Below are 72,089 nucleotides of genomic sequence, written 5' to 3' on the forward strand. Positions count from 1 at the left end.
CACAGTTTAGCCGCACAAAAAAGTAACCAAAACCAGCAGATTTTATTTTACAACAATTTATTAGCTTTAACAAGGACAGATAACAAGATTTATACAAATACAACAGTACTTACGTTCAACAAGAAAGGATAACAGTATCTATACAAATACTAAAGTACTTACATGTACAACGGTGTCAACTCCAAACGGACGCATATATTCCACAATATATACCACACAGGCATAAATGCTCACAGGCAAATTCACAAGAGGGAAAATCCACAGTATAACTGAGTGTATGACGAAATATACACAAAATTCCACAGACAGGGTCCGTGTACTAATAAGCACTGTGTACACAAGAGCACGAATCAGATATACAAGCTCAGACTGAACAAGTGCTCGGTGGAGATAGGATATAACAAATCCAGAGGCTACAAAGACAACAAAATTCAGCACAAAAGGCCTACTAAAGTAATACACAGCGAAAGCATCCAAAACTTTCAATAATTCTCTCTCCCTTTGACCTGCTTTCATAGGTGTTATATAGCCTGGTGGAATTGCCTAGAATAAGAAAATTCCTTAACACTTGATGTAAACAAACAGGCACCGAACTGAGGGTATTCTGGAACACTCTAAGGCAGAGGCAGACAGCAGGCTCTAAACTCAGCGTATGTAAACAATGGCAAGCTAAATTTGGAAGCTGACGGCAGTCGTGCACATAACAGTAAATATTTTGTCAGGTGAACAGTTTAGCTAGGGATCAAGAAAACTATTTGTCCGCTGTACATTGAGTCAGATGAACAATTTCCCACATGAATATGTTATCAACTATACATTTTGCCAGACGAACCGTCTTCCAAAGAGACCATATTTCCAGATAAATATTTTACCAGGTATGGAAATTTGGTCAGAAGAACATTTTACCTGAGCAACATATTGTATAAGAGCTGTTTTTCAGCTGTACATGTTTCCTGAAGGTTTTACCAGATAAACATTTTGCCAAGTGAAGTTCTTGTGCAATGAACATTTTGCCAGGTGGAGGAAGCTCTTGTGCAATGAACATTTTGCCAGGTGAAGATCTTGTGCAATGAACCTTTTTGTCAGGTGGAGGAAGCTCTTGTGCAGTGAACATTTTGCCAGGTGAAGATCTTGTGCAAGGAACATTTTGCCAGGTGAAGATCTTGTGCAATGAACATTTTGCCAGGTGACGCTCTTGTGCATTGAACATTTTGTCAGATGAACATTTTGCTAGGTGACGATCTTGTGCAAGGAACATTTTGCCAAGTAAAAATCTTGTGCAATTAACATTTTGCAAGGTGAAGGAAGCTTTTGTGCACTGAACATTTTGCCAGGTGAAGATCTTGTGCAATGAACAATTTGCCAGGTGAAGATCTTGTGCAATGAACATTTTGCCAGGTGAAGATCTTGTGCAATGAACAATTTGCCAGGTGAAGATCTTGTGCAATGAACATTTTGCCAGGTGAAGATCTTGTGCAATGAACAATTTGCCGGGTGAAGATCTTGTGCAATGAACATTTTGCCAGGTGAAGATCTTGTGCAATGAACAATTTGCCAGGTGAAGATCTTGTGCAATGAACATTTTGCCAGGTGAAGATCTTGTGGAATGAATAATTTGCCAGATGAAGATTTTATGCAATGAACATTTTGCCAGGTGAAGATCTTGTGCAATGAACAATTTGCCAGGTGAAGGAAGCTCTTGTGGAATGAATAATTTGCCAGATGAAGATTTTATGCAATGAACATTTTGCCAGGTGAAGATCTTGTGCTGTGAACAATTTGCCAGGTGAAGGAAGCTCTTGTGGAATGAAAATTTTGCCAGGTGAAGATCTTGTGCAATGAACATTTGGCCAGTTGAAGATCTTGTGAATGAACAGTTTGCCAGGTGAAGATATTGTGTAACGAACATTTTGCCAAGTAAAGATCTTGTGCAAGGAACATCTTTGCCAGGTGGAGGAAGCTCTTGTGCAACGAACATTTTGCCAGGTGAAGATCTTGTGCAGTGAACAATTTGCCAGGTGAAACCCTTGTGGAATGAATGTTTTGCCACTTGAAGATCTTGTGTAATGAACATTTTGCCAGATGAACATTTTGCCAGGTGAAGATCTTCTGCAATGAACATTTTGCCACATTATCATTTTGCCAAGTGAATATCTAGTGTAATGAACATTTTACCAGATCAACCTTTTGCCAGGTGAAGATCTTGTGCAATAAACATTTTGCCAGACAAAGGCCTTGTGCCATGAACATTTTGCCAGGTAAAGCTCTTGTGCAATGAACATTTTGCCAGATGAACATTTTGCCAGATGAACATTTTAATCAACTAAACAGTTTGCCAGATGAATGCCAGGTAAAATGCGCTCAGTTATTCGCAGCAACAATTAAAATAGGATCACAAAATTCACCAATCGCAAGTTTGACTCCGCCCCTCATATCATCCCACTAATCCATAAAATTGAGACTAAGTTTTGGCGTCAGTATAAATTCGCATTGATCGTTTAGAAAATTCACACGTTTTCCACGGAAGCGAAATCCACTCACTTCACCTGGAGGAGAAAATCACTTCGTACCTGGTGAGTATGCCTAACTACGCTTTAGATTCCACAAAGCCAGTTTTCGCTGAAATAAAAATTTAAGACTGATACTGTTTTCGCACAGTTTGTTTCAACGGAGGAAATACAAAGGTAGATCTCAATAGGAACTGACTAACACTAAAATTGACGACCACAGATTGAGTGATTCATTCAGTATTCGGATTTCATGTGATCCTGACAAGATTCAATGGTATGCTATCAAGCCCAGTTGACTCTAGCTTACTTGATTTACAAAAGATCAAAATTTAATTCTTGGGTTTGAGAAATCTTTATATTATAATTATGAAAAATTGAAATTCTCTGTAACGTTTTGTGTGACGGGTGAAAAAAAAGACACTCTATGCAGCTGGAATATTAAAATAATATTCACATCTTGTCTGATTAAGAAAATTTAATATTCATTTCATTTTTAATTTTCAGGTTGAAAATGTTGTTTCAAATCATACCTTTTCTTGCGGCAGTCATCTGCCATATGGCTGTAGTTACTTGCGGTCAAGGTGAGCATTGCGTCCGCTTGTTTGCAATGACTTTGTCATAAATGTCGGTTTGTTTTAAATGTCTTAAATGGTCAGGACACACAAGGTGGTGGTTCAATCCCCGGACATTCCTGAGAGCTAATATGATCGCTAAGGTGGTCTGTTGTAGATCACTTGACCAATATACTAATGGGGAGGGGGGGGGGGGTAGAGGTGGTTAGCGTGCCATCGCGGTGCAATGACCCAGGAGCCTTTCACAAATGCGGTCGCTGTCAGTTTAAGTCCGGGTTATGCTGGTTGAGTATTGTGCATTTTGTAGTATATGTCTTTCAGTGGTTAGGACATACGAGGTGATGGTTTATACCCAGCCTCTGACAGGGAATCTCCAACGTTCCCAGAGCTAATATAGCTGCTTGGACCATCTCTTGCAGATCATGTGACATACGTACTGAGCCCTCCCCCCCCCCCCCCACATCCCCCATTATCACACTGCCTTTATCACTGCTCGAAACTATCGATTATACAGGCTCTGTCAGACAACTCGTTTTCTAGCCCGAGATTGCCCTGACGTTAGGCTGGCAAAATTGTGTTTCGTTATAGATGGCCCCAAGCCAAAGTCACAGCCACTCCATTTCAAAACCTGACGCAGATGCCGTGAAGGTTGGTGCGGCGTTTAAGAAAGAAATTATCTACCAAATACGCCTCCCTGACATTATGTTTGCTGACCCTTATGTTGCTTATGTTTTTGTATCTGGAGTTATCGTAAGCACAACGGCGATCTGGTAATTTCCCATGTCGCATGGGTGCGAGATTCCTTGGTGATGCTCAAGCGAACGCCAGTGCTGACAGCCTTGACATATTTGACAAGGGCAGGTAACTGCATCAGGTTTTCAAATGGAGAGCGTTCTGACGCTGGTTTGGGGCTATCCTTGGCCTAATAGAATTCGTCAGTTTCGACTAGCGATTCTCGCATTTCTCACGGAAAAACACTACTTCAGCAATACCTCGTACCACTGATCGCCCACAAGTAAACCATAAATCGTCCCTCCTGTAATAGTCACCTTCTGGCTTCCTTCCGAATTGTGGCCTTCTCGTGCTGTTACAACATCTTTGCAACAACAACAACATGTTATGGTTTACGACAGTACAGTAGTTTCTATTCTGGTATATGTTAATTAGAATCTGTATCAAATCTGTGTGTTCTTCCAGTCGAGGTAGTAAATGGACCTCCGAACGAGGAGAGTACATGTACCTTTGCTATCGGGTACTTCATTTTCCTCCACCCATAAAACAGACAGCCGTCGTAGCACTGAACTGCCTTGAGCATGGCAGCAAACAGCAGGAAATAAAAATTAATAAAAGCCCTGTCTGGTAGTTTAAACTTCATCTCTGGCGTTGCGTTAAAACATCTTTACTTTCATGTCCACTGTTTACCTCGGCACAAATGTGTTAACGGTTACCTGATGTGCTTCTAAGTTATGTATAATCAAGACGCCATAAACCATCAGTCAATCCAAATTGTCTTTCAGCTACTCAATGCGAGACGATCACGGGCACATGTGTTATCACTGACGGTCTGGGGCCGTGCCTTAGAGAAGGAGGCACCCCTCTACCTGAGACTGTTGTGGAGGTTCTTTCTCTCCGCTGTACCCCAGATGATGTAGGGTGTATCATTATCATGACGCCCCCTAACCAAATTGCAGCCTCATGTTTCGCCGATAGGTGTACGATAGAAGTAAAAAGTTGTGTGGAAGGTAACGTGTCTCTTTTTTTATCATACCCCCATCCTTTACTTTTCAGATGCCTGCCATATCTTTTACTTGAACAAACATAGTAAGCTCTTTTTAGTTTCATTTGAAGGGTGTGTCACTCAAGAGTGTATCTCTTGTAGAACAGGTGTACAGATTTATGATGAAGGTAAATGGAGGTCTGGCAAATGTAGGTTGCAAAATTACTCCCGCTTCCGGTGTCGTATACGTGAAAAATTCTGTAGGACAGCGTTTGACACCAATCAGATACATACATAAATGAATTAGAAAATGTTAACCCCCAGCCCTTCGTCAGATTTACTGGAGAAACGTTCTGACTGTACAGTCGAGTTTCCGATCTCGTTGGTAAACGGTCGATTTAAAGTCTTTTAACGACTGGAATTTTGATCTAGTCAATGCCAATGTGATCTACTAACCTTTAAATATACTGAAAAATTCTGTATTGAAATGATTTATTTATTGATTTTATACCGTACTCAAGAATATTTCACTTATACGACGACCATCATGTTTATGACTAAAAAAAATACAGAAAGCAATGGAATATATAATCTATTTTTCTTTTAGAGGGTTGCCTGTATGCAGCTGTCTGTAGGCTAAATCGTTCGTACTCGCTACCAAAATTGCCTTTAGTTAGTGTCACGTAACAACCCAAGCGCTACACATTGATAAGTTGGACTTCCATGTTATTTCAAAGAAATTGCAGAGAGAAGATTTTTTTTCTAATTCACAATGTTAAACTCCATCAGCTTAGTTTCGACACCAGGAACTCATTGTCTCGGTTGACGTCATAATTACTCAAAGAGCAAGTTGTATGCTGGATAATGGGCGTGGAGAGTAATTTCTTTTACACAGGGCGCAGCAACAAGCGGTTAGAACAATCTCCATGCAATAGCACAGCCTACACTACTGCCTCAGCGAATAAATAAATCGCATAAATTTCCTAACATCCATATCTCAAAATAGCCTGCGGTAAGATGATATAGTACAAGCGATAAAGTAAAATTCATTCATTAAGGTTATATTATATTCAAACGTTCGAACGATTTCAAATATGGCAGTGTCAGAAACAGGGTTTACAATAAGGTGGACAGGAGTTCAGGTAACTGGTGTCATCCACCTTCGAAACATGTTTTAACTCTGCTCAATACCCAGCATGCCGCTGTTTTGTTTTTAAATAATTATGACGTCATCCGAGGCAACTGGTTCTTGTTGAAACTGAGTTTGGATTTGTAAACTCGACCGACAACCGTTTGCAGGTTGCGAGTAGACCTTTCCACGTCCGTCCGGAGAGGAAGCCAGCATGAGCTGGACTTCAACCCACAGCGACCGCAGTGGTGAGAGGCTAACTTATTGCGCCTTGCTGGCACGCAAACAACTCGACAACGAAGTTCCCAGATTGTTATTTTTACACACAATTTTTTCATAAACTGGATTTGAGTGAGTGAGTGCTTGGGGTTTAACGTCGTACTCAACAATTTTTCAGTCATATGACGACCTTCAAAACATGTTTTAACTCTGCTCAATACCCAGCATGCCACTGTTTTTTTTTAAAAATAATTATGACGTCATCCGAGGCAACTGGTTCTTGTCAAAACTGACTTTGGATTTGTAAACTCAGTCATACCCGCTACAAAACTAGCTTTTAGTCAGTGACACGTAACTATACAAGCTCAACACATCGATATGTTGAAAATTCATATCCTTGCAAAGATTTATTTATTTATTTGTATGGTGTTTTACGCCGTACTCAAGAATATTTCACTTATACGACGGCCGCCAGCATTATGGTGGGCGGAAACCGGGGGAAACCCACGACCAGACTGGCAGACTTTCCCACTTACATCTGGGAGAATGAGTGAGTGAGTGCTTGGGGTTTAACGTCGTACTCAACAATTTTTCAGTCATATGACGACAAAGCTGGATTTGAACAAACAGGGAAATAACCAGGAGACTATATTGTCCCTTGACTGAAGGATTGATTGATTGGTTCATGTTAGCAAGGGCTGTTATAAAAAGCTTTCCTCAGTGCACATGGTTACATGATCTGGCAATATTTTTCCTGAAAAAAAAAAAAAGTGAAATAACCAGCTAAAACCCATGAGTAGAATGTTGGGTCATGCCAAAGACTTTTGTAACTCATATTTGTTGCTGTCTCGCTTGGCGCTCAGCACTGACGGGTGAGAGCAAAGAAACAGGTCTGTTTTGCTAGGTTTCAGTATATAGGACTGGGTTGGGTGAGTGAGTGATTGCTTGGGGTTTAACCTTATACTTAACAATAAGTGCTTTTCAGTCATATGACGACGAAGGAATCCTTAGAGTGCATGTAATGTGCTTCCTTGTTGCAGGACGTATTTCCTGCACTCTTTTATCTGGTGCTGATTCACTGAGACGAAAGTTTTCCGACGGCAAGTAAGCCGCACCGCAAAAGCCATTATACTGATACAGGTCAACTAGTCGTTGCACTACCCCCTTCATGCTAAACACCATGCTACAACTTCCTCTTTTAAGGTCTTAGGTGTGACTCGACCCAGGATTGACCCTGGATCTACCACTCCAGAAGCCGACGCTCTGCCAACTGTGCTATCGGGGCTAGTCCCACGTTTGTGAGAAGGTTTCCACACAAAACCACATTTGTGAGAAAATTCCTACCCATGAGCCCTGAATGTTTATGAGGTTTCCACTACAAACCAATCTGAGAGAAAATTCCTAACCATGACCCATGTTTGTGAGAAGGTTCCCACTCACAACCACACTTGTATAAAAATGTCCACCCTGACCCATTGCCATGGCACATGAAATGTTTAGCAACAAGATGGCCATTGATGGCCAATATACACGTTTTTAGGAGGTTCTCACTCGTATATATTTAGTGAGAATATTTCCACTCATGACCCATGTATACATTACAACAAAACATTAACTTATAGTCCATAAGATAACTCACCAACAATGCTCACATACACATGTATGCTTGAATCTTTACTCAAAAACTGTATTTGACCACACACTTGAGTTTGACGATCAACCACACAATATGATGAGGCAATGGGTTTGATCATACACACAGTTAGATTAGATACTGAGTTTGGTCAGACCTATTTCCATCAAACAGAGCTAGATCAGACATGGCATTTGATCAGACAATGTGTTTGATTAGAAACAGTGCTTGATTGCACACAAAGTTTGACCAGATGCTGAGTTTCAGCATACAAAGCTTTATCAAGCTTGATCCCACACAAATTTTGATCAAACCATGACCAAATGCTGAGTTTCACCATACATAGTTTTATCAAACACTAAATCTGATAACACACTCTGTTTGATCAGACTACAAATTTGGTCATACACAGAGTTTGATCAGGCATTGAGCTTGATTAACCACTGCATTAGATCAGACATTGAGTTTGATCATTCACCAAGTTTAATCACACAATGTTTGATCAGACACTGCATGTGACCAGACACTGCATTTGACCAGATACTGAGTTTGATCAGACACTGAGTTTGATCAGACACTGAGTTTAATCAGATGCTGAGTTTAATCACATATTAACAAATGTAATAACTCTGTATAACAAACATGTCAAATGTCAAGGTTATCGCTGATGTCCACGGCTTCATCAAGTTCCTCTCGTGTTATGTCAACCACACCTTCCTGCTTCATCATCTCATCCTGCTCATCGTATTTCGCAACCAGCGCCTTGATGATTTTGCACCTGGGCGCATCACAATTGCACGGCGTAGGGTGATCCTCAGAGTCATCAGAATCATCGCCAATATCAAGCTCCACATCTTCTGCGCCATTCGTGTCCCCACCAGACATTTCCGGCAGCTCGGGCACCTCCAACAGTTCTATGGATATGTTATATCGCCGCTTGTTTTTCGTGTCCTGTGCAAGCTCCATGCGGCATTTGATGACATCGCCCTTGTCGATTAACAGAGGTGCAGGTAAATTGAACACCGTTTGCTTCCAGTGCGTTTCTTCTGCGAAGGGAGACGTAGACAGAATTAAACGCTTTCCTTCGCCCAATTCTGAGATGTCTGGTTCAAAAACCACATCAAACCAGCTTACAAATCCATGGGCTGTGCATGACTGGTGAATGTTAAAGTTAAAGTCTTTTTCAAAGGATTGGATATCTTCAAAGGTCACTGAGTGAAGGTCAAGAGTTAGGACTTCCTGTGCATCACACAGACAGGAAGTTGAGGTCACCGTGGTAATTGTTGGAGACTGAAGCGATTTGACGATAGCAGATGGAATAAGAGGTGAATAATCAAAGCCATAAACATCTTTCCAGAACTCAAACTTGTCTTGGTACATGGCTGCCAAGTTTACTGGTGCCAAAAAAAAGAGTAGCCTTTGATGGCAAAATGAATCCATCAGCCTTGAGTAGGGAATCTCTTGCATGGATTATAGAATCTAACATCGACTCGTGAAACAAGTAAAACCCCATCCATTCCGATATCAAAATGTCAGCTTTGACACCAGGGGGCAGCACCACATCCTCCACTTTCTTATGGATGACTTTGATCACGTTTTCAAAGCAATTTTGTTGAACAACAAGATTGCAAGCAGCAGCAATATCACTCGCTTCAACTGCGTAAACACTTTTAGCCCCAGCAGCTGCCGCAAACAGAGACAAAATTCCAGTACCAGCACCTACATCGACTACAACTTTGTCTTTAAACAATTTTTTGTTTTCCTCAATGAAATTCTTGTAGGCAAGAGTACGTGGTTTGTCCTTTAGCATGAGCTCATGAATGTCAAGGTCACTGTAACTCATAAAATAAACATCTTCTTCACAGCCATTCACATCCGGCTTTCTGCTGTCTATATCACAGTTATCTCCCTCGGCAGCCATATTCACAGGTTCTCAGGTCATCAAGACAAAGAAGCTAAGGACAGAAAGAAGAGAGACAACTGTAATTCAGTCATGTTTGCCTAGCCAGACTTTATAAAATATAATTTATTTCCACCTGTCTTCCACAAGTAAGTTGTGCTTATCTGTACATCTTGTTTGGAAAAGTTCATCAGTAAATTGCCAAAGGTTGATGGTTTATGCCAAGCACTCAAAACTGTCCAGCATTAATCAAACGTACAAACATGGAAATAAGCAGCAGCAAAAGATAATATCCTGCACTCAACTGCATGACAGCAAAGGCCAACTATTTAATACAGGGCAACACTGTCATTTAAATAACATTATAACTGTTTTAATACAGTGCTTTAATAGCTGGATAGAAGTTCAATACAATTTTAACAACTGCCTACTCCTCTGCGATGTAGGCTACAACTTACTGGCCAAATATACGGGAGCTAGATTTGAACACACAACCTCCCCTGTCGTCAGTCTAACGAATTTCCCAGTTAGGACGCATAAAATTAACTCCCCGCCATGATACTGTCCAGACATATCCACTCGAATCCCCCCAAAAATGAACATAAAATAACAGTCACGAAATGTGGTCATTCAGTAAGCCTAGGGCGGTGGAATCTGCAACGTCTAACATCAAATATATTCTATGTTTAGAAAAAAATATAGTACTTGCCTGGCAGTGACATCTAAATCTTTCTAAGCTGCAGAAGTTCTTTTCATCGTCCACGGTGATAAACCATGTTAATCACGGCGCAAAACAACCAAATTACAGATTTACTGTAAACAAGACTGTAGTTTCGTTCCACGTGCACGATTGTAGAGAAGACTTACAATAGGGGAGATAACTTTTCAAGTCTTTTCACTTGTTTGTGTACGTGTCCTTCAGCAGAGTTTACGTAACATAATGTGCCGATTTTCAGTAAATTAGTACGATATCGGTCGACAGGGATAACAAACAGACAGGGCGTAGTGTGTTGTAGATATTTAGAGGTTATGTGTTATAGCTAACACCTACATGCCTGGCGAATAAATAAAGCTACTGTGGGCCCCCTGCATAGGCCTATAGGCCTATGTCTGTAGCAGCCTTACAATAGATTAAAACTTTCCTCAACAACAAATACAGGGAGTGAATACATGTAATTCTGCTTGGGTCCACTTCAGTTTTAAAATCAAAAGCTTTGTCTTTGTTCATTAATTCTTCAATATCATTCGATGTCGCCCCAACGTGGACCGGCTCAATCGTGATCGGATATATGACGCCACCCTGAAGCCGTCAGAATGTCGGAAATACGGCGTTGAATTGCCGACCCCGGGAGTTTACTTGAAGCTTCGGTTTCCTCCGCCCATAAATCTGACCGAAGACACACGTAGGCCTACAGGTATCATATAATCGAAAAAAAAAAAAAACAACTCCCAAGTGTAGGCCTATACAGGCACTTCGGTTTCCACCATCGTAGGCCTTGTAGCTGGGCGTAATAACATACATTTTTTCTACGGTGAAAAACAAGAATCAAATCAATCAAGTCAGGATGTTTACGTGGTAGGCCTACATGTACTTGGCGAAAAGCATGATATACCTTGAGCTTTCCTGTCTTCTTCATCAATGAGTAAATTGGGCCACATTCGACGAAAAGCGAAAATTCAGTCATGAGTACGGCGTTACTCACCAATGAGATAAATAATCAAACAAACCTTCGACGGCTGTTAGATTTATAATGGTTTAAGGAAACTATGTAGAGTTTATGGGAAATACCCCATTGTAGTAAAACCAAAATACGAGGTACGGTTTTGGTCAAATATAAGATTAAAATCAATATAAACCCGGCTATTATTATATTAATACATGGACACAACAAATTAGATTCTGAATTCATCAACCAAAGCCAGAAGTTAATTTCACCAAATTATATAGGCCTGCTGCTTTTTTGCACCACCTTATAAACACATACTAACAGAACAAACAACACATGAAAACATAGTACTTAAATGTTCAAATATTTTCTTTATTTAATTTTGGTTAATAAAGATATGCATTACACAGATTCATATTTAATCATATTTAAAAACATGGGAACCAATATACTCGTAACACCTAGATAATGGTTCTTACTGCATTTTATATTATACACTACTGTACTTTCAAAGGGCAAATGTGTACAATTTTGTACACACGTGTTAGCGTAGCTCGCTAAAAACATGTACACAATTGGTAAACATTGAAAGTGTAGGTACATAACAATGATGTATGCGAGGTACACATTAATGTTTCTGAATGTTTAAAATTGTTACAATTAATGTGTGACCGTGGTACACATCTTGTGTATTTTTGTACACAGTTGATTTTAAAGAGTATATGATTAAAACTTAATCAGAAACAGTTCCTTGCATATAAGACCAAACTTGGACACGATTCATTGCAACAACATCAAACCATATATACAGAGTATGTCCTGACTGAATGTAACCGTCAATCAAGAACACGCACATAGACAATCATAAACAATATTGATGCAAGAAGGTCAATTGGATGTCCTACACGTTCGATATAAATGTTAAATTTCTTTCACGACGTCACAATTGTTTCAAACACTGTCACGAGAAGGGGTGGAGGGACATTGGATATGCTGGATCCATCTATTCTATCACGTTTTTCGTGCCAATAAGACATTATTGTTTGTACGTGTGGAGTTTAATTTCTATGTATAATGCATGTGCGTTACAAAGTATCAAAGCATGTAAACAAGTATCACGAAACTAAACACCTTCACCTTTTACATCTATGTGGAAGACTATACTTTTTGACATAAAAAAAAACTAAAAAAAAAAAAAACCCTGCAATACATTTTGTGTTTAAACTCAACGCACATTTTGGGATATGAAACTCTGTACATGGCACAATGCGACAAAAAAATCAGGAAAGATGTATATGCATGGTTTATATGATGAGTGAATCTGTATGCATGATCATGTTACAAGCAAGAGGGGTTTGGGAGGCACACACAGGTGTAGACCTTTGTACTTTTATATACATGTATGATTTACAATACATATCAGAATATATTTTATTTTATGAACAGTTTACATAGCTTTATATTAAATACAAGCCATTATTATTGGTTCAGTCACACGTTACAGAAACGAATGTTTCTAAGACGAAGTTAGCATATGTGTGTTGAGCAAATGGGTATAATATAGCGGCCATTCCGTATTCGCATGTTCAATGTTGTTTCTTGTGTTTGCCTATGATCAATTTGTGTCGTCAGTTGTCGTTGGCTACTCGTCCACGTCGTATCGCAGGCCAGTTTTGGACTTTATCTTGTCCACCAGATCCATAACGTATTCACTGTGAGACACTGGAACAACGGGACTTTCTTTTAAACCTGCGGGGGAAAGAACAACGCGTGGGCAGTTAAGTATACATGTATATAAGCCCTAACACTCTACCTCTTGCCCATTGCAAATTTCGTCATTTATTTATCTTTAATACACATAAAGCATACCATTGAGACCTACTGTGAACTCTGTCAAGCAACCATTTGCCTAGTGTTTTGCAAGCTTATTAGTTTTCCAAATCTCAGATTTAACACAACATGATATGAATATGCCATTTTTTACATTTATGTCATGAGAGATATATACAACTGCATTCAGCTACATCTACATATACATACAACTTCACAGCAACACATTTTCCTTATTTGAAGTTCGTCTCATGTGGGCTATGTACATGTACACTAGAAACGGGAGCCTCCATGACCGAGAGAGATAGCGCGATATGACCCAGGAGTCTCTCACCAATGCGGTCACTGTGAGTTCAAGTACAGCTCATGCTGGCTTCCTCTCCGGCTGTACGTGGGAAGATCTTCGAGCAACCTGCGGATGGTCGTGGGTTTCCACAATAATGCGGTCGCCATCGTATAAGTTAGATATTCTTGAGTACGGCGAAAAATTAACATCAGTCAAGTAACTAAATAAACACTTTACATTTGAATAATACTTAATTGAAGAGGGATCATATGGTTTCACTGCGTCTCATTCACCGTGGGCCTTGCTGACAATAAGCGGATCCACGGCGTTGCTGTGAGGGTTGCGCTGTCTATAAACCATGCTTGAAAATCACTCGCCTTTCATCCGTAAGGTGTATATATGTCACAAGTTGGTATAAGTTCGAAATTACTTTGCCAAAGGTTGGTGGTTTACCCCAGGAATTCCGGTTTTCTCTATACCCATGAAACTCACCGCTATCGTGTGAGTAGGCCCACAATGCTAAACGATAATCGAATAAACTATATAAATATTTGTATAATATTTTATATATTACCCTCAAGAAGACATTGCCGCACGTGCATGGCTTGGTAAGTCAGACCTGAGCGGTTGTGAAAAATGAATTTGGCGTGGTTGATTTTCGGAAGGTCAAAGGTCATTTTCCCCGAAGGTAGGGTGACCTCTGTTGGGCACCAGAACGGATTATGAATCTGTGCAAGAAGAAATAGTGAAAGCATTTTAGTGCCTGCGTACTTGGGGTAAGTCGTACTTAACAATTTTTCAATCATATGCCGAAAAGAGAGCAAATGAAAAGGTCATGCTTTTACCAGAGTAACATGTTTGTGCACCTGATTTTTCCACATACATCTCCATATTTTTTACATAACTTTTTATCTTCAGAGTTAAATGATCTCACCAGGTGTTTGTCTTTTTCGACATCCGTGTTGTTACTCACCCAAATCTGAGCGTATGTTTGTCCGTCCTTCTGTCTGTCCGTCTGTCTGCTTAAACCATCGCCCACCTTTACCAGTATTTGACTTTCACTAAGTCTATATGTGTTCCTCCGTCTCTCTGTCCCAACAGATTTTTTTGACATCTGTCAAATTTATCTGACCGTGGTTTTGCCCTTCCGTCTGACTGTGTTTTTTTTTCTGTCCACTTGTCTGTCAGTTTGTTTCAGTTGGAAATAAGTCACCAATCACATATTTTGGTCGTATGTTGTCCGTCTGCCAGTGTGTTTAGCCAAAGTCTAATTTAGCATCACCTTTATCTGACCGTGGGTTCCATAGATCACCCCTTCGTTCATGCCTTTGAATGTGACGTTGTAGAGAAGCTGCGCCATCCTTCCGTCATTGTACTTGAATATTACACAAGCACCTTCGTCCACCTCTGTGTGAGAACAAAAGAAAAAGAGACTAAAAAAAAAAAGATGAGTGATATGCATTCACAAATGCATAAATGCGCACAACAACAATGCAATTCTCCAACTGTATACATAGCACTTCTCGTTGCAGCTAAACAGATAGCACCGGAAATTACGAACCAAAACAAAATATATTCATAATATACTATATATAAAGTTGACAGGGCGTCCGCTTTTGCGGTAGGTCCAGGGTCAATCCTGGGTCAATCCTGGGTCGGGTCACACCTAAGACCTTAAAAGAGGAGTGAGTGAGTGCTTGGGGTTTAACGTCGCACTCAACAATTTTTCAGTCATATGACGACGAAGAAATCCTTAGGGTGTATGTAATGTGCCTCCTTGTTGCAGGACGGATTTCCACCGCTCTTTTATCTAGTGCTGCTACACTAAGACGACTTACCGAAGGCAAGTAAGCCGCACCGCCTGAACCATTATACTCATAAAGGTCAACTAGTCGTTGCACTGTCCCCTTCATGCTGAACGGCAAGCGAGGAAGTTACAACTTCATCTTTTAACGTCTTAGAGTTTGACTCGACACAGGATTGATCCTGGATCTACCGCTCCCGAAGCTAACGCTCTACTAACTGTGCTATCCTGGCCGGGAACTTAACAGAGAAAGTTGTAGCATCCTCGCTTGGCGTTCAACGTTAAGATATAGTGCAATGACTGGTTGACACGTACCAGTATAATGGGTCGGGTGGGGCGTCTTACTTGCCTTCTGTAAGGCGTCTCAGTTAAGCAGCACTAGATAACAGAGCGCTGGAAATCCATCCCGCAACAAGGAGGCACATTGCACGTACATGCACTCTAAGGACTCCTTCGTCGTCATTTGACTGACAAATTGCTAAGTACGACGTTAAACCCTAGGCATTCACTCACTATATATAAATTATCTATATTATATACGTGGGACCTGGAATGACCGTATAAGAGGATACTTCCACGCTTAAGAAAACCACAAATTGATTACTTTACATCCAGAGTTTATTTGTGTATTTGCCTTCATTTTTTTCCGACTTATATTACCTTGTCTGTCTGTGTATCTGTCTGTCAATAACTTCATGGGCATAATGCTACATGCCGCGTCTTACCGGTGTCCCCCATCATGGTGCCTTGTACTGAGATATCGTCAGGCTTGCCGAACAGGAAGACGGCAATGTTCAGCGGGTAGACCCCCATGTCTAGCAACGCCCCGCCCCCTAGAACTTTACTTCTGATCCGTTCGCGGTTAGAGATCGGAATGGCGAGTTCCAGTCGGAGCACACGGGCTTTACCGATCGTCTCATTGCTCATCTCGTTCAGAATGCGCTGGTACAGCGGGAAAAATCGAGTCCAGACGGCCTGAGAAAACAAAAACGACTGATTGATTGATTAATAGGTTGATATCTAGGTGTCTGGAAGCGAAGCACTGGCATTTCTGAGGTGGTGAAATTCTCACCTGTAAATATATTTACCGTAGTAGTTCAAATTTGAGAGTGTATATATATATATATATATATATATATATATATATATATATATATATATATATATATATATATATATATATATATATATATATATATATATTTACCTGTGGCTTGTTGACCTCATATTCCGTCAATACATTTGTACAACTGCCCGGAAAGGTATTTCATACATTTAATTATTGCTACCAAAATCTTTTTTGGCATATATGTATATATGCATGTAGCATGTACTTTAACAATTATAGTTTGCAAAGACGACGACGTAATTTAGTTTCAATATTTATCCCTTTGTTTGGAGGTCGCACTTAAAACACAATAATAATCCATGCTGTCTTTAAAGTGTTAAGAAATTCACCCCATTAATGACAAAGTCCCTCCCACACGGTGTAATGTTTTTCCCAAGCGACTACATTTATGTCTTTCTCACCTCCATAAAGAAGACTTTCTTTTCCTTTGCCAGTGATGTCATTTCCTTAAGCTGTTTTAGATTCATGGCGGCTGGCTTCTCCACAAGCACGTTCTTACCATGACTAATAAAGAGAAGAGTGACTCTGTGATGCTCTGGGTGGATGGTGCCAATATATACCACATCTGTAAGGGAGAAGGGAGAGGTATTTAAAAGTGTTAAGTCAATAGTTCTACAGAGTACACTGTCTTTCCATCGTACGCGGTAGTATTTTATTTATTCATTTATTTTTTATTTATTATTTATTTGATTTGTTTTTTTCGCCCTACTCAAGAATATTTCACTTATACGACGGCTGGAAACATTATGGTGGGAGGAAACAGGGGAGAACCCTAAAGAAACGCACCACCGTCCGCAGGCAGATCTTTCCGCGTACAGTGTAGTATTTTAGTTAGGCACTGTGTGAACTATATCTATCGTATACCACATCTGTCGTATACCACATCTGTCGAATAGGCCTACCACACCTAGCGTATACCATATTTATCGTATACCACATCTGTCGTATAGGCCTACCACACCTAGCTTATACCATATCTATCGTATACCACATCTGTCATATAGGCCTACCACAACTAGCTTATACCATTTCTATCGTATACCACATCTGTCGTATACCACATCAGCCTATAGGCCTACCACACCTAGCGTATACCATATTTATCGTACACCACGTCTGTCGTATACCACATCTATCATATAGGCCTACCACACCTAGCTTATACCATATCTATCGTATACCACATCTGTCGTATGCCACATCTGTCGTATAGGACTACCACACCTAGCGTATACCATATCTATCGTATACCATATCTATCGTAAACCACATCTGTCGTATAAAACATCTGTGGAATAGGCCTACCACACCTAGCTTATACCATATCTATCGTATACCACATCTATCGTATACCACATCTGTCGTATAGGCCTACTACACCTAGCGTACACCATATCTATCGTATACCACATCTATCGTATACCACATCTGTCGTATAGGCCTACCCCACCTAGCGTATACCATATTTATCGTACACCACATCTGTCGTACACCACATCTGTCGTATAGGCCTATCACACCTAGATTTTACCATATCTATCATATATCATATCTATCGTATACCGCATCTGTCGTATAGGCCTACCACACCTAGCTTATACCATATCTATCATATACCACATCTATCGTATGCCACATCTGTCGTATACCAGATCTGCCAGACTATGGAAAGTTGTTATTAGCGTTGTAACAATAGTGCATACGTATATTACATTTGTAAAACAGGCCAAAGCAAATCAGAAGAGATACGAATAATGCACAGGTAAACCTCATCTGTAAGGCGGTGGAATTTTTTTTACTAGCGTTATGGAAATAGTGCCAACGAGTCCCACATGTGTCATGATATGAGAATAGTGCCAACGAAATACGACATCTATATGACACCGAATAGTTTTTTTAAATGTGCTCTGACAATATTGCCCTCACAGCTTATGTCTTCACGGATTAGGCGTCCGCGTGCGTTTGAAGATGAAGAACGGTGGTGGGAAGAGTGAGGAGCTTGGGCTGACTGTCTAGTCCCACACAATCCAGGGGTCACCTATTTCCAAATCTTCTACATCAAACCATGTTAATAGCCTTATGTATTAAAGTTATTCATCTACTTGCAAGAAATTGCTTCTGTATTTCAATCTTAACCCCTAATTTCTCCAATACACGTTCCAGCGTTACGATATCTAAAAACGGTTCATCCACCTACCAACATCCGGGTCTTTTGCTAATTCCAGATATGACCCGTAAGCTGTCAGAATGCCAAAGTCTTTGGCAAAGCTCTGAGCTCTCTTCAAATCTCTGGCTGCGACAGCAACAATCTGTCAAAATAAAACAGACTGGGATAGATAATACAAGTTACCTAGGCTGAAATGAATCAGGAAATACTTGTACATGCCGCGGATAATCGTGAGGTTCGCACCATAATGCTGGCCGCCGTCGTATAAGTGATATATTTCTAAGTGCCGCGTAAAACAGCAGTTGAATAAATAAAATAAAACGAAATAAAATACATATATAAAAGACTAAGCCGTTCACTATGTATCTCCCTCTTTGTCTTTCTTTTTCTCCCTTCCTTCCATTTTCCCACGGTCCCTGTCTTCCTGTTCAGATTTTCGACAACTAGAACTTCCATACTGCTCAGGTTTAACAACGGCAATTCCTTTTTACAACGGCGGTCAAGTTTATGACCAAAGGAACCCGGACAGAGCCCAGAGAAAACTACAGAACTTCGTCATATACCTGACAATCTTCCTAACTTAAAGCAACAGCCAAAGCAGCGTGAGCCGGATTCGAACAAGCGATCCCATATGTCAAGGCCCAATCGTCTGCAACGAGAATAACGTTCAGCTCGATTTAAATGCGCGACCTTAAGAATTATTGAGGTCTATGTATATGTCTATTTATTAAGAAAGAAAACTTTAATCTCCAAATTTACTCTACTTTTGCATTTTGACGTTAAACAGCGTTCGTACAAATACATGTGAATAAATAAATAAATGACTAAATAAACAATACCTTGGTTTAAATGAAATGCTCTGCTATTTTTACCTCATGTTCCGACGACGGGAGAGACTTAAGACAATGACTAAAATCTCGGCTGATGCATCCAGCACTGCAAATACCCCATCGCGTCGCCTTGGTTGTCAGGTGCGAATCCATTTCAAATTAGAATGCGAGATTAGATCAAAATCCGGCAGATTTTTATAACCACAGATGACCGCAAGCTTCGATAGCCCCAAAAACAAGTCAAAAAGTCAGATTTATTGACACTTTGTAGCCTCTATGTTATGATAATTTACACAAGTGTAAGCAAAACCACCCTGTTGCACGTATGTTGATGGAGGTGTGTTGGGTGTGGGGGTGGGGGGTGCTGGTGGTGGTGAAGATAACTCCCATAAGTGAAAACAGTAATCTTGTGAAATATCGTTTGATTAAGAGATCAAATGTCGCACGCACTGTTGTACTTTTCAAGGTGACAGACTACAGGTACGTTGGGTTTTCACTTAATTGGAACACTGGTCTTACTGCTGCTAGAACTAATGCATTGAAACTAATGAATTAATCGAAAAAATTAACATTTGTCACTTCATTTTCCAACGAGGAAATCGAAAGTGTGACATCAAATCAGCTGGTGTAAACAACGTTTGGTTCTGTAAGTTTTAACGTTCAAACCCAGTTAAACACCTGGATATATATATATATGCTTCTCAAAGCTCAGAGTATACATATACTATTTTATTTATCGAAATGTACTTAGTTTCTGTTTTAAAATTATCGATTTGACTTACATCTTTCTGACCTCAACTGCATCCAGTGCTTTTGAAAAGGCTTTTCTAAACCCCATGTCAAATCCTTCACAAAACTATTCAATGAGAGTCCCGCCTATCGATCATCAAATGCTCTATTTCGTTCCATGGTATAGTCAGTTTGTTTCCAGCCCACCAGTTCATCCACATCACATCTGTTTTCATACTATAACCACCTTCATTAAATCTGTATTACAGCTAACATGGAGTATTATTACACCCCGTTTTATCTACTCTCCCAGCCTTATTTATTATCGAACGAACAGATTAACATAATAAGAAAAAGATAAAATAATGAAGAAGAATTTCAGTTTGATGATCTCTATATTTCGACTAATCTTAAGTCCTCATAAGGAGAATTTTGCTTCATTTAAACTCTCTTGAAATAAAACGAATCTGAGCTTGTGGGCGAGATTTAGTGTGGGTTTGAAAACGTGACCTCAAAAGTCACCAATACATGGTTGTGTTCAATGGAAAACCTTATGTTACTGATTTATTCATTTTTTTTTTAGTTAGTTGAATAGCTAGGTATCAAGCTTATGACGATCTCCCTCAAGCATAAAGAACCGCCAAATTGAAAAATACATAATTTTTTTTTCGAATGTTCTGGACGGATGTGTAACGATCCAATAAGGACAACTCTGCTCCAGTTCACTGGTCTGTGATATTGACCAGCGTTTCCTCAGAGAAAAAGATAGTCAAAGGGGGATTCGTGGCAGGAGGAATAATGCCACTAGCCGCCGCCCATATTATGCGAATAGGTGATCTCACCGCTTACAGCCCTTTTCGCTCAAGATCAAACTATTTACATATGTACACCTTCATATTGTAAATATGATATGTGAATGAATGAAAACTAGTGGACACTGTTGCATACATTTGTAAAATGATCGCCACAAGTCTCACAAGTAGTGAGATCGGGGAATATTCAAACTCCTTGCTCAGGTTCGGATTAGAACTCGCGCCCCGTGTGGTCCGGTCCTTGATACTTCAGGTCTCCAACTCGCCTTTGAAAATTATGGAAGCCGGATGAGAACACCTCGCCTTGCGATTTGCGACTGGAGATCGGCCCGCGCACCGCAGCCTGCTGCCAAAAGTTGGCGTGTATTTTTCTGGGTCATTCTTTATCCTATCATTAGACTTATGAAATGGACAAACTTGCTGAGACTGCCAATAAAAATTATTACATGAATAGAGTTCTTAAACATCGTCTGGGTAGAAAATGCTTAGAAAATATGCGTAAATGTTTTATTACATCACCTATGAAATGTTCAGATATAGCTTATGACAGTATCACTGAAGATCACATAAACGGTCGAAGTCCTCTCAAGTTGTACGTGAGCAAATCTGCCATCGACCTTCGATTGGCCATTTGAAATATTCTTGAGAACGACGTAAAAACATGCAATCAAAATAGATAAATAAATAAAATCCTACGTACAAACATGCATACTTTTGCATGTGCATGTTTATACCGGTGCGTGTGTGTACATTGTATAGACGTGTGCGCCCAGGCCAGCGTGACCGAGACTAACCTCAGGTCCCAGATTCGTGGTGTTAATTTAATAAATGTTCCAATAGACTGACTTTAATTCCTGCAGGTAGCCTGTAGGGGTGGAGTGTTGGTGTGTGTGTGTGTGTGGGGGGGGGGGGGGGGGGATAGGCGCATATTTTCTAATCCCATAGGGTTGTACCAGTTTGAAACAAGACTTCGAGCCACCTCATGCCAGTAAATCGCAGAGCCAGGCGTTTCCTGCGTCTCCATTACGTTAGATGTAAGTTATACACGAGTGAGTGAGTGCTTGGGGTTGAGCGTCGTACTTTAAGTTACACACGATGTGCATAGTGTCTGTGAATCAGTCTAAAATTACGCTTGTTAGTGAGCAATGCACAATGAAAGGACCAAATTTAATTTCATATTAGAAAATAGCGAGAGAAAAAAAACCTTGCCTTTTGTATGTAAACGTGACGATTCTGGGTTTGTCTCATTATTAACATACTCCGTAGGTGCAGATGGAAAGACATCACAAAGACACATAGACATGGATGGATAGATATTATATAGATATAGGAGGATACATATAGATGCAGGAAAAACTCTATATGAGAAGGGGAATCAGTGATGAGAAGGGGTGGTCAATGGATCAAAGTTCATTCACTGAATGAACGGCGGCAAACGAGAAACATCACGTGGTCAATATATTTACTTCGGAACTGGCGTGCTGCTGGCGTCAGATGACAAATATTGACCATTCACGTACGTGAACAATGCACCCATGTACACACTCAGATGTATTATAGCTGTAGCCTAGTGGCCATCCTACGTTGTCTCAACGATTTATCATGTAGTTGTTTTTTTTTTGGGGTGTTTTACACCGTGTATGTTTCATAGGTATTTCACTCATACGACGGTGTTCACCATTATGTTGGGAGAAAAGGGGACAGAGCCCAGGGGAAACCCAATACCATCCGCAGGCTGCTGACATATGCCACCACATATATACAACGGGAGCGGTAATTTGTCTATTTCATGAGTCTCGTGCAAGGTTTAAGAATGTCCCAAACAAGCACGTCAGTTTTCTTCAGCAGGCTGCGCTCCAGCTTAGTACTGTGGATTTATAACACGTAGGCCAATATCACGTGGCCGCGCCCCGCAGGTTGGAGGAATTCGCGCGAGAACGGTACCGTTCTCGTCCCTCGTGTCGTGACCCGCGAGGCGCTGCCCGCGGCACGAAAGCTGTACCATTCGAGCACGATTCCCCCCTCCCCCCTTCCCCCCGTCCTCGTGCCGCGACCCGCGGTTCGTGGGGCGGAATGTCCTCATCCGGCTTCCATAGATGAGCACAGGTATTTCCAGGCCATGGTTTCACGTCTGCTTCCACTGATGACTATCTAATCCCGGATGGTTTTGTTATCTGGTTTAATCACGCACCGATCTGATAACGAGGTTGTTTGGTAGATTTGTAGATTTGACTATTCACTTTTAGGCTGCACAGCGCCCGGGGGTTGAAATTGAGCGCAGAGTTACACACCAGCGAAACAAAACAAAGATCAATAAATAAATACATTAACATATGGATTTAACTGCAATCACGATGCACACGGGCACATAGTAACTTCTGTGCTCTTAAATGAGAATATTTAGTTTACATGAATTTACCTGTACATGTATGGCGATAAATCATTCATTTATTGATTATAATACGTATATCATTCGTGTAGTTGGTTGGATTTAATCTACTGGCAATGGAAATTATTTATTTATCTGTTTACATGTTCCTCTGTTTTTGTATTATATTTGATGTTCTCATTCTATCGAAAATCATGCATTCACCTGCTGCTGCTCTTACACTTGTTCTCACCAAGATATGGCTGAAAACTTTGTCGACATGGCGTTAAGCCATAATCATTCATTCATTTATTTATTTATTCAATTAGTGTGTTACGCCGTACACTCAAATATTTCACTTATACGACGGAGGCCAGCCTTATGTCAATGATGAACTTATAAAATACACAGGTTTTATTTATCTGCTTAATTTTACTTAATCTAACCTGCAAGAAACCCGCCCTTAGCTCAACACTCCCATCCTAAACCACCTCCTCCCTCGAAAATCTCCCCTTCCTTCCCTACACTGTACACTTTCCATGTTAATCCCGATATCTCCCTCTTTAAACCCAGCACCTCCCATCCTAAAGCCCACACCTCCCTAAGCCAACACCTCCCTCTTTAAATCCAACACCTCCCATCCTAAAGCCTACACCTCCCTAAGCCAACACCTCCCTCTTTAAATCCAACACCTCCCTCTTTAAATCCAACACCTCCCATCCTAAAGCCTACACCTCCCTAAGCCAACACCTCCCTCTTTAAATCCAACACCTCCCATCCTAAAGCCTACACCTCCCTAAGCCAACACCTCCCTCTTTAAACCTAACACCTCCGATCCTAAACCATACACCTCACTAAACCAACATCTCCCTTTTCTAAACCCAACACAACCCACGAATTTTAATATTTACTACGTATATGTAGTTAGCATATGCTTCTCATTTTATTAGGTTATGACATGAAACTGCGAAATCTACATGCTGCACCTAGCGTTAAAAGAGTAAAACTTTTATCTTATCGATTTAAAAAAAAAACAAACAAGCGTACCGTCCTTGATAGACCTACATATGCCGACACTAGTTCATGCAACTTATGCGTATACATTTAACCACAAATCAGAACATCTGACACATTTACTGCTCACATATATTCTTGTGGCCATTTGCTTTGCTGGATTCAAAAGCGAATGTTTGAGAGCCATACATTTTTATTACTGAATGATCTGGCTTTGATAAGTTTGAATTAAAAGCGGGGACTAAATGCATTTGGCGGTAATAAATGGTCAGGGCTTGCACCGAAATTAATGCAGACTGCTCAAACTGTCCCTTTGTCTGAGTAAATGCTGTCATAATGTTAGATATAGCTGATCTAAAATCAAGCAAGGAGGGAGACATCCTGCGAGAGTACCATGCATTCGGTTTTGGCACTGAGTCTAACTACATCAGGGGAAAGAAATTAGTCAGTGTTTTAAGAAAACCGGTAGGTTTTATGTATTGATGAGTGTGTGCGTTTCTTCATAAAATCTATGACGTCATACAGACTTTGTGTTGGCTACAGGATCAATCCTGGCTCGAGTCACACCTAAGACCTTAAAAGAGGAAGTTGTAACTTCTTCGCTTGGCTTCCATTGTGGAGGGGATAGTAGAACAACTGGTTGACTCGTATCACTATAATGGCTCGGGCCTTCGGTAAGTTGCCTCTAGATAAGCAGCAGCACTAGATAAAAGAGCGGTGGAAATCCATCCTGCAACAAGGAAGCACATTACTTGCACTCTAAGGATTCCTTCGTCGTCATATGACTGAAAAATTGTTAAGTACAACGTAAACCTTAAGCATTCACTCACCCACTTCCCCCTTTACCCGGCCCTCTGTAAATGGGCCCACCTGCAAATTGTACCACTGGTTGGGAACGATTGCCCGCTCGAAGCTCTGTGGAAGGCTTATTAGCGAGTTAAATAAAAAGTGTTAAAAAACATTGAGTTTCACGCTTTTACACCGTATGAATTTTCATTGTGTCATAACGTGTGTGGCCTATATTAATCCATGTAATCTATATTAGCCACCATTTGCTGAAGATGTCCCTTAACATCGAGATATCAACAAAACGCAAAGCATGCGATGTACAGGAGAAACTGTTGGCTGTCGAACGAGTCAAAATGGAGAAAACCAGGCCAAAGTTTCAAGAGATTTCAGTTTAGCACAATCAAAGTGCGTACAAATGCGCACCCAAAACGGCAGCCATAAACGGTGCCAACAAGTCTCCGAAATGTGTATTCAGATTAGCAAGTACCGTAAAAGCTCGCTTTTTAGCTGCGTTAGTTTACGATAGCCCCCACCCTGTCTCCTCCATATCTGCGTGAATTTGTGGGGCTTCACTCGGCTTATTCAGACGGTATAAGGTAATAGATCTAGAATACTAATTAACCCTCGTTTTTATGACCAGTCCATTCATTAACAACAAAGAGGTTGGCTTGGTACCGGCTTACACGGCCATATAGAAAGCTCTGCATACTACTATTGATGGCGATTTTTTTAACAGTTCTGTGCTAAATGGAGCCCGAGAATGACGTCCAGTCATATCCGCGTTCAAAAACCGGAAGTTGTTAATTGGTGCTCTGCGCCACGCGACCAAGTCGAACGAGGTCGGTGTTGCAGTAGTCATGACGACCACGTGTCTAATTACCGTCCAAAGAAAGAGGCGGAAATGTTGATAGTATTTGTAAAGGATAAACCTGGCTGTCGTTTAGATTTCGCATGTGTACAAACGAAATCTAACAAACTTGGCGGGCCATTTTTTGGGCATACAATATCACACAATATTGTGTTATGGAGACAGAATACAGTCTAGCTTCACCCAAACAACAGGCTTTCTGTTAAATTTAACAATTTTTTTAAGTGTAACAAGAGAGTTTGCCGGCTTAGTTATTTAAAAAGTCCTTCTCGCCCAAGGTGATCCTCGATCGGCCACGTTGACGTTGATCGCAGGCTGGAATCCAGTTCTCGGCAGTAGCTTTCAGTAAGGGGGATTGTCCATAATCGGTTTCGGCAGAAGGTTCGATGCTTTACTCCGGACACTTCGGTTCTCTCTGTTATTCGTCCTGACTGCCGGCCTTCGTGAAAGTGAACCGTTAATGAAAAAGTAAATATATACTTAAATATATACACGCCGGATAAAAGTATCACTCCATCCCTGGCAAATTGATGGTCTGTACATCGAAATTTTCGTATATGACGACGCGAGAGAAAACCGTCGGCCATTTATTGTTATCAACTTTAGTATTGCTCGAAACCGGCAGATTCGGGGTTCAATCCTTGCAGAATTCAATCATATAATCTTGGAACTACCTCTCTTGATTCTCAGAATAAAAGGAATATGCCAAGTATTTTATCTGACCCGTTGTCAATATAATGTGACTGGGTGGGGCGTCTTGTCTGGTGTCTTCGGCATAGTGCTCTAGTGAGGCAGCAATATAAATGTGTTGGCAATGTGTCCAAAAGTGCATCAAGGAAACAACGTGGCATTATGACTTAAATAGTGCTAAAAGCGACAATAAATTCTAATTAAACAAACACATGATCTAAATGAAGACCATTTCGGAGAGTTATCATTTGTGGCTTTTTATGAGTATGTATTTCTCGAGCTTTCGTTTCGATTCTTTTCACCATGGCTGTAACCTGAACGATTGCAACATGCATTACATGCTCAATTGGTGCTCAATTGGCGGAAATAGTTCAAAAGACTACACGGAAAGTAAAACAGCAGCAGCGACAACAGTGTTATATTCATGTTAATCACAGAAAAAGTAAAAACGTAGGAGCTCGCTAGCACCATGACTGAAGCAAATTTAGGTAAAATAAGGAGTAAGGTAAATTGCAATGTACTGTACATTGTTGGTTTACAAGTATTCAAAATGTTGTGGTTCCAGTGCATTTAATAGGCACAAACAGAGGGTTCTCGACTTTTGAGTATTCGGCAAGGAAATCACGTAAAGCAACAGCGTTGTCGGCAAAAAGGCTTGAATGTCTATTTGGAGACACCCTTTTGATGAAAATAACGCAAATTTTGTCGAGAGGAACAAAATTGTTCACGAAGACATAAGCTAAGGAATAAATATATAAACATTCATTATTTTGCCCCTGTAGTTTATTTGGAAGATGTTGTACTAGTATTTCACGCCTTAAATTTACCGAGTATGACAACGGTTCGATTTTTGGGCAGCGGATTCCTTCAGTCTGGGGCGTGATGGATGTGTCTTATCTGCTTACATCAGTAAAAGCGTCGTGAATATGTCTGTTGACAGCCTACGGTGTCGTGAAAATGTCTTATAGCTCTACTTATAATCTACAGTGTCGTGAATATGACTTATAAGTCTGCTTACAGCCTAGAGTCCGGTGAATATGTCTTATATGCCTGCTTACAGCCTACGGTGTCGTAAATATGTCGTATAAGCCTGTTCACTTTATTCAGTGCCGTGAATATGCCTTATAAGTCTGTTTACAACTACGTTTCCCTGAATATGCGCTCATAGTTACTGCTTAATTACCAGGAAGAGGTCAGCAGGCCGATTAACATTGTGGAGAATCGGAAGTAACCGAACAGGCGCACTAAAAAGTCATTCACGTGACGCCTAATAAATTAGGCCCTGGGACTGTTACTGAGTATCGACTGATTTCTGCAGAAGTGCCTGGTTTACAGTTGAACACATGCACTCTGCAGACCCGAGCGATGCGGCTGTACAGATCCGCACATAGGCTGAGAGCAAGATGGACACCTTTTATGTGCAATGGTCTGTCTGGAGTTCCATATTGTTTGTTTTTACTCAACTTTTAGAATATGGTGAGTGAAAAGAATTATTTCGTCCATTTAATGGAGGTACATTTGATCGTTCACAAAATGTTAGTTTTAAGGGCGAGTACAAGCGTTTCATTGTTACGCTTATGTTAGAAACCCTCCCGGTAATATGTGTGATCATGACTTTGGCACGCGAAAAGTTCATTCTGGGATTCCCCCTATTCTATAGAGTATTTTCTGTCATTTATTCGAAGGAACACCAAACAAAAAGGCTGTTTTCCATTTCAGCCTTTTACATTGTCAGGGAATCTGGGCAATTTCTACCTTTTTACCTTTCAGTTTAGTTTGACTTTAAATTTCAGATGCTCTTATCAGAAGGAATATTCAGTCAAGTATCAAAGCTTCTGGAGCAACGGTGGCAATAAATGACCAACGAAGCTCGTCTGACACTTTCTGTCTCCCACAAATGTAATGAACCAAAAAAAAAATGTTTTTGCAATTTGTGTAGGAAACAAATAGTAATTCCACAGATATGAATCATTTATCTCATACATTCTGTACAAAACAGTTGCCCATTTTGATGCCTAAACCGCACCCAAAGACACAGTCCATTTATCCTATTTCTACTGATTCTTCATAGATAATACGTTTCGTTTGATTTCGAATGGAATCTTCGAATTGCTACTGAACAATTTGCCTGTATTTGACCTACCGGCTTAGCCCTCCAATTGCTCCGCCTATGTCAGAGACAAAACGCAGCTTTACCAACAAAAGCTTTATTCAATAGACCGTTTGCTTATGTTACAGTAAAGACCAGGTATAATCAGTAGATGGGATCCTTGATAGAAATTCGATACAAAATCAATTTAAACCAAGTCAGCACTCTGTACGTTCTCAACTGTTTTATCGATGAATTGCTGTATGTTTCAGCACACACGATGCCTAAATAGGGCATTATGCACTCAACAGAAGATCATTAAAAAGATGCCCCTTAATAATATTTGCAATTTATTTTCTAATTGTTTTCGTGTAAATATTTTCCGGGCAAATTTTCCTAAAAATTCTCAATAAGACCGTTCCGAATTTTGAGGAGACAGCACATTAATTAAAATTTACCGTATGTGGGAAGGTCTGCCAGCAACCTGCGGATGGTCGTGGGTTTCCTCCGGGCTCTGCCCGGTTTCCTCCCACCATAATGCTGGCCACCGTCGTATAAGTGAAATATTCTTGAGTACGGCGTAAAACACCAATGAAATAAATAAATAAATTAATTAAAATTTAAATGGTATAAGAATATTAGAACAGATGTTCCAATGTATTTTACGTCCGGCAAAATTGTTTTAAATTAATTTATGCATAAAATATGAAATATATGTCTGCTTTGTGGGGCAAATTAAAACTAGCATACTTAATTACTGTACATGTTTTCTTGGATATATAAGCTATGGTGTTATATTTCGATACTCTGTTGATGGTGAAATACTTCAACTCTCTGTTGAAGGTGAAATACTTCAATGCTCTCTTGATTTATTTTACTTTATTTCATTGATGTTTTACGTCGTGCTGAAGAATATTTCACTTATACGAAGGCGGCCAGCACCATGGTGGAAGAGAACCTGACAGCACCTGAGGGAAACCCACGACTATCCGCAGGTTGCTGACAGACCTTCACATGTACGGCCAGGGAGAAATCCAGGATGAGCTGGACTTGAACCCACGGTGTCCACATTGGTGAGAGGTTTCTGGGTCATTGCGTCGTGCTGGCGTATTGACCGATCTGACTGCATCGTGTTGGCCCAGGTCTTAATATATATGTATGTATGTTTGGGTTTTGACATCGAACTTAACGGCGAAAGAAAAAAAACCATAGAAATTACATAAATTCAGGTGAAAGAGCTGGAAAAGTTAATAATTCATATGGTCTTTTTTAAATTTGTCTTTAATGAGAAAAAGACATCTGAAAGTATTGTTTGTATGGTAGGCATTTGGGACTACCTCTTGGTACTAGTATATATAGTACCCTGCATAACAATGTTATATATGAGGATAAAGGGCCTGTTTAATAAATATATTTGGATATATACGGTGGATATAAACAACAAATTTACATGGAAATAAATTTACTATACACTTATTACATCAATATTTAGAACAAAATAAGGCAAAGACAGTATATACCATGTAGTGGTCCCAAACATCCACCATACAAAAGTATTTTCAAATACCCCGCTCTAATAAAACAAAATATCGGAAAAATGAATTAAAGATCACATTTGCAAATAACTTATCGCCTTCTTTCATATGATATTTGCATCATTTTTATGTTTTTTTTCTCTGTCACATGAAATGTTGAGTACAACGTTAAACCCCAAGCACTCACGCACTCACTCTGTCACATGACGAGGAGGAGTCAGTTGGTGCGTGTGCATGTACTGTGTCATTTTCCTAAGGTCTTAGACCAGCAGAAAGGCTTCCGTGGCCGAGGGAATTAGCACGTCAGCGCGGCGCAATCACCAAGGACCTCTCACCGATACGGTCGCTATAAGTTCATGGTCATGCTGGCTTACTCTCCAACCGTGCGCAAGAAGGTCTGCACCAACCCGTGGATGGTCGTGGGTTTCCTCCCACCACATTGCTGGCTGTTGTCGTATAAGTGAAGTATTCTTGAGTACGACGAAGAACACCAATCGAATAAATAAGTCACATTAACCGGCAGATATGAAAGCGCTGGACTGTGGCATTTAAACGTGGATAGGTCTAACTGAACTGACGTCAGTATACTCTGATATAGAAGCGCCATGTTTGTTGTGTTCCCGTCATGTGCGTTCAGGTTACGGGAAACAGTATCACCCTAGTATAGGAAGAGCATTTCGTCAGAACGTTCGTCAGGTATCTGCTGAAAGGTGGATGGTTTACTCGTTAACCTCTCGCTTCCCTTGCCTATGGACAAAACCCTCAGTACATAATCAAAAGCGTTTTTACGACAGCGTTTATCACCAATCAAATTCGTATGCAACTTTTTTCTCCACAGGACTTTGTACCCCGTGCTACACTTATGACTGTAAATCTTCCGTGCCAACAAAATGTCGCATCTTCCCCCGCTGGAGTGCTGACACGACTGATTGTAGCGGCACGTGCTTTTCTGTAAGGAACACGTCAAAAAGTGAGTATCTGCCTAGATAGTATATTATTTATAGCTTTGTTTTTGTCAAGTTGCGATGTGTATTTAAGGTGTCTGCTTCTTTGCTATCCCCGCAAAACCTTGTACGATCTGAGGCCTCCGTGGCCTCGGAGGTTGGCGTGCCAACATATTAGCCTCTCACCAATGAGCTTGGGTCAATCTTATGTTGGCTTCCTCTCCGGTCTAAAGTCCGGGTGATCCAGATAGTAGCTACTTTCTCCGGGCTGTGTCTGGTACTCCGCTCCCCCCCCCCCCCTACTAATATACTATTATACAATAAGTGTTATATTTTTAATGCGGTGTAAATCACCAATGAAATGTATAAATAAACTTCGTACAGTCTCGCGTTACGGACAGGTCTGTAACGGAAAACAAGAAAGTTCCTGATGCAACAACAACATATGTTATACAAGAAGTCCTTTAACACTAATTCCCTCTCCGGTGCTTGACTTGCGCTGAGACGTCTTCTTGTACATAAACAGTCGGACTCGTTGATAAAACTAATGTGGTAGAACAATATTTTGCTATCATCCAAGTCATATAGAAGAAAGCCAATCGAAAATTTGACATTGTATATCTGTTGTATGAGCAAATTATTCATTATTTCACCATTAGACTGCCCTTTTGAGGCAATTGTGGTATTATGCAAGACAGACCACCTCCTATACGAGAATACTACCATGGTATACACGTGCGATGCTTTTTGAGTGTAGGGTCGTTATATTTGTTTGATCGGCGTTTTATGCTCCGCTCAAAAATATTTCACTTACACTGCATTTAACAGAGCCCAGGGGAAACCCACGACCATTCGCAGGCTGCTAACAGACTTTCCCACGTACAACCAAAGTTTGAGACAAACTTGAACTCACAGTGAGTGATGAGAGGCCCCTGAGGCGTTATGATGCGCTATCAACATGGCTGCGGAGGCCAGGTAGGGTCGTTAAAATCTAACAAGTTGTAGATTAAAACAAATAATTAAACAAACAAATAAAGCACGTAATTTATTTTTATAGGTTTCGTGTATGTGTCACGTGGCTGCACGGGCTTGAGCACTACAGGATGTCGGCCCGTCATCAAGCACAAGGGCGGTACTTCAGAGGAATACAATTACGAGGCTTGTTTTTGCGATGGACCACTGTGTAATGGCGGCCATGTAAACAGAGGTTTTAACGTTGCTTTGCTTGTTGTTGTGACGGGACATTTGGTAATGGCATCTCTGCTGGCAGAGATTCTGTTGGTACAAAACTTACTGTTGTGACGAGTTATTTTATATTATCCGTTCTTTATTGCGGAATTATTTTTACCCATGCAATCCATGGCTCTGTGATGATCCTATTTACAATGGTTGCTCATTTGCAGAGAGTAATGTGACGCTAGATTTTGTAACAAAAATGCCCCGATTGTAAGTGTTCCCCTATTTAGCATGATTATGTGACGAATATCTCCGTAATGGTCGTCAAATTGGAGGAGAGTTATTCACTATGATGCTAAATGCTCAAACCAACATCTTTGTAATGGTCGTCCATTTGGAGGAGAGTTATCCGCAATGGTGGTAAATGTTCAGACCAACATCTTTGTAATGGTCGTCAATTTGGAGCAGAGTTATCCGTTATGATGCTAAATGTTCAGACCAACATCTTTGTAATGGTCGTCAATTTGGAGCAGAGTTATCCGCTATGATGCTAAATGTTCAGACCAACATCTTTGTAATGGTCGTCAATTTGGAGCAGAGTTATCCGCTATGATGCTAAATGCTCAAACCAACATCTTTGTAATGGTCGTCAATTTGGAGGAGAGTTATCCACTATGATGGTAAATGTTCAGACCAACATCTTTGGTAAGATCGTCAATTTAGATTTATGTATTGTTTATATTGGTGTTTTGCGCCGTACTCAAGAATATTTCAGTTATTCGACGGCCGTCAGCATTATGGTTGGAGGAAAATGGGCAGAAACCCACGACCATCCGCTGGAGAGGAAGCCAGCTTGAGCTGGACTTGAACTCACAGCGACCGCATTAGTAAGAGGCTCCTTAGTCATTACGCTGCACTAGCGCGCTAACCAACTGAGCCACGGAGGGGTAGAGGTGAGGTATGTACTACAATGTGACTTGGTACTGTAACTACCCTCTTTGTGTCAGCATCATGAGTAAGGACGAGGATACTGATTTACAGACCTTGCCACTGTCATAACTATATGGTACTTGTCACTTTAACGAACGATGTTGTAACGCCGGCCGTTATGTCTTGGGGTTTACGGCTTTGTTGTTTGCCGATGGTGCGATTGTCACTTTGTTCTGATGATCGACCCGCCCTCTGTTTTATACATATGGAACTACACAGATCGCCAATATCACATTACTATAACCACAGCGAAGCGTAGAGATGAATTGCGATCGATTATATAATGCTTGCTTTATTTGGGGCACAAAGTAATCTAGAGAGCAGATTTGTTTTATCGATCAGGTTGGATGCACTTTACTTTGTTTAATCACTAGTATGCTGTAGCCAAAATGAATATGTTTTTTCCGGCTTTTATGTTTTGTGTAAGGTCTTCCCTGTTTTCATGTGATTGTTTTTAATATGGCAACACAGTATCTTGATTAATTCTAGACTTGTGGTGTCTAATACATTGGTATTAACACCACTGCACATTTTTATGCAATACTGCGGAAGCCAAGTTCCTAGGGGTGTGCAACTTGCTGCTGTTTAAGTATGAACAGTTAGAATAAAACCCTCAATGAGCTTACACTGTAGAGGCATTTCACTGGTTACTCGTGACCATTTGCCAACTACCAAACTGTGGTTGCCACTCTACCTTTTTTCTCTATACTGTATTCTTTCATATTTTAAAATAATTGTGTAAATGAAAAGAAAGATTTCTTAGGTAAAATCTTTATGTTCCTCATTTGTGGATACATATCATCTATATATTTTATTTGGATATGTTTTATTTGTGCAGAAAACAAATGATTCCCACAACATTACTTATTGGCAAAAAACCTTGGCCTCACTGTAGCTGACGGACCGTCACTTTGTCACTATAAGTGTGGTTTTAAGTCAGAGTGTTTGTCGGGTATCTGGCAAAGTTCGGTTGTTTCCTTAAGGGACTCTACGTCCCTTTACCATAAGTCTGACCGCTGTCAAGGTTTTGTGTCTGTTTCAGGGTTTAAAAAAACATTAATTTAATATCGATGTAAAATAAAATTCAAAATATGTGTTTCAAACATTTAACTTTGCAACGATTGGTTTTTCATCCATAGTTTTATAAGAAATGCTATGGGTTGCGATTGTGAATTTGTGAAATGCAATGGTCATTACAAATCTCTCATGGCTTCTATATGTTTACAGACCTTGGCCATATTTATCGTAATGAAACAGGTCAAAAACAAGATTAAACTCAAGTTTACAAATTCTAATGCAAGTGAGTGAGTGCTTGGGGTTGAAAGTTCTACTTAATGTTTCAGTCATATGACGATGAGGGAATCCTTAGAGTGCACATTATGTGCCACATTGTTGTAATACGGATTTCCACCCGTCTTTTATCTAGCTTTCAACTCAGGCGCCTTACCTGTCTCAGATCTTAACACCTTCCACCAAGCTATGGTGCTGCATGGCTGATTTAAAATTAAACAATGGCATTGATTTTTTTTACTATTTATGTTATAAATTTGTACAGTTCAAAATACACATCAACTTTCACGTGGTACCAAACCATACCGCCACATGCAACTTGCACTTTTCAACATATCAGAAAATAAACCTTACATGACCACCACGCTTTGAGCTATGGTTACTCTAAATGATATCATATCATTTTGTTACCGTGTTAACCTCTGGCGGGATGGGTAGTAACACAGGGCAAATGCAGTTCTACCTAAAACAGACAAATTTCCCATTCATTTTAACTGAGTGCAGAATAGAAGTGCTAAAATTATAGTTTATCAACAACCTAAAATCTCTGTGTGCCAGTGTTAACCAATCAGTGCTCTTTCATTCTTCAGTTCGGAGGCAAGTCTTGCACGAACTGCACGGATTGTGTTTGTGTAATCTTACACTGCCTATGGAGATGTACGATTTCCACCCACATGAACATAAAAGGACATATGTATGTATGAATGTGTGTATTTTATGCTTTGCGTTTAACGTCGTACTCAACAATTTTTCAGTCGTATGACGACGAAGAATCATTATGTGTGCGTACATATACTCTGTCCTCTTGCAGTAGGGCGAGCATATGCCGCCAGAGTGCTGCTGCCTCTAAGGCATCATGGCAAAAACACCAGACATGACACCCCACCCAGCCACATTATATTGATACCGGTCAACCTTGTCCTGTTTCCTTGCTCTATAATCTCCGAGTGCTGAGAGTCAAGCGAGGCAGCAAAAAGTACCTTTTCTAAAGTCTTTAATATTACCAGATCTGGGCTTGATCTTGGGAGTCCTGGCTGAATCCGATGCCATAACCATTAGGCCATCGAAGAGGTGGTAAAATGGCCCATATTCGGTCACAAGTTTCCCAGCATGCACGTTTAAAACATTACTCCACGATCAAATTAAGACTACCATATTCATCTGCAACAGCAACGTCGTCCTCCAATTAGCCTGTTCGTCTCAGTTAAAAATACAGGTAATTTACACTTAAACTATAATCAGTGAACGAACTTTGAATGATTTTCGGGCGCTTTTAAGACGTTAATGAAGTTAGACTGCGGTTCGTAGCTAGCGGTTAGCTATTAAACGGGGACACGTCATTATTTCTACAAATTATATATTAGGCTATACCTCCAAGAATACTGCATCAACGGACATACTTCATGCATGTTTTAAAGTTACTTTTGAATGTAACATACGGGGTGTGTGAGTCTAGGGGTCGGCAAGGAAAACTGTACACAAATAATAAACATAACGAGCGTTAAGCCCCGTCCAGACTATGCAACTTCACTCAACTTTTGTTGAAACAACACGAGTTCACTTGAAGTTGAGTCAACAAGTTGAACAGTGTTGAGTAGTGTGGACAGGTTCTTCAGCTTGGTTCAACAACACTCAACACCGTCTAACTTTGTTGAATCGAAGTCTGCATGTGTATTTTTGGGTAACTAGTTGAATCGAGTTTAGTGAAGATAGCCAATCAACGGGCGTGTAGAAATCGAGTGGCCGTCTTAAGGCACATGACCTGGGCAAAATGAAGGCTTGAGGGTTTCCTTGATTCCAACTGCACGAGGTGTGCGAAAGCTTTCCCATGCCAGCTACTTGTATGGTGTAAACCATCGTCGTTTACATAAATAATGGTGGCGATATACAAAAACTGGGTGTTCGTCTGGCTAGACTGCTGAGAATGACATATGGCAGATTCTCCAAACACCGTCCCAGCTCTACTCTTTACGCTGAATCTTGGATAGAGGGAGCGTTCGATCAAGAGACACTTGAGCCACTATAACACAAAAGGACCAAGAACTACAAACCATTTGCAGGACTGGCGTCGAAAGCTAAACCTCATGGTGAAGAAAGCGAACATTTTTGAGTTGATCACCATTATCAAGACGGAACAAGCCGCAAATCAGGTGAAGATTTTGCATCTTGAAGGTGGGGCAGCTCCTCCTCATAAGAGACGCAAATATAGAAATTGGATGCCAGACTGACAGACCTTAAAATGAAATTCTAGCAGCAGCTGACTGATGTAATGCGACCCATATTTTACATGTTCTGTAAAATGTGTGCACAGTTAAAAGACAAAAAAAGCTGACGGTTTAGTTTTACCCAGAGTTAGACTGAACTTGAAGTGAATATGTGTACATATATGATAAATGCACATGTTAGTTCATCATACAAAAGTTCATTTGAAGTGTCTTTTTGCTTTTAAAGAAAAAATGGAAAGAAATTTTAAGACTTTATTTAAAACTAACATTTCTAATTCTTTCACTTCAATTTTTTCTCGACCTTTTGAAAAGCCACTTTCAAAATAACATCCATTAAACTGACTGATCGAGGTATACCAATGACTTCAAAAATGGTATTTGTTGCTGCCTGGATCGGCACGTGTTCTCTCAGCACAGAGACGTGAGAGCAAGGAAACAGGACTGATTGGGCCAGTGTCAGTATAATGCGATTGTGGTGTCTGGTGTCTTTGCCATGATACTTCAGTGGTGGCAGCACTTTGGCGGCATTGACTCGCTCTGCCACAAGAAGACACAGTATATGTACAAGCACTTCATGACTTCTTGTCGACATATAACTGAAAAAAAAATTGTATGGAGTATGACGACAAAGCCCAAACATGCCTTCATATTAGATTTATCGCTTTTTTTCTTTCTTTGTTTTCTTGTGATCGGTGTTCAAGAAATTTTCACCTGTACGTCAACGATGTGACTTATGCGCGAAATACCACCGCAGTACCTTGAGTAAAGCAACGCCCTACACCAGGTATCTCGCAAAGCGGTCGAAGATACAGCCAAGTTTGTATTCTAGCCTTTCAATACGCCGTATTCAAGAGTATTTCACTTATTCCACCGCGGTCAATACTATAATTGGGAGGAAACAGGGCAGAACCCGTGGGAAACCCTCGACTATCCGCCGGTTGCTATAAGACCTTCCCATGTACGACCAATGGGGAAGCCAACATGAGTTAGATTTGAAATCACAGGGATCGCATTGGTGAGAGGTCCCTGGATCATTTCGCCATGCTGGCACGCTAACCACCTCTGCCACGGAGTCTGTGGACATTTTGCGAAAAATACTACTATAAAGTAGTATACCATCAAACAATCTCCAGTTTTTTAGCAGTGAAAATTTTATTGTCTGAGTTCATATATGAATATCCTTTTTATTCTCTGTATTGTCACAACTCTTACAAATGGTAATAACATAACATTTAAATATTTTGTAAAGTTCCTTTTCAATCGTTGTTTATTTGGTTGTAGAGACTCATGAAGATTCCTCTCAACGGCGATTTGTTAATATATAAGGTCTGTGAACGGGATTCATTGGGATGCGGTTGTCTCAAATCCTCTTGCATAAAGCCTGTATTCGACATCCATCTCCAAAGGTACAACCAGTATTCACCTCACATGAGTTAGAATTCGAATCCAAGATCGTCTGAACCAATTTGTCGCCCATCCAGCTGTGTGGAAATCATACTCACACGTATAAGAAATATAAGTAAACAACAAACATTCTCTAAGCACATACATGTTGTCAAATGAACGCATATCCTCTACCGACTTGTGCCGACGGAATAAGAGGTAAGTGCAGATTCAAACAAACACGCCCAAAATTGTGTGTAGAATCCCGAAACAAACCACAAATGCGAACTTGGTTTGCCTAGCTTTGTGGAAAGCAACGCACCAATTTTTAAAACCAAATAACCAACTGTTTGGGAAGAAAAATCTTTTAAATGTCTACAACTTTTGAAGAAAGTATCGGAAATGACCTGTAATCAAAGTGAATTTGTATTCCATGTTTCAGTTCAAGACAACAAAGAGATTGGGAAAAATTTATTTATTTATTTGATTAGTGTTTTACGCCGTACTCAAGAATAACTTATACGACGGCAGGCAGCATTATGGTGGGTGGAAACCGGGCAGAGCCCGGGGGAAACCCACGACCATCCGCAGGTTGATTGGGAAAAAAAGCACAGAAACTGTCAGAGTTCTAAACAGGGCAAAAACGAACATGGCCTTAAACCTGAACTTGATGCGATATATCCAGTTACATTTTCAGTTCAGTACGATGATGTGTTTTGACAAAAAGTCCGGAAAACTGCCTTGTGACGTATTGACAGACATCAATCATTCCCGCCCGCCCATCTGTTCGTCCGTCCGTTCGTCAGTCCGTCTATTTATCCGTCCTTCAATATTTCTGTCAGTCAGTTCGCCCGCCCATCTGTCGGACCATCCGTCCGTCAATCCATCCGTCCGTCAGCCACTGCATCAGTCAGCCCGTCCGTCTGTACGTCCTCAGTCCCTCTGTCTATCAATCTGTCACTTTGCCCGCATGGACAGACGGGCGAGCTGACAGGTTAATGGACGGACTGAGAGACTGATGCACTGATGGACTAGTGGACAGACAAACATGGTGTAAACCAATAGTGCCCGTCAGTACCGATTGAGGACTAATACTGACAAGTATGTTTCCAAATATAAAAGAACACCCATAAGATGTAAAACTGTTAATATCGTCACCAGTTTCATTATTATCAACATTATCAACAGAAGTGTTCATCTTAATCACACTTATTATCAATCTCATAACAACATTATCACAATCATCATGAACATTTGTATTATCAGCATCAGCGTCATCAACAGCATCAATTTTGTTTTGAAACCCACCATACCACGTGGATAAGTAGATGATTAAATGTACTGACAGTGTATAACTCAGGCAAATGAATACTTACAAATTGAGTAGAAAACATGCAGTGACCTGCGTATGGTCTGGGCAGATAGCGTTTGGATTTGTGGAAAAGGCTGAGCTGGAGGGGGCAGTTCGCAAAGTGTATGAACCTGTTTCTCCCATGGCACAGAGCGCGATAGCCTGTGAAACATATAACGCGCAAACAATTCACAGATCCAAGCCATAAAGACACATTGCATTTACCTTGCACTTAAACAATAATAATAACAACACCTACAGTAACAAGAACAATCAAAGCTATTAGTAAACAGCATTTCCAGGGTCCAAGTGGTTCTACCTGTAACGATGATCTCGTGCATTTCTGGCTATATCTGTTTTGTCTCCATGCAGCGCGAAAAACGAGTGGTGTTACCCCGATGTCTGTAAGAATTTTTTTGCAGATCAGATAAAAGTTTTTTTCCCCGATTTTCATAAAACAATTTAAAAACGCGATAAAGAACTTATCGATATCAACACATGAGTGGGATTCTAGCTCTTCCTAATATATTTTTGTATCTGCAGTAGCAAAACACGGAAGTAAAACCGGCCTAGAGTTGCGGACGGCTTAATTTTTGTACCCTTTTATACGCTGAGTACCATTTCCATATACATAGACATATTTACGAAAAAGCAAAAGGGAAATAGTACATAATTTTCTCTTTTTTCTCAGACGGCCAAAACAAAAAAGAAAATTTTTTAACTAAATTTTTTTTCACGCGGGAAAGTTATACTTTCCTCCATGTTAGTAATCCAGTCAGAAGTGGCGTTATTTAGAATGCAGCATGCCCATTTGTTCACCCAGTCGCGGGAAAGTACCTTACCCAGACTTTTCTCCGTGTTAGTCAGCCAATAGCTTTGCCGCTTGCTTTAGGAACAAGAGCAGCTTTCATACTTCATCATGTTTGATATACGTCCATGTAAGATGGATTCTACCAACAGAGATCAGCTTATTTGCATGTATATTCACCCACGTCTGACGCAAATGAAATGAAAAGGATGTAGATGCGCTGGAGAGAAAATGAGAATCCTAAATGTATAATTAAGGATATACACTACGTGTAGCATATTCAGATCGACCTTATAATGTTTGTGAGTTGTCATTACCGAATAAACATGAACCAGAACTGGAAAGCAGTTTCACGCAGGGTTCCTCTAGCGAGAAAACTATTTATCGTAGCTCAAATCCGTTGGAAGATTACGCAATTAAATTTCTTACCATACCTCAAAAAAAGGTACAAAGACAGACAAAAAACAAAAGCAGATTTGGATTACACTAGAATAAGTTAAAAAAAAATTCAAAATTAATTGTGACGTCACAACTTCGACCTATGGCGAGCTTCCCAAGTTTTTACCGCAAGTCAACGATTTTCGTAACCTTGGTGAAGCAACAACATGCCTACCTGCATATTATTCGGTTTAGCGGTACTGGAGAAAAAGGTGTTTAAACGAATTTGCTGTAAAATCCAGCATGACCGCCAAACCACGTGATATAGAAAGAAACGAATAGCAGATAAATTGAATTGGGACCGGCTCCGATAGCACAGTGGGGAGCGGTAGATCCAGGGTCAATTTTGGGTCGAGTCACACCTAAGACCTTAAAAAAGGAGTGAGTGAGTTAGTGCTTGGGGTTTAACGTCGTACTCAACAATTTTTCAATCATGGCCACAAAACACACCTTAGGGTGTATGTAATGTGCCACAGGACGTATTTCCACCGCTCTTTTATCTGGAGCGGCTTCACTGAGAAGACTTACAGAAGGCAACTTAGCCGCCCGTTCCGAGCCATTATACTGAAAGGGGCCAACCAGTTGTTGCACTATCCCCTTCATCCTGAACGCCAAGCGAGGAAGTTACAACTTTCTTCTTTAAAGTCTTAGGTGTGACTCGACCCAGGATTGATCCTTGCGTTCAGCATGAAGGGGATAGTGCAACAACTGGTTGACCTGGTCCGGCCTGCAACAAGGAGGCACATTACATGCACTCTAAGGATTTCTTTGTCCCCAAATTGTTAAGTACTATGTTTAACCTCAAGCACTTACTCACTCAAGCCAATTGGTCAAACAATCTAGGCAGTAGGTCACAAAATGGGTGGAATAATAATAAATAGAACTGCATACAGTTATACGGCTTCCAAGCGATCTGTACACAGGCTGTAGCGTCCAATTTCTCTACCACAGACCGTTCAAATCTATCAGTTCTATGTTCTCCTGAAGAGAACCCAGGTTTGTCTAATACGAACAAAAACAGACGTAATCCATATTAGACCATAAACTCTCCGAACACGTGAATTGCATTTACATTGTCGAAACCAGATCTCGTATTTTCAACGCAAACAAATTTCAAAATTTCAGCCATAACCGGCATCACGATTTCTCACAAATGAACCATAGTAATCATACTCAAATCCGAAATGATTTTGGTAAGAATGGTAAGGAGTAAATTGGACTTGAACCCCAAGCTGATAAAACTGATAGCTGGTGCCTAGAAATTTCATGGTAATCGAAGAAAAAAAACACAAAGATTGGCAGGAATGAACTGGATTTCAACAGGTGATTGCTACGGGTGATGTTCATGAAAGGAAAAAAAGAAAAAAAAAAAGAAAAAAAAACATTGTTCTCTATTAGTCGCACTATGCCATATGTATAGAAAGATTGTTCTTTTGAACGCCTGCCCCTAAACAGAATTAGATCACACGCCCTGTAGACAGTACTCTACAGTGAACGGGTTTCATGCAGTCTTGACGAAGCTTCCGTGTTATTTGAATGGGAGGTTTTGTCAATTTTCTTTATGTATGTACGCTGGGGGGTTTTGCGTCATACTTCATAGTTTTAGTGTTTTGCGGTCATAACCTGAAAACTATACCAAGTACAAAAATAAATCTTACAGATTGGTAATTCTGATGTCAAGGAGTGCTAGACAGTGTGTTTATTTAAGTATTTTAAGCAGTTTTAGACTTGACCTACTTTTAAACTAATTTTATTTATTTGATAGGGGTTTTACGCCATATTCAAGAATATTTCACGTATACGACGGCGGCAAACCATCCGCAGGTTGCTGAAAGACGTTTCGACGTACATAAAGCTAATTTCATTGCTTAGTTAAAGCATTACTTGCATACCAAAGAAAAAGTGGATCCACCTCAAACTTTTGTGCAAGTGAAATTTCATCGAAAGGTCAAGATTTAAACTTATTAATAAATTCAAAATGGCTGCTAAATCACGTGACTCGCCAAACAGCACAAAACATCAAAAGCTGCTTGACATGTTTGATATTCAAAATGCCAAGTTTTTTTCTAACCTTAGCAGTTTTGGAGATATTGCAATTTTACGAACTGAATATGGATAAAAATGAAAAGTTTTTAAACGCATGTTAATGGCAAAACTGTCAGTCGTAGCTTTGCAGTTTTACAATTAAAAATAAAGAGCTGTAGTTGATCTATCTACTGACCAACTTTAAGTTCCATAACTACTACGGTGTACGGCCACGTGACAGTTGAAAAATGACACTGAAATGAGCTATAATTCATTTTAAAGAAAAAACTATACATCATAGGAAACAAAATAAAACCACGGCTGTTTTCGGTAGGCCAAACTGCATCTAATTGCTACCTTGCTTTTTTCAAAATTCCACCATAGGTGGGTAAAGTTTTATACTCCAGCAGGTACCCCAAGCGACTTGGTAATGAACATGCCTAGAAAGATAACAGCTGTCACACGCAGTCTTCTCGCAAAACGAAAGAAAACATTTGTCAGAGAAGCAGAAAAATATCTGAGCGAGAACAGTAAAAGCCTAATAATAATAATAATCCGAACGATTTTAATAGGTGTCCCAAAGGGCTACCTCCGTAGACCCCTAATAACAAGATTATGAGAGCTGATTGGAACATGGAGATAGAATAGAATGTTCTACCTCTCAAAGGGCTACCTCCGTAGACCCCTAATAACAAGATTATGAAAGCTGATTAGAACATGGAGATAGAATAGAATGTTCTACCTCTCAAATGGCTACCTCCGTAGACCCCTAATTACAAGATTATGAGAGCTGATTGGAACATGGAGATAGAATAGAATATTCTACCTCCATGATTGGACGGTGTGTTCTGATTACATGAGGAGCACACACACAATTGACGGAGAGTCTCCCAGTTACGGGGAGATAATCGTTACAGGGATACTACAAATTTATGGCTCCAAGCGATGTTCAAAAGAACATTTGTGATTGGCTAGCTAACATAGGGATAAGTTTGCTAACTCGGGGTGAAGTATTTTCCGGCGACTTAGTGAATCAATGGACATGCTGCATTCTAAATAACCCTGATGGGATCACTGACAATATTTTCCCTCGTGAAAAACATTTTAGTTAATAAATTCTGAATTTGTTTTTGGCCGTTAAAATCAAGAGAATTATAAAACTATGTCCCTTCTGTGGTTCCGAATTTCCCCGGCTCCGTGCATATTATCACAACTGAGACCAGAAAAAATGAAGAATATATTGTAATCAGATATGTGTTCTGACGATCTTCGATTGCATTTTTGATATGACAGAAAGAATCCAATATTGCTAAGCTGATTCCGTGTACCTGTTCTAAAGACAATGGACCCAGTATGAAAGACTAAAATACAGGTAAGGTTGCTGGCTTTCTGCCTACAGCCCGACACAAAAGGGCAGAAACAACAAGTGGTTGCAATGATAGACAACAATTTCATAAGAAAGCGTACATTCCTCCAAGTCATCAGTACATTGTATGTATGTAATATAGAAGACGTGCATGCTAATGTACCAAACGTTGTAAACCGGCCTTTGGACTATTTTTGAGGGCGTTTAAGTCTTTCGTTGACTAACACAGCTAAAGTATTTTCGGCATACACACAAAAATTATATAGCCCTTTTTACTCTTTGCCTGTCAGCTTTAAAACCAAAACAGTTTTATGTCACATGACCATCCATTGCATCCGATCAACTTGTTGCTCAAGGGTGGATCTATTGACTGCTTATGCAGGGGCTGATTGATTGATTTCTCAGGGCACATCAACTCATTGCTTAGAGGGCGCAGAATTGGCTCTGCATGGGCAGATCCACGAGCGTAGCCACTGATTGATCGGAGGACAATCATTTGATTAAACAGAAGCCATTCCTTTGATTTTTAGGGCACATCCGCCGACTGACATGCAAGGGTCTATCCAGTAATTGCTCCTGCAGGGGAAGATCCATTGATTGCTCATGCTTGGAAATGTCTTGCAGCACCCTGCGGATTGTCGTGGGTTTCCCCGGGCTCTGCCCAGTTAACTCCCGCCATAATGCTGGCCGCTATCGTATGAGTGAAATGTTCTTGAGTATGGCGTAAAACATCGATCAAATGCATATACATAAATACAGGGGGCAATCCTCCATGAGCATCCACTGATCCCTCATGCAGATGCAGATCCATAATCCAGGCCAGACTCAGATTTATTTATTGCTCAGGGGCTGATCCATTGATTAGCCATGGACCAATAAAATGATTGATCAGGATCCGGTCCATGGACTGCTCAGGGGCTGATCCATTGATTAACCAGGGACCGATCAAGTGATTGACCATGATCCGGCCCATTGTTTGACCAGGGGGCAATCTATTGACTGGCCAGGGTCCGGTCAATTGATTGCTCAGGGGCCGATCCACAGATGGCTCAGAGGCCGATCCATTGATTGCTTAAAAGCCGATCCATTGATTGCCTAGGGGCAGACCTACTCCCTAGTCTTTAAGCTATAAGAAACGCGAAAGGCACGTGATGATGGACGCTGTTCATCCGAAGATCACTAAGAGAAAGTCTTCGGAAAGGCGTTAATCTACAATCAAATAACCAATTGCGATAACTAAATGATTACCTGAATAGGTATAGGAAAAACAAAGCTTTTGTAAGCCGTGCACTTCTGTCCTGTGACCGTCACCCCATCGCACCTGGTGTCCTCGTAGCTGCATCGGCAACCAACAACCACACTTCCGTCGGGGCACGTGGCCTCTGAAGGAGCGTCGTCATCTGTGGTACTTGGGCTTCCTTTCCTCACCAAAAGCCCTGTGCAAAGAAATCATTACATAAAAGTCAACATTCCAACTCAGATGTGATAACATAACATCAGGTGGTAAGAAACGTAATCTTATTTATTATTTTCGTACAGAATAGTCCCACTAGACAGGATAAATGAAAAGAACACTAAAGCAAAGAGTATGGATTTAGGGAAATGAAAAAAGTTATACCAAAAAGGATATATATAAATTTTTCAAAAAATTAAAAAAAATATAATTGAATATTAGCAAAACACACATAAGAATTGCGAATATACACTTATGCCTTTCTTTAGTTTTTGACGGGCTTTGCGTTATTTTTGTCTCTCTACCACATATTTCGGATGTCGTTTTTGCTGGCAATCTTGTGAACGCTATTTTTCAGAAGTGAATTACTTACAGGACTCGAATTTGGGCAAGCTGTGGATGGTTGTGGGTTCGAATTTGGACCTCCTATCACTATGTGAAATATTCTTGCGCACGGCAAATTAACACCAATAACATGAAATCAAACTAATCGAATTTGGAACACACCTTCTACAAAACACGATGGTTGTAACCTGACTACAAGTTTTGATAAACCTTATCTGAAGTCTGTCATGCCTGTTCTGAGCTACCCGTTAAATGTGGATGTGTTTATCGATGGTCTACATAAGCACCACAAAGGTGTTTGCGTGCGTGTGTCTGTGTGTGCGTGAGTGTGTCTGTTTGTCTGTGTCTGTGATTTCTTTTTTTTTTTTTTTTGACGTCGTACCTAACAATTGTGACCACGAGGAGTCATTAGGTGTGTTTTCATATACAGTGTCTTCTTGTGGCAGGGCGAGTTCATGCTACCAAAGTCAACGCTGTCGCCCCTAAAGTATCATGCCGTAGACACCAGATATGACACCCCTCGTCACATTGTACTGACACCGGAACAGCCAGTCCTGTTTCCTTGCATTAACATCTCTATGATAAAGCTAATGCACCAAATTAGTCAAATTCACAGACAATTTAGACTGTCTGTCTCCCACTGCCGACAGAAGCATATCTCAAAAGTTACAAGAGTAAAAAATGTTACAAAGGGAGACAAGCAATGTATTAAACTAATCAATCTCTCTTCTACACAAGCCTAGAGGAATTGTTTGTGATACTCAATTGGCTGGATAATAGAAATCCAGGAAAGATGCGCATTAACGCAGGGTAACACTATTTCTCTTCATTCTCATCAAACAATAAAGGTTATATTCGGAAAGTAAAAAAAAAGTAAAGTGAAGTGCCCTTAAAATCATAAATATGTGTGAGATCCACGGTAGTCCAAAACATGCAGTCATTTACCAGATGACTGTATTTAATAATATCATAAAAGTATAGAGAGGGAAACCAGAGCAGCAATGACATTGTGATAGTTGGTCAATTGGCACAGGTATACCCGGTGAAATACGGTTTCACTTTACCTCGGTTAAGACTTTATTCTATCTGTTCATGTGACTGCTTAAATAGCAGCAATTTACACGACCCTAGCAGTGTGATTAAAACAGAATATGACATGTTTTGTCACGTGTTACCAAATGTAGAGTGAATGGCATTTGCGCCTTTAATGACACTCACGGGGTCGACAATATTTGTTGGATCGCTTACCCAGGTTTAGGGGCGTTCAAGCGCATGTGTATTCCATTAATATGGTACGCAAATATGTATGTAACGTGGAAAAGTTCGTTACAGACTCGCGATGGTGATGCCCAATCACACCGGTTTCCTCCAATCGACCATCCAATCAGTAAGCTCAGGACTGCAGTTTCGTGTCTCAATGAAGCTAAACATCGACGCACACACCACAAGAGAATAATTACAATGCTATCATGTTAGAGGGGGTAGCGCCATCAGTCGATATTAACAAAACTTAGTAACTAATTTTTTGTTTTTGATCGGGGATCAAACCCAGTGTCAGGTCATACCAAATACTTTGAAAATGTCACTTGCTGTTGCCTCGCTGAGTGATCAGTACTTATAGGTTAGAGAAAGGAAATAGGACAGCTTAACCAGTTGTCAGTATAATGCGACTTAGTTTGGATGTCTGGTGTCTTCGGCGGAGGCACTTTGACGACATGGGCTCGCCCACCTACAGAAAAACACAGTATATGTACAGTCATGTAGAGATTTCTCGCTATGTGACTGAAAAACAAACAATGCGAAATAAAATCCTAGATACACACATACATACCTACACACCTACTACAAACTGGCGATTTCAGGACGGATTTCAAGCGCTCTTTTATCTAGTGCCTGTTTCACTGAGACGACTGTCCGAAGGCAAGTAAGCGGCCCCACCCGAGTCATTATACTGATATGGGTCAAACAGTCATTGCACCAACCCCTTAATGCTGAACGCCAAGCCAGGAAGCTACAACTTCCTCTTTTGAGGTCTTAAGGGTGAGCCGACCCAGGATTGAGCCTGGACGCTGGATAACGCTCTCGATGCAGACCAACTGATATCATCGGATTGGTCATTTTTTTTTAAATATTGTACTTGTGGTTAGCTTTGTAGTTCACAGAACAACAAATAATTACTATCGTTAAAATGGGGGTGTTATTTGCGAGATTTTACCCATATTACCTAAAGGACAAGGTCCATTGCACTTATAAACATGGTCGGCAATCACTTTCAGTTTTTCCCAAGTCTCATAGAATCCGTAATCTATTCTGTTAACAGAAAACAAAACGATGTCATGTATAATATAGCAAGGTCAAGGGTCACGGAAAGCCAACAGACAAAAATACAAATGTTAACATGTCAACGTTCACAAGAGTCTCTTTTTACTTTTGACCAGCCGCCTATATCTGCAAAATAAGTCATACTCGCTTCCAAAACTGCCTTTAGTTAGGGACATGTAACAACGAAAACTCCACTTTTACGGCTCCGTATAAAACGGTACGGTACAACAGAAAATAGGATATGTTGTAACATGAAAATGAGAAAGTTTTTAAAGGGAATTTAACTCAGCAGAGAATGTAGCAAACAGCGTCGTTTTATCGTTATTGGTAAAAATTCATATCATATTGGGCAAATTGTTAAAATTGTTAGGCCAACATTTTTCATAACATTTATTATACCATGGGCGTCTGAAAAAAGTGACACAAAAAATTGTTTAGATTAGAAGAACGATGGACCTAGCTGAATGTTTGTGAATCATTTCTGTCTCATGAAGACGGAAAGGCAGCAAATTAATGCCAAGAAATTTTGCGTAATATTGTTGAAAAGTCACGTGATACAACACTACTGTTTTTACCTTTAGCGACCTAAGAGTTGGAAATTAAATCTCCCCCGTTGAGAGCAACTTGGCAAAATGTTATTGTTTTCAAGGATTGAGGACTGACTAGGAGGGGTAGGTGTGTGTGTGTGGTTGTGAGGGTGGGGGGTTTTGGCTGTTGGGTGGAGAGGGGGTATCAGACCTTAACAAATTGCCACAGGTTTATTAATGTGAGCCCCAGACCTGCACGTGCAATTTCACTTCAAATTCTAAAAACACTACGCTTTAGGGAATTCTAGTGTTTTTGTTTTTTTACTTCCTTACTTGCTGCATGTATCACAGGGCGCTGACGGAGGGTAAGGATAGCCCGGAAAACCGCCTGGAAAACCGCCTGGAAAACCGCCTGGAACCCCCCCTGGAAATCCGCCTGGAAAACCGCCTGGAAAACCGCCTGATGGATAACCTGGAAATGTGGGAGGCCCTCCAGGGTAGTGTGGATATGACGCAGCTCTACTCTGCTGTTTTTGTTGCTGTTGCTGTTCCTGATCTTGTTGTTGTTGCTGTCCCTGCTCTTGTTGTTGTTGCTGCTGCTCTTGTGGTTGCTCTTGTTGTTGCTCTTCTTGTTGTTGTTGTGGCTTCTGATAACGTCTGGCGGCACCGCTGCCATGTTGATGCTGAGCGTTTCTACAACATGTACAAAATGCAAGAAAATCCATAAAAATCAAAAAATGAAAAGAAAATAACAGATTATATCCTTATCAAGGTAGAATGCAATGACAGCACTCTGCGGATGATCATGAGTTTCCCCGAAGGTATGCCCCATCCCCCCCCCCAAATCTGAAGCATCTATTCAACGTTCAAGGAATAGAAGGCATTTCACAGGATCTTGATTCGTTACTGACACTGTATTTTCTTCTTAAATTCGCTGTACTTATTTTTGTTATTTATTCATGTTATATTTTTTTATTTATGTTTCGTTAAGGCATATAGCAAACCCAACGGACCAATGCCAGTAATGAACCAGTGAGAGCTTCATGGGAATAAACAACTTTATTTTCTGGTGTGAGCTACTATAGTAGAATATGTTAGATGTTGCAGCAAAGCTGAGAACTCATATCTTAATCACGTGTATTAAAATGGTGTAGAAAAAGGTGACTTACTACATGGAATGAGAAAGGAGAAATGTCAATGAAAGGAAGGGAGATAACTCACATCGTCACATACAAAGTCATCACCAGGAACACAGTTGCAGCGATCTTCATGACTGAAAAGTTGAATAGGTGGTTATGTTAATGTGTAATACCGAATACCAAATAGTCTAAAAAAACATCTAGAGAGAGATACCTTTAAGTTAGTCAGGAATGTACATACGAGCGCAGGTATATAGGCACATGCATGCTGGGTGTTTTATGTCGACAATTTTGCAATCAAATGACGACGAGAAGTCATTAGGTGTGTGTAAATATACCGTGTCTTCTTGTAACAGGACGATTTCATGCACACCAGCGTGATCAATTTCATAAAAGCTCATTTCACACAAGTCAAAATTCGAAAGGAAAAAAAATCTTCATTTATTTATCTCTTTGTGTTTTCATATCAAAATAGGTCCTCGTATTAGAAGATATATATTACATTCACCTGCAAGAAACTTACACTAACCTATTATACTAAAGTTTTAACTGAAACTGTACGAAAAATAGCCAACCCAGATCCCTCTTTATTTTGTATAAGTAATAACCATATGTGTAATGTTCTGGCGACGTACGTTGGTTTATTTATTTGATTAGTGTTTTACGCCGCACTGGGGAATATTTTCACCTAAACAACAGCAAACCTTTCCACAAACGGCCGAAGAGGAAGACAGCATGCGTTGGATTTGAACTCACAACGACCACATTGATGAGAAGCTCATGGGTCATTGCGCCTCACGGCAAAGTGCGTAAGTATACAGTAGGCCTAGTTACTGCCTATGGTATATCTTAAATCGAAATATTAGCGGTCGGGCTCACGTCACGTGGTTTCGTCAGGTATACTTGGAGAGAGTCATTTTTCACCAAGCTAAAATTTTCCCTCACACATCACGTCCGCTAACATATAAGTGAAATATCCTTGGGGACAAACAGCGCAAATCGATTAATTGAATAAATAATAGCTGTTGCATATTTGTATTTCTATAAGGTAATGGACAATATTTGTTTACAATTTAACATATTGTATATAAAGATATATGGCGGCAGTGAAGTCAATGGGTTGAGGAAACCGAACTGTTCAGCGTAGACTAAAAAAAAAGTTGTTAATTTGAACAGAAAGTCTGTTCTTGAGTGATGCTAGAATGTATTCTGCCAACATATTTTATTAATTTAACATAAAGATTCCATTACACTAACAAGATATAATCCTGAATATGACAGAATATTGTGTTACAAGGACAGAATATATTCTGGTATCACTCAGACAACAGGCTTTCTGTTAAAATGAATAGATTAATTTTTGGAGTGTGCTGCTCCGTACTCTGTTAGGTGCCCGACAAACCCCCTGGCTTAAAGCCACATTCGAACCAGTGAATACTGCTATCGAACCTGCAGCCTCACTGGCCGTTGGCTGACATAATTGGAAGCAAGCTTTAGTCAACGGGTTCAGTGAATGTCCTAAATAAACATGTTAACGGAAAGCTGACATATATTGAATTCAATGAAAGGAGAAAAAACGAAACAAAACAAAAACAAAACAAAACAAAAAACAGTGAAGAAGAACACGAGAAGTTATTTACATATATATTTAAAAAACATTTCGACTTTTTCTTTCAAAAGAAAGGGTATTTGAAAAATATTTTTACATAATGGCATTTGGGACCACCTCTTAGTGTATATCGTTGTTGTATTATAATGTTCTAAATAAGGATGTGAAGCAAAACATGTCTACTACATTTTTTGAATGTAAATGTGACGCATGTATCCAAGGAAATGCATTTAATCTTAATTATGATAACATTTATGAACATATTGAAAATATAAATATGATTTCAGTTCAGGTGGAATACATTTGTAAGGTAAAAAAACACATTCTAGCAAAAATGTATTTATTAAACATGTGTTACATCCTTATTAAGAGAATTGTTATTGCAGAGACAATATATACCAACAGGTGGTCGCAAATACTCACCGTGCAAAAATGTCCTTTTCTCACTAAAGGAAAATGGAAAAAATATATTTAAGATCATATTTATGACTAACTTACCGAACTCTTCTATCTGAACTTCATGTAATGCTTTCTTCACCTTTAAGTTCACTGTGCTGAGGCGAAGTCTTACCTTTGTCTTGTTTAATCCTTCCTAAGACGTCCTTCTTTCGTTTCCCGTGGGTGAGTGGTGCATGGCGGAATTATCTCGCTTTTAAAGGGGCAGCTATCGTCCGACAATTGCCAAGCCAAACCCATGGGTTGAAGGATCTGAAATTAGTACGTTTATGGTACGAGGACCTTAATTTTAGATGTGCCACTGTATGTACGTATACACGAATATGCTTGCCATCGTTCAGGTGGAACCGCACACTCGAGGTCACTTAAAGGTCATATCGCTCTTGGCTCTTTTAATTTGATGCACAGGTTGTGGATAAAGTTAGTTTATATCTAGCTTTAAATCGTACCAATAATTCATGGTAAAGCAATCAGCTATTAGCCTACTGTATTGTTTTCATCTTGCCATTATTGTGCACTTGCCGCGTGTTTGCCACTATACTGTGTCACATCTCTATTCAGTGCGATACATATGCGATTACCGAGAAAAACAACAACCTTTATTAATTTCGTTTCACAAGTCCTTTCGTAAGGTATACATCTGTTTAGGTTTCCAACGTCAAAGGTTAAGAAGGGGCATGGTACTTCGTCAGTTATATCCTCGGAAAGGGGGCTGTAATTTCACCCGTTACCTGTGACCATTTATTGACCATCTTACTGTCGTCGTTGCCTCAGACTTCACTCTCTTTGCTGCTGTCTTTTACATTGTGTTTACATTGCAGGATTCTGCAAGTAGACTAAGTATCTCCTAGGCTCGGTTCCTAATTGGCACTGTTTTAAAGTCAAAGTGTGTTCATGTGTTTGTTGAGCGATCCCAGAACAGTGATGTCTAATAAACTGTATGTATAATTCTGACGTTTTACCATAAAAATGTTGCTTTTATCTAACACTGCTTAAGCCATGATGTTGGTTTTGGGCGAGGGGTTGGGGGCTGGGGTTTGGGGTGTAATTTGCTACTATTTATGCATTTACATGAACAGTTAAAATCACGAGATTTTACAATTATGACAGTTCATTATGTCTCTGTTAAGTATGATCTCCCTGTTGCATCACCGAATATCAGACAATGTTTTCCACGTTTATTGCTTTTTTTAATGCGTTCAGGATTCAGAGAGTGCGAATTCAAAACGGATAAAACCACATTTTATGCACAGAACACGTCCTACTACCATTTCTGCAGATCAGGGAAGATGACTCATACCTCGTTTTTATCAAAGACAGCTACAATTAAAAACATTCCGCTCTATGGTGTTTAAATTCTGGACACTTTTTTCTTACTGCAGAACAATTTACAAACCGCAGTTTGCGTTCCGCCCTCTCCTCAATTTGTCTTTTTAAGCACTAGCCGTTTATGATTTAATTCTTAAGTTTCTTGATAAACACATCTCCTGGTATAGCTAAGTGAAGTTTAGTCTTTCGGTTAGTGAACTTATATACTTCTGTCCAATTCTGTCTTTTCTCAGAATTTGATTTCACTGACATTGCGAGAACAATCAAACCTACTGCTCCACGTGGGTCTGGCACTCGCACTAATCGTTGTATTGCTCAGAAAAACAGCCGAAGGGCCTCTCTTAATTCACGGGAAAAGACCTACCTGGGGGCGATCAGTTAGCCGATTAGTCGGGTCGGGGGCTGACAAGCTGATTATCTTCGATGCCACGAAGGATCTGAAAAGATTAGATATTCATAAAATAAACCAGTTTGTGTTTCTTAGGGTAAGCCATGCAGAGAAAAGCAAGAAAAGCCTATAATTAACGCGGATGGTCGTTTTGTTTGACTTTGTATGGCCCCACCGTTTCTCCATCCCACTGTTTACGGGTCTGGCTACTCTGTGCCAAATGTGCAACATATTTAAATTCAGCCTGCAGGATGAATACTTTTTCTCAAATGCATGCACGTCCTTAGGGCCCCATATGGGACCCAAGAGCTTTCGGGGCCTTGGCGGCCCCTGTACCCGCGTCTAACATTAGTCGGGGTTACAGAATTCCTACGTTCAGTGAATGCACACCTTCTTCCCTGACTTCCAAAGCATAAAACTCAATAGCGTAATCTAGTATGTGTTATTTGTTTGTTTTAGGCTTTTAAATACCGGCAATATTTTATTCATAAGTATTTTAGAAAGGGATATATTGTGGTAAAACATACTCAGTATTAGCTTATAAGGCTCGTTTCTCTTCAAATATTATCTCTGACTTCAAAAATTGTGGTTGTTTTTCATTTTCAGTGTGGCGTTCTTGATTTTAATATGGAGATTCATTGTATTATCAATAATCAGGTGCCCACCAATGGTTTGTCAAACTAAGGAGTGACTCAGTCAGTATAGTTAGTGAGTGAGTGAGTGAGTGCTTAGGGTTTAACGTCGTACTCAACAACTTTTCATATGACAACGAAGGAATCCTTAGAATGCATGTAATGTGCCTCCTTGTTGCAGGGCGGATTTCCACCGCTCTTTTATCTAGTGCTGCATCACTGAGACGCCTTACCGAAGGCAAGTAAGCCGTCCACCGGAGCCATTATACTGATTCAAGTCAACCAGTAGTAGAACTATCCCCTTCATGGTCGAACTAAGGCAATTTTGCCTCAGGGGACGCAACTCGATAGACCATGACGATGCTTGGGGTTTTAATTCTTACTTAACAATTTTTTCAGTCATACAACAACAAAAAGTCATTAGGTGTATATAAATGTACTGTTTCTTCTTGGGCGAGTCCATGCCGCCAAAGTGCTGGAAATACCATGGGGAAGACACCAGACATGACACTCCACCCAGTCATACTATACTGACGCCCAGATCAACCAGTCATTTTCCTTGCTCTAACCTTTCACTGTTGACCGACAAGCTAGGCAGCAACAAATACCATTTTTAATTTTTTTGACATGATCTGCCCTTGGTTTGATTGCAAACCAGTGACGTCTAATAGATTGCAATTCACACCACTGCACATTTTCTTACCTGCGCTGCACATATTCATGAACAGTTAGAATAAAACCATGAATGTGGTAAATTGACAATAGACCGCATTTCACCGGCTATATACCTGTAACACAAATTCCATTTGCCAACTGTCACTTTCGTCGCTGCTCTAGTTTTTCTTTCTATGATGTATAATCTTTTAATATCAGTGGCATGTAGTTCATGTCTGTCTGCCATCTTTCGTCAACAAGCAAAACAGAAAGTGAAAGCCTCGGTCTCTGAGGTTTGGAGTCAATTTTCGGAATCCTTCGTGACACCAATGGCATGGCTGTGATCAGTATTCGGCAGAGCAGATTCCACATATAAATCACATAGACAAATCCGATGGAATTAGGTGAAAATCAGACAATAGATTTCAATAATAACACGGTGAAGTAAACAAACGGTTTAGACCAGGCCCCGCGAACACAATGTCATCATCGCTACAACTGACTGACAAACCTTACGATTCACTTTACATTCGATAGTGTGGCTGACTTGTGCAAATTGACAACGTACCAGTCAGCAACCTGACATTTTCGAGTTCCGCATTATAACGATTTAGCAGAGTTGGGGACGATTGTAAATATTTACTAAAGGGCCGACCCGGTTCTAAGTTTTGACTGTCAGTAACGACGATTCAGGTTTACATTCGCTTCGTACAAAGGGGTTGGCATTGTATTTATTTATTTATTTATTTGACTGGTGTTTTACATTGTGTTCATGGATATTTTACTTGTATGATGGCGACCAACACTATGGTGGGAGGAAACCGCGCAAAGCCAGAAGGAAACCCACGAATATCCGCATGTGCTGACAGGCCTTCCTACGTACGACCGGAGAGGAAACCAGCATGGGCTGGACTTGGACCCACAGCGACCGGGTCCTGGATCATTGCGCTGCGCTGGCGCGCTGGCCCCCTCGGCTGTTTGCATTGTAAGTTTAGGCTATAATCGTGATCTTAATCATTTATAGTAAACAATACGTCTTCGATCGCTTTTGTGTCACGGCTTATACAATCGTTTTCCGATTGTTTTATTTTCTAGATTTCACGGAATAAAATATTACTAGTGGTAGGTCTGCTTTTATCATTACGTTGCATTACTTAAGAGAAAACTCTACAAGCATGTACATAGCCTATTATACTTCAAAGCCTATTATAGCCTTAAACGCTACGCAAGACGAGGGGATGAATATGCTATCGTAATGAATGAACGCAAATCGAACAAAGGGCAGCTGAAATGCGTCATGTGAAAAGCACCTATATTATATAAACTCAGTTCACATGAGTGATATTCTGACTAAATGTGTGTACATATAAAACATATGAAGTTGCGTCTTTACGACATCTTTGAAAACTGTTGACTTCTTCTCTTTACACGAAACCGTCCTTATTTCTTACTTTCTTTTGTGGTGTGTGTTGACGTTGTATTGGAAATTGATCTTGTTAACGCTCGTTATGTTTTATGATTTGCGTACAATTGTCCCTGTCGACTCCTAGATTCACAAATCTCGCATGTTTTCGTTATCTGTGTGTGTGTGTTTTTTTTTTAAAGTAGAATTATCTTGTGAATTATCAGTGGAACTAAAGATAACAAGAATAGAAAAATAGTGGATTTTATGGCAAAAAGCTGACTTCTCTTTTGACCTTTTACAAGGTTCATCGACCATTCATGCATGGCAAATTACTGAATATAACCTTAGGCACAACCTGAACGGACCTGAAAGCGTCCGCCCACTGTGTAATTTGGCAACGCTGTGTTGCTACTGCTCAGCTGGTTGGCGCAGCTTAATAACCGAGGAACCTCACACCAATGCGGTCACTGTGAGTTCAAGTCCAGCTGCTGCTGGCTTCCTCTCCGGCCGTACCTGCGGATGGTCGTGGGTTTCCCCCGTGCTCTGAGCGGTTTCCTCCCACCATCATGCCGCCCTACAAGTGAAATATTCTTGAGTACGGCGTAAAACACCAATCAAGACATCAAGTCAAGACACAATCAACAGTAACTTAAAGCGTCCGAAAAAAGCATTCACTGACTACAGTTCAAGTATAAATTACCGGTATTTTTAACTCAGGCAAACAGCCTAATTCGAGGACGGCGTTGCTGTCGCAGATGAAGATAGTAGGCTTAATTTGATAGTGGAGTAAAGTTTTAAGTGTGCGTGCTGGCCAGCTTGTAGCCGAATATGGGCCATTTTACGACCGCTCCGGTGGCCTAATGGTTATAGTGTCTCCTCGAAGTCGACAGACGTGGAATCAAACCCGGGTCGGGTCATACTGTCTTTAAGAATGGTACTTGTTGCTGCCTTACTTGACACTCAGCACCGAGAGGTTATAGAGCAAGGAAACAGGACTGGATCGCCGGGTGTCAGTATAGTGTGACTGGGTGGGGTGTCATGTCTTCGTCATGATGCTTTAGAGGCAGCAGCACTCGCCCTGCTGCAGGAAGACACAGTTTATGTACGCACACCTAAAGGCACTTCATCGTCATACGACTGAATAGTTGTTAAGTACGACGTTGAACGCAAAGCATACAATACATACATTCATACATACATCTGTCCTTTTATCTTCTTGTGGGTGGAAATCGTGCACCTTCATAGGCAGCTTAAAAGTAAACTAGCGCAATCCGTGCAGCTCGTGCAAGACTTGCCTCCGAACTGAAGAATGAAGGAGCACTGATTGGTTAACACTACCATATATATATATATATATATATATATATATATATATATATATATATATATATATATATATATATATATATATATATATATATATATATATATATATATATTGTGTGTGTACCTGTTTAGCCAGGTCAGTGTAACAATCTGGGCTCTCTGCATAAAATAATTAGCGTGAGGTTGATAGGTTGAAGATAAAAAACAAACATCAATTCAGTCAACAGTAGGAAACATCGGCAAACGCGTGCATAATTGACGTCAGAAAAGTTTACAAGAAAAAAAAATTAAAAACACGAATTTAATTGGATGTAATGTTAAATTCACTCGTTTACCCCTTGCTGTAAATTCGGGTTAGGGATGTAATTAGAGCAAAACCAGCGTACAGCCTTGTGTCAGAGGCTCAGAGCAATGACCAGGAAGTGTTAGAGAACCTAGTTTTCTAACATGCACAGTGCATTAGCTGGTAGAGTGTTTATCGCCGTGATATAGGTAACAAACATTTTATAAAACGGTAATTATGTAAATTATTAAAATAAAATATTACCCATTTTGCAGTAATCGTCGGGGAATATATCGATATAATTTCAGTCATAGGTTAATCGGGATCAAGGAAAAAATTGTCTCCAGTGATAAAGTGAGATTCGAAATCAAGACTGCGGACGTCTAACCCCAACGCTTTCCAAGCTGAACTGAACGCTCGATCAAGGCAAATGGTGAGTTCGAGTCTCATTCGAGCCAGTATTTACACTGGTCTCTTATCAGTGTCGCCTATTCCCTGACTCAGATGTAGTTTTTAAAAAGTCAGTACACGTAAGGGTAGAGTTTGAAAACAGCACTTGGGCAAGTATTTGTATATAACCCTTCTTGAAATATTACAGATATAACTGTCACTTATTTTCACTTTCCCAGAGGTTTTCTCTGGATGTATCTCTGGGTGTATTTCGCGGAGTATTTGTGTATTTGTGGGTGTATTTCTTAGAGCATTGATGTATTTGTGGATGTGTTACTCAGAGCATTGATGTATTTGTTGGTGTATTTCTTACAGTATTGATGCAATTGTAATGATTGACAGTTGATTTATTAGTCCCAAACTGTTACTCAGGGCATTACATGTTTGCACCCTGTCTGCCAGTAAGTCAATATTTCACTCCGCCGGTCCACCACAATAAGTTATTTGAAACCGACTCATTGCACTGAAGAGAAATTCTGTACATATCTTCACCTTGTAAAGGTAAGACGCCAAATCCCAAGCATAAATATATATCATGACAAGTTACAGATCAAGCTTCATAACTGAACAATTATGGCCGTTTTTGTTCTCACAGTTTTCAGGACGTTTTTAAAACGGATCATAGAATTGAGGTGAGACTTGGCACATGATTTTACCTTAACAATTTACAGATTAAGATCTAGTTTCAGACCCCCATGTCCAAATTGGTAAACATTAAACCCGTTTTAGTCTGAAAAGAACAAAACGGTACATCGTAATGAATCAAACATGACATATGGCTTCATCACACGTATGGCTGGAGGGGCAGCCAGCATGGGCTGAACACGAACTTACAGTGACCGCACAGTTGAGAGGCTCTTGGGTAACTGCGCTGTGCTGGCCCCGGAGGTCTCAGAATCCACATTTAAAGTTTAAAGATGTATTTATTTACTTATTTGATTGGTGTTTTACGTCGTACTCAAGAATATTTCAATTATACGACGAGGATTCGACGATAAAATAAGGCCATAAACTGTCCCAATGTTTATGAAATGACAAACAGGTATTTTAACAGGTCGGCGTATAAGTACTCACAGCGATTTCTATTTATTTATTTATTTATTTGATTGGTCTTTTACGCCGTACTCAATAAAATTTCACTTATACGACGGCGGCCAGCATTATGGTGGGTGGAAACCGGGCAGAGCACGGGGGAAACCCACGACCATCAGCAGGTTGCTGGCACAGCTTCCCACTTACGGCCGGAGAGGAAGCCAGCATGAGCTGGACTTGAACTCACAGCAAGCGCATTGTTGAGAGACTCCTGGAACATTACACTGCGCTAGGGCGCTAACCAACTAAGCCACGGAGGCCCCCCCAGCGATGTCTAAAAATCTCTCTAAAAAGTGTTTGCTCTAATTAAGCTAAATTTTCTAATTAAGCTGACAGCTTGTGAAGTATTAAGGCTGACATTTACAGAGCTACATGAAGCTGTACAAGGCATGTATGGGACTAAGTGGTGATCATAGATCCTTTACTCACGATCTATGCAAATGAACTTGTACTACCACTTAATCATTTTTTTTTCCTGTGCAACAAGATGTTTTTACGATTTAAAAATTTGCAAACGCACACATCCCATGATAAGAAAGAAAACTGTGAAACAAACTATAGACCTGTATCTTTACAGGCAGTAAATGCCTACTTCAAACAATTTAAATGTTGAGCAGCATGGCCTTCGGTGTCACCAGGCCATAGCGTCTACATATCACCTCAAACCATTTCCAAGTACACGTATATACAGCCATACGGATTCAGAATGTCACAAGCATAATATCACATCGTCTGTCATCGCTTATTGTGCGCGTTTAAGTTAATACGTCATGGATTTGTCCTAATTCTTTTAAATTTTAAATAATTTTAATAGAAACCAGCCTTCTGTTGTGTACTGTGTGATGCAGGCTCATTCTTGGCACCATCGCCATTTTAACTTAATTAAAATGCCAAGCAGAACGGTAGGCACAAATTTTTTAATCATAATTTTGGACGCGCCCGAAAAGCCAATTTACTTGTGTTAACGTACGGTGGTCTTTTCGGACCACATCTAAGTGATTTGACATCATATTACTTTCTGTATAATAATTTCCCTTATTTGCCTGCAGAACATTTTATTTTCTTCCAGATTTCCCCTCATCATAATACTGTCTGCCGTGGTGTAAACGAAATTTTCTTGAGTACGGCCTGAAATAAAATAAATAAAGCAGCAAGAGTTAGATCCGCACACGCGGCCTCACTTGTCAGTCGCAGCGATTCAGGGCTTGAACTGTCTGTGTCAGAGAGGTCCGCTTTGTCTGATAACGAAAACATTGGAGGAGAGGTGATGGTGGCTGCGAAAAATTAGTTTAGACCCTACTGTTTAAAGCGGCCCTGGGTATTCATAACGTCTGTTTTCTCTTAGGGTTCGTGGGGTCAGCTGGAGCATTAATGAGATACAATACAGGAAAATGAAATGTCCTATTAACAACTTCGTGGCAATTGTTTGTGTTTAAGTCTGGCCAATTCCCGCTGATTTGGTCGTACAAAACAAGCTGGGAACTCCAGAAAGCTAAAGTGGTTTAAAGACGTGATTATACGATAGTTGCCAAGAGCGTCAAGCTGAGGGATTCAGCTGACAATCAGTCTTTTAACATTAACACAGAGAGATTGTACACACACGTCTTTCGCCACTGTGTCTCGACGAAACCTTCGTGATCGCGCGACATTGTTAAAATGTCTATTCATTTTACTTTTCTAAGGGATGAAAGTGAGGCGAGATTATGTATGGATTCTCTCTATTGCTCCAGCTGACCCCATGAACCTCATGAGAAAACAGACTTTGTGAATACCAGTAACTGGCCCCTGGTCTTACTCAAGAACATAACAAAAGGGATATATCTTTGGCAGGAAAGCGTCAAAGAAAATTTATAGAAGTGAAGTGTGCTTCAGTAAGATTTTTATTTTCGCGAAGGTTCTTGTTAAAAGCCGGGATTGAACCCACACCTCCAGAGTCAAAGCGATTGAGAGGAAAACGCCTTAATTACTCGGCCATGACTTCATATCATACTTGTGTCTTTTATGATATTATTAAAAGCATTCACCTGGAAAATGACTGCACGTTTTGGACTACGGTAGTTCACACAAATATTTGTGAGTTTAAAAGCACTTCGCTTCACATTTTGGAGAGTCCTCCGAATATAACCTTTATTATTTGATGAGAATGAAGAGGAATAGTATTACCCTGCGTTCATGTGCATCTTTCCTGGATTTCCATTATCCAGCCAATTGAGTATCACAAACAATTCCTCTAGGCTTGTGTAGAAGAGAAATTGATTAGTTTAATACATTGCTTGTCTCCCTTTGTAACATTTTTTACTCTTGTACCTTTTGAGATATGCTTCTGTCGGCAATGGGAGACAGACAGTCTAAATTGTCTGTGAATTTGACTAATTTGGTGCATTAGCTTTATCACAGAGATGTTAATGCAAGGAAACAGGACTGGCTGTTCCGGTGTCAGTACAATGTGAAGAGGGGCGTCATATCTGGTGTCTACAGCATGATACTTTAGGGGCGACAGCGTTGACTTTGGTAGCATGAACTCGCACTGCCACAAGAAGACACTGTATATGAAAACACACCTAATGACTCCTCGTGGTCACAATTGTTAGGTACGACGTCAAAAAAAAATCACAGACACAGACAAACAGACACACTCACGCACACACAGACACACGCACGCAAAAAACATCTTTGTCGTGCTTATGTAGACCATCGATGAACACAATCACATTTAACGGGAGCTCAGAACAGGCATGACAGACTTCAGATAAGGTTTATCAAAACTTGTAGTCAGGTTACGACCATCGTGTTTTGTAAAAGGTGTGTTCCAGATTCGATTAGTTTGATTTCATGTGATTGGTGTTAATTTGCCGTGCGCAAGAATATTTCACATAGTGATGGGAGGTCCAAATTCGAACCCACAACCATCCACAGCTTGCCCAAATTCGAGTCCTGTAAGTAATTCACTTTTGCAAAAATAGCGTTCAGAAGATAACCAGCAAAAAAGACATCCGAAATATGTGTTAAAGAGACAAAAATAACGCAATGCCCGCCGAAAACTAAAGAAAGGCTTAAGTGTATATTCGCAATTCTTATGTGTGTTTTGCTAATATTAAATATGTTAGATTTCATTTGATTGGTGTTTATTTGCCATATGCAATAATATTTTACATATACGACAGCAGTCAGCATAGTGATGGGAGGAAGCCTTGGGAATCCCACGACCATCCGCAGGTTGTCCAAATTCGAACGCTGAAAGTAATTCACTTTTGAAGAATACTGTTCACAAGATTACTGCCAAAAACGACATCCAAAAAAATCAGGCAATGCTGGTGAAAAAGTGAAGAAAATCTTGTGTGTATATTCGTAATTCTTATGTGTATTTCCCTAATATTAAATTATATTTTTTGATTTTTTTGAAAATTTTCTATATGCCTTGTTTCCGTTAATAGCCAATAAAAACGGCCTCGTGGGATTTTTCTGCATAAGAATAATAAATAAAATGACGTTTCATGACGTTACTATATCTGAGATGGAGTGATGATTTAGAGCGGGCTTGAAAAGTAAATCATAAGTAAAAGGAAAAAATGTGGGAGACATTTTGAGGAAGGATAACACCGATGAGGCAAAATGCGCACTGATTTCAGAGTAATTTAGTTATCAGTTTGCTTTAACGCCAGAAGTATTCAAGAATGAAACATTAAATAATCGTTATTAAAGCTAAAAACATGATCCCTTTGCACAGGGATTTTGGTGAGGACAGGAAGTCCAAGCTGCACAGAAGGCGACGCCCGTTCAGTGGCCACGTGCCCCGACAGAAGTGTGGTTGTTAGTTGCCGATGCAGCCACGAGGACACCACGTGCGATGGGGTGACGGCTTACAAAAGCTTTGTCTCCCCCGTACCTATTCAGGTAACCATTTGCTGATCACATTTGGTTATTCGATTGCAGTTTAACCTAGCTCAAGCCTTGCTCTTAGTGACCTGGGGGTGAACAGCGTCGCTCCCCACGTGTCTTACGTGTTTCCTACCTTAAACACAAGAGATCCTAATCAATCACTTGAATGGTGCGTGGTCAATAAATGGATCAGGCCCCGAGCAATCAATGAACCGCATCACGGACAGTCACTTAATCCTTATATGGCCAATGAATGGATCAGCCCCTGAGCAATCAATGGATCGGCCCCTAAGCAATCAATGGACCGGATCGTGGTCAATCACTTAATTGGCCCCTGGGCAATCAATGGATCGGCTCCTGAATAATCAAGGGCCGGATCCTGGTCAATCCCTTGATCGGTCCCTGGGCAATAAATGGATCCGCACCTGAGAAAGCAATAAATGAATACACCGCATCCTGGTCAATCACTTAATTGGCCCCTGATCAATCAATGGATCGGCCCGTGAACAATCAATGGTTCGGCCCCTAAGCAATCAATGGATCAGCCTCTGAGCAATCAATGGACCGATTCCTGGTCAATCACATGAACAGTCCCTGGTTAATCAATGGATCAGCCCCAGAGCAATTAATGTACCGGATCCTGGTCAATCACTTGCTCCTGAGCAATAAATAAGTCTGCCAATGAATAATCAACGGATCGGCTCGCGAACAATCAACGAGTCGGCACTGGATTATGGATCTGCATCTCCATGATGCATCAGTGGATCGGCCCCTGCATGAGCAATCAATTTATTTATTTTTTTTTGATTGCTGTTTCACGCCATACTCAAGAAAATTTTACTTATACGACGGCGACACGGGTAACCCACGACAATCTGCTGGTTGACGCCAGATATTTCCAGGCATGAACAATCAATGGATCTTCCCCTAGAAAAGCAATTAATGGATAGAACCGTGTATGGTCAGTCCGTGGATGGGCTCCTGAACAATCATTGGAAAGGCTCCTAGCCAATCAGTTGATTTTCCTCCGAACAGTCAATGACTAGGCTCCTGGATCCGCCCCTGCCCAGTCAATTCTTCGTCCTCAAAGCAATGAGTGGACGTGCCCTGACTAATCAATCAATTAGTTCGTGCATACGCATTCAGTGGATCCAACCTAGAGCAATAAAGGGATGGATGCAATAAATAAATTTCCTGTATAGAATTAGGTCATGTGACACAAAACTGTTACGGTTGTAAAACTGAAACGCACCGAGTTAAAAGGGCTATATAGTTTCTGTGTGCATGCAGAAAATACTTTAGCTGTGTTAGTCCACAAAAAACTTAGAAGCGTTTAAAATGGTCCAAAGGCCGATTTACAACGTGTTGTACATTGGCATACATGCTCTTTATAGTACACACATACAATTTACTGATAGCTAGAGAAATATACGCTTTCTTATAAAATTGTTGTGTATCATTACAAGCACTTGTTTCTGCCCTTTTGTTTGGGGTGTAAGCAGAAAGTCAGCAACCTTACCTATATTTTAGTCTTTCGTGCTGGGTCCATTGTCTTTAGAACAGGTACACGGAATCAGCTCAGCAATGTTGGATTCTTTCTGTCATATAAAAAATACAATCAAAGATCGCCAGCACACGTATCTGATTACAATATATCCCTCATTTTTTTCTGGTCTCAATTGTTGTAATATGTACGGAGCCAAGGAAATATGAAAGGGCCGAAAGAACGTAGTTTTATAATTCTCTTGATTTGCCCCCCCCCCCCCCACTCACCCCCAAAAAAGGAGAATTTATTAATTAAACTTTTTTTCACCAGGGAAAGTATTGTTAGTGATCCCATCAGGGTTATTTAGAATGCAGCACGTCCATTGGTTCACTAAGTCGCCGGAAAGTACTTTACGCCGAGTTAGCAAACTTATCCCTGAGTTAGCCAGCCAATCGCAAATGTTGTTCTGAAAATCGTGCGGGGCAATAAGTTTGTAATATCCGTGTAACGATTATCTCGTCTTAACTGAGAGACTCTCCATCAGTTGTGTGTGTACTCCTCATGTAATAAGAGCACAGCGTCCAATCGTGGAAGTGGAACATTCTATTCTATCTCCATTTTTCAATCAGCTCTCATAATCTCGTTACTAGGGGTCTACGGAGGTAGTTCTGCGGGAATGGTTTCGATTATTACTATTATGCTCAAATATTGTTGTTCTTCTATGACAACAGTTTTTTTTTTGTTTTTTTGTTTTACGAGAAATCTCCATGTCACAGCTGTTGACTTTCAACACACGTTTAGTACCAAACCCCTTGGGCTGGAGTAAATAAATTTACCCACCTGTGACCCACTTTTCGACCCATATTGGAGCAGTATGGAATCTTTAAAAAAAACTTCTTCTCCACAACTGGTGATCCCAAATCGGTGGAGAAAATGTGGAAGCTCGACATTAGTCGTTTTAGTCACGACCTTTTGTTTAAATGTTAAAAAACAACATAGCAATGCAGGTAGACTCATCCTGGCTTCAGCACGTTTGAGAAAATCATTGGTTCCCGTAAAAACCTGGAAAGCTCGCATTTCAAATTTTTTAACGTAGCCCAAGACATGTCCCTTCCGTCTTGTGCCAATGGATTTGAACACCATTTTTTCCCCAGAAAGTGGTTTTAGTCCCATTGCTTTTAACATGGAGTTAGATGTCCACTGGACTAGGTTTATAGTATTTGACTATACTTTCTGCTACACTGTCCATTATTTCCTGTTGTGCGATTACATGTAGATATGCTGTCTTCTATTTGATGGCGTAGAAGAATAACTGCAGCAGCAAACGACGTGGACCCCGGCCGAAACTGCTTTGCAGTTCTAGTTCATGTTTATTCGGTAATGACAACTCACAAACATTATAAGGTCGTTCTGAATATGCTACATGTGGTACATATATATAAATAAATATGTATATATAAATATACATTTATGCTTCTCATTTTCTCTCGAGCCTATCTACATCCTTATGCCTAAAATGTATAAGCTTACTCATTATATGTGCCTTAGACGAGTAACAAAATACATCTGTGATAGTAGAATCCATCTTACATGGACGTGTATCGACAATCGTGCCAATTGAAAGCTGCTGTTGTTCCTAAAGCAGGCGGCGATGGTATTGGCTGACTAACACGGGTAATGTTCTTTCTCGCGATTTAGTAAACCAATGGGTATGTTGCATTCTAAATAACGCCACTTTTGATTGGATCACTAACACGGGGAAAGTATTACTTTGCCCCATAAAAATTTTTGACTACTAAGATCTCTTTTTTTAGGGGGCGTGGGAAAAAAAGAGAATTATAAAACTATTTTACTTCTGCTATGCTTATATAAGTAGAGTTGCTGTGGTTATTCATTACGCTTGATAACGGTATAAGTATCTATACCGAAACGTCGCTTCCAAAAAACACAAGTTGTTATCCATATATCTCGTTATGTCACTCAATTGCTGCTCAAATTTCATTTTAAGGCCTGTCAGTCTGGAATCCAATTTCTATATTTGCGTCGCTTATGAGGAGGAGCTGCCCCACCTTCAAGATGCAAAATCTTCACCTGATTTGCGGCTTGTTCCAGCATGATAATGGTGATCAACTCAAAAATGTACGAATGGGCTTTTACACCATGAGATTTAACTTTCGACGCCAGCCCTGCAAATTGCTTGTAGTTCTTGGTCCCTTTGTGTTATAGTGGCTCCATGTCTCTTGATCGAAGGCTCCCTCTATCCAAGTTTCAGTGACATAGTCTGCAAAGAATCGAGCTGGGGCAGTGTTTGGAGAATCTGCCAGATGTTATTCTCAGTAGTCTAGCCAGACAAACACAATTTTTGTACATCGCCACCATTCTTTAGGTAAATGATGACGGATATTTTGGAAACCCAGTAGAAAATTACAAACCAGTTTATCTGAGGCCAATATTTGTACTTAATTTGGGGACGATTGTAAATATTTACAAAAAAGCCGACCTGTTTCTAAGTTCCAATTGTCAGTTACGACTCCATAATGCCGTCCCCCGTCGAATAAGTAAAATATTCTTGAGCACGGCGTAAAACACCAATCGAATAAATAAATAAATCACTTACGACTATCCGGGTTTACTTTCGCTTTGTACAATGGGATTTGCCTGACATTTATTTATTTATTTATTTATCTATTCATTGTTTTGAAGGGTTGCTGGAAGACCTTCCTACGTACAACAGGAGAAGAAGCCAGCATGGGCTGGGCTTGAACTCATAGCGACCGAGTCCTGGATGATTGTGCCGCCCTCGCATGCTAGTCCCATCGGCTGTTTGCATTGTAAGTTTACAAGGCTATAATCGTGATCTTAGTCATTTACCGTAAACTACAGGCCATTGATCGCTGTTTTGCAAGCGGTTCCACTGCTTATACAATCGTTTTCCGATTGTTTTATTTCCTAGATTTCACGGAATAAAGTAACTCAGGAAATTAAAATAGTTACTGCAGTGCCCTGTTGTTACGACCCAAACTGTCTGTGTTATAAAGAGATGGCTTGTTCGAAATACACGACAGTTTAGCCGCACAAAAAAGTAACCAAAACCAGCAGATTTTATTTCACAACAATTTATTAGGTTTAACAAGGACAGATGACAAGACTTATACAGCTACTAAAGTACTTACATGTACAACGGTGTCAAGTCCAAACGGACGCATATATTCCACAATGCTGAAGACCACACAGGCATAAATGCACAGAGGCAATATTCATCAGTGGGAAAATCCACAGTATAACTGAGTGTATGACGAAATGTACACAAAATTCCACAGACAAGTGCCGTGTAGTAATAAGCACTGTGTACACAAGAGCACAAATTAAATATACCAGTTCAGACTGAGTAAGTGCTCGGTGGAGATAGGATATAATAAAGTCAGAGGCTATAAAGACATCAAAATTCAGCACAAAAGGCCTACTAAAGTAACACACAGCAAAAGCATCCAAAACTCTCAATAATTCTCCTTTCTCCTTTGACCTGCTTTCATAGGTCTTATATAGACTGGTGGAATTTTCTAACATAAGTAAATTCTTGAACACTTGTTGTAAACAAACAGGCCCCGAACTGAGCGTATTCTAGAACATTCTAAGGCAGAGGCAGACAGCAGGCCCTGAACTCAGCATATGTAAACAGTGGCAAGCTAAATTTAGAAGCTAACGGCAGTTGTTCACATAACACTTGTCCAACATGTAGACATTTGTGACACCGGCAGCCGTTCACAGTTCCCTGCTTGTAAGTTTGTGGTTCAAAATACATTAGTTTAACACTTAAAATACCATCCAGTTGATGACATCTATATCTGTCTATCCACGATAAGAAACCACTTTGACAATCGAGAGCCAATACGTTTTCGACGTGACGGCCAATAATCACTCGAAGGCCATTTATCACTTGGCGCTTTCAGCGATAGTGATTGGCCAAGTTCATAAGAGCCTCTACAACGTGGCTACTCAGAGTGAATTGTCCGTCAGTTCATATCCCCAGTGTTGAACTGCATGTCGGCTTTCTAAACTATTAATTTTTTTTTTACATATTTGTCTGTGATAACTGTGTTCTATATAATTTTTGTATATGTGTATACAGCGGCAAACTTTATATTTACTTTAAAGAAAGACACAAGTGAGGAAATTATTTTAAAAAAGATCATATTGTTTGTTGTATGTAGAAAGAGTCTTCATATGAAAAGAAAGTCAAAAACAGTGTTATGTATACAATCTCAGTTGAGGTCTGATTTCTTTCATCCAGCCTTCCGGATGATGGCTTGAGTCGGCTGTTTCAAAAACAATATTCCTGCTATGGGTGCCAAGCGGCAGTTTTATAGTCAATGAGGTGGACGAGGATAGTTTTTTATGTTGAGCCCTTGGGCCCTCGTCTATAGTTAACGCGGAGGGTCGTTTTGTTTGAGTTTGTATGACCCCACCGTTTCTTTATCCTGCTCGTTACGGGTCTGGCTACTCTGTGCCAAAATGTGTAACATATTTAACCACAACCTTGAGGGTGAATACTTTTTCTCAAACGCATGCGCTGCCGTACCTCCCCCCTGTCACTTTCGTCGCTGCTCTAGTTTTACTTTCTGTAACATATAATCATTTAGTATGGATGACAAGTATTTATACTTAAAGTTAATTTGGGAGCGATTGTAAATATGTACAAATAGGCCAACCTGGTTCTAAGATTTGATTGTCATTTACGACTGTCGGGGTTTACATTCGCCTTCGTACAAGGGGGTTTGCATTTTAGTTGTTTATTTATTTGATGGATATTTCACCCCTTACTCAAGGCTATTTTACTTATACGATGGCGGCCAACATTAATATGGGAGGAAACTGGGCAGGGCCCGGGGGAAACCCGCGAATATCTACAGGATGTTGGCAGACCTTCTTAAGTAAGACCGAAGAGGAAACCAGCATGGGGTGGACTGATACAGTCTCACAGCGACCAAGTTATTGATCATTGTGCCGCGCTGGGGTGCTAGCCCCCCGGTCCCTGTTTGTCTGTTTTGGATAGAACTGGATTTGCCCAGTGTTACGACCCATTCCGCTAGAGGTTAACACGATGACAAAATGATATGATATCATTTAGAGTAATCATAGCTCAAAACGTGGTGGTCATGTAAGGTTTATTTTCTGATATGTTGAAAAGCGCAAGTTGTATGTGGCGGTATGGTTTGGTACCACGTGAAAGTTGATGTGTATTTTGAACTGTACAAATCTATAACATAAATAGTAAGAAAAATCAATGCCATTGTTTAATTTTAAATCAGCCATGCAGCACCATAGCTTGGTGGAAGGTGTTAAGATCTGAGATAAGCAAGGCGCCTGAATTGAAATGTAGATATAAGAGTGGTGGAAATCCGTCTTGCAACAAAGAGGCATATTACATGCACTGTAAGGATTCCTTAGACGTCAAATGACTGAAAAATGGTTAAGTACGACGTTAAACCTCAAGCACTTACTCACTCACATTAGAATTTGTAAACTAGAGCTTATACTTGTTTTTGACCTGTTTCATTACGATAAATATGGCCAATGTCTGTAAACATATAGAAGCCATTGGAGATTTGTAATGACCAGTGCATTTAACAAACTCACCATCTCAACCCATAACATTTCTTATAAAACTATGGATAAAAAACCAATCGATGCAAAGTTAAATGTTTGAAACACATATTTTGAATTTTATTTTAACATCGATATTGAATCAATATTTATTGAAACACTGAAACAGACACAAAGACTTGATAGCGTTTACATTTATGGTAAAGGGACGTAAAGATTCTTGAGGAAACTACCGCTTTTCGCCAGATACCTGACAAACACCGTGACTTAAAACCACACTTATAGTGACTAAGAGACCGTTTTCATTTGTTTTCTGCACAAATGAAACATATCCAAATAAAATATACAGATAATATACATTTAAGAGTATCATACAAATAAGGAACACATATTACCTCCGAAACCTTTCCTTTCATTAACACAATAAGGATTATTTTAAAATATGAAAGAATACAGCATACAGAGAAAAGGTAGAGTGGCAACCACAGTTTGGTAGTTGGCAAATGGTCACGCATAACCAATGAAATTCCTTTTGTCAGTGTAAGCTGAGTTACAGTTTCATTCCAACTGTTCAAACTTAAACAGCAGCAAGTCACATACCCTTAGTAGCTTGGCTTCCGCAGTATTAGGTAAAAAATGTGCAGTGGTGCTAATACCAATGTTTTTGACACAGCAGGTCTAGAATTAACCAAGACACTGTGTTGTCAAAATGTATTAAAATCAATCACATGAAAACAAGGAAGACCTTCCATACACAAAATGCAAAAGCGGAAAAAAACCCAAACATATTCATTTTCACTACAACATAATAGCGATTAAACAAAGTAAAGTGCATGAGACCTGATCGATAAAACAAATCTGCTTTCTAGATGACTTTGTGTTCCATATACGGCAATCAGTACATAATGGTTCGCAAATCATGGTGGTTATAGTAATGTGATATTGGCGATATTGTAGTCGTATACGTATAAACCAGAGGGCAGGCTGACCATCATTACAAAGTGGCAATTGCGTCAGCGGCAAACAGCAAAGCCGTAAAATCCATAGCATATCAGCCACCGTTACAAAGTCGTTCATTACAAAGTGGCAAGTATCATATAGTCATGATGGTGGCAACATCTGTAAACGAGTATTCTCGTCCTAACTTATGACGCTTGTACAAAAAATACCTATAGCAGCAAGTCATATTGTAGTGCATACTTCTCCTCCAAACTGACGACCATCACAAAGATGTTGGTCAGAGCATTTACCATCATAGCGGATAACTCTGCTCCAAATTGACAACCATTACAAAGATGTTGGTCTGAACATTTACCATAATAGCGGATAACTCTGCTCCAAATTGACAACCATTACAAAGATGTCAGTCTGAACATTTACCATAATAGCGGATAACTCTGCTCCAAATGGACGAACATTACAAAGAT

At 40.2% G+C, this 72,089-nt stretch overlaps 2 protein-coding genes across 2 annotated transcripts; both read right to left on the bottom strand.

Annotated features, from left to right (window-relative positions):
* Positions 1–8,425: 8,425 nt before the first annotated feature.
* Positions 8,426–9,701, bottom strand: LOC135463427 (protein arginine N-methyltransferase 1-like). The gene is made up of 2 exons (XM_064740687.1): positions 9,176–9,701; positions 8,426–8,883 (listed from the first exon to the last, which is right to left on the bottom strand). The coding sequence occupies exons 1-2, from the start codon at positions 9,699–9,701 to the stop codon at positions 8,426–8,428; spliced, it is 984 nt and encodes a 327-aa protein (XP_064596757.1).
* Positions 9,702–12,989: 3,288 nt separating this feature from the next.
* Positions 12,990–19,546, bottom strand: LOC135463429 (trans-1,2-dihydrobenzene-1,2-diol dehydrogenase-like). The gene is made up of 6 exons (XM_064740688.1): positions 19,436–19,546; positions 18,594–18,705; positions 16,798–16,961; positions 15,993–16,242; positions 14,757–14,870; positions 12,990–13,096 (listed from the first exon to the last, which is right to left on the bottom strand). Exons 1-6 carry the CDS (start codon positions 19,544–19,546, stop codon positions 12,990–12,992), a joined length of 858 nt encoding a protein of 285 aa, XP_064596758.1.
* Positions 19,547–72,089: the final 52,543 nt, after the last annotated feature.

Source organism: Liolophura sinensis, chromosome 3 (genome assembly GCF_032854445.1).
Source record: "Liolophura sinensis isolate JHLJ2023 chromosome 3, CUHK_Ljap_v2, whole genome shotgun sequence".
Taxonomy (NCBI): domain Eukaryota; kingdom Metazoa; phylum Mollusca; class Polyplacophora; order Chitonida; family Chitonidae; genus Liolophura; species Liolophura sinensis.

Excerpts from the sequence above, each read along its gene's own strand:
- LOC135463427 (XM_064740687.1), bottom strand. The coding sequence starts at position 9,701 with ATGGCTGCCGAGGGAGATAACTGTGATATAGACAGCAGAAAGCCGGAT. Across the intron at positions 8,884-9,175 it reads TACTCTTTTTTTTGGCACCA|ACATCTCAGAATTGGGCGAA; the intron begins GTAAACTTGGCA and ends TTTTTGAACCAG.
- LOC135463429 (XM_064740688.1), bottom strand. The coding sequence starts at position 19,546 with ATGGATTCGCACCTGACAACCAAGGCGACGCGATGGGGTATTTGCAGT. Across the intron at positions 16,243-16,797 it reads AGAAAGTCTTCTTTATGGAG|GCCGTCTGGACTCGATTTTT; the intron begins GTGAGAAAGACA and ends TTGTTTTCTCAG. Across the intron at positions 13,097-14,756 it reads GGTGATCTATGGAACCCACG|GTTTAAAAGAAAGTCCCGTT; the intron begins GTCAGATAAAGG and ends TTTCCCCCGCAG.